Source organism: Acomys minous (genome assembly GCF_964271855.1).
Source record: "Acomys minous genome assembly, chromosome: 1".
NCBI classification, from domain to species: Eukaryota; Metazoa; Chordata; class Mammalia; order Rodentia; family Muridae; genus Acomys; species Acomys minous.
This window is the reverse complement of record NC_140483.1, coordinates 5,377,619-5,449,097: the sequence shown is the minus strand read 5'-3', so window position 1 is coordinate 5,449,097 and position 71,479 is coordinate 5,377,619. Positions and strand designations below refer to the sequence as shown.

Below are 71,479 nucleotides of genomic sequence, written 5' to 3'. Positions count from 1 at the left end.
TGCAGTGTGACCAGCTGCCTCCTACCCCCACAGCCACATCTGAGTCACCCCCATGGTCACCCCTCCCCATCATGATGGATGGTACCCTCGTACCAGGCGCCAAAGTGTTTCTTGCCACACTGATGAAGAAAATAGGCAGGGCAGCAATGGTCTGTCACTTTATGACTGTTTATGGCTTCTGGAGTTTGCCGTGTCTTCCAGACTACATATTAAATCAGTGTTCCAGGTGTTTGTGTGTGTGTGTGTGTGTGTGTGTGTGTGTGTGTGTGTGTAAATTTCAACACGTTATCAGGAATTTATATGTATACATGTATGTGTATATGTATATGTATATACATACACACATATAATGTAGTTGGGCTCTAACTTGGGGTTTTTAATTGATTTTTCTTATTGTTGTTAGTGTTTTTGTTCTTTGAGGGTCCCACTGTGTGGCCTGGGCTAACCACAGACTCACTTCTTCTGTCTGAGGCTACAAAGCTGCACCAAGCTCAGCAATCTTCTTTATCTCATTAGCAGATTTGCCTCACGTGGTTCGCCTTCTTCCACAACCTGGAATGCTCTTTAGCATTGCGGAAGTTTCTGTGTTCATTCCCGCCTTTCCCCAGTTTTCAAGTCTGCTTCTAAAATGTTTTTTTTTCTCAGCTTTTATATATTAGTAATTACTATCTTTTCATATTTTTTTGTAAATAATTAGGAGTAAACTGTAGGGAAGAGATATCAAAATGTGCATTTATAGAGTGTCTTCTATGTGCGAGCCTCTGTCATAGATTTTGAGCACTGGACAACTGTACTGAACTTTAATGACAATCATTTTCAACCAATTGTACTGGTTTAATTATAACAGTTCATTAGCTGACACACCCCTCCTGCATTGCCTTGGCTTTCCATGAAAGCCTTTCCTTCTTCCTGGTAAAGTTTAAAGTGGTTTGTAGAGTTCCACGAACCATTCTCCAAAATTTGACTGAGGCTGCATTAATTTATATGGCAAATTTGTTGTATTAATTTTCAAGGTAATGCAATTGAATAAATTAGAGAAAATAAATATGCTTGTCATTCTGGGTCTTCCCACTCAAAAACTTTCCTGTTTTAAAAAGAAAATGAGAGTATGACTTTAACCACCTGTGACACATCTGAGGCACCCAAACAAATCGTTTCCGTCAAAGTCTTAGACAACTCCTGCCTGGCTCACAGGAAGGACATAGCACACAGTGGTTACTGTTGCAGCCAGTCTTGCCCGAGTTTATAAACTCTTCTTTGTGTCTTTACAACAGGCGTTTAGATCTTCAGTCCTGATGTTTATAATGCCTGATCCCGGTTTCACTTCCACTGTGTCGCTAGCACACAGAAACTATACATTAAATATCTGAACACTTGTGAAGTGTGCTGTAGGGTCCTTCCTCATCTCTTCCTGTCTTCTTGCTGTGGTGGTGCAGGAGAGCACCAACAGTGAAAGGATAGAAGCCGGATTCAGGAAACACGAAGATGTCACTTCTTTATATATGGTCTCAGTGTTGCATTGTTTGTTCTTGTTTTCCCCAAGTCCGAGCACATGGAGTGTCCCGGCGTCGGGCACCATGACCATCAGCATCTTTGAACATTGACTTTGACCATGTACACTTGTTATAATTCTAGTGAGAAATGTCCCCCATAGTCTCAGCCACTTGAGTTCTTGGTCCCTAACTGATGGGGCTGATTGGGTAGGTTTAGGGGGTGTGGTCTTGCAGGGGAAGTACGTCACTGTCATGGGCTCTGAGGTTTCAGTCTCCCACCGTTCCCAGTGCGCGCAGACACCCTCTCGCTCTGCTTCCCGCTTATAGTTCGAGACATGAGCCCTCAGTTGCTCCAGCTGCCATGCTTGCCATTTCCCCCCTGTGATGGTGAAGCCAAACAAACCCTTTCCTTTATCAGTTGCCTTGTGGTGACATTCTGTCTCAGCCACAGAAAAGTAACGAATACAGCACTGTGAGCAGTCAGGGAGCACGCAGTTTGGTGGCACCTTTGTTCACCGAGCGTGTTCAAGAAGATGATGCAGCTTGGTAGGGCCTAACCATTGTTGTGATGCTCAAAGAAGACTGTGGCTGAAATCTGTCAGAGTCCTCCAAGGGATGTCAGGGGTCTGACTCCCAGTAGACCATACCGGCCTGGCTGGCTGTGATTCTAAAGGAACATCTCCTCTCCTTTGTCAACCTGTTCACATCTGTTGGATAAATTGGTCATAAATTTGTATTCAAAAGAAGCATATGATGGTTGCTATGACTATCAGATATTTAAAACTCCTCACCAAACAAGGTCTCTACATGGACATTTCTTCTTTTTTTTTTTGGCCCTTTTCTTTCTTATCTTTCTCCTGTTTTAGCTTCTTGTCTTTCCCTTGTGCTAGGAAGCACTACACAACCTCAAATGGATTTGTAGACGTATGTGCTTTGTAGCGTGGGGCTCACATGCTTGCATCCAGCACTGCTATACTAAGCTCTGCCACGACTTTCCTTGATTCATTCTTATGGGGACGGCATCCCCTCCAGTGTGACTGGCTTGGTTCCACGATGTCAAATGTATGCAGCGGAGAAAGGGGATACGCCAGCAGCTGGAGTGGCTGAGCGGAAGGAAGGAGGTTAAAAGGTATTAATCCCATTTGAAGCAGCAGGCAGTGTGCCGACTGCTTTCAGATACAATGCCATGTTTAATCCCCCTAACAATCTTGCAAGAAGAACATCGCTATGATTATTTCCACACTCAAAGATACGGAGGTTCGAGGAGGTGAGAGTTTGATCCAGGGCTGTTTATGACAAAGTCCATGAGTGGGTCCACAGGGTCACCTCATTCTGACTCCCAGCTCAAGCTATCAGAGATCTTAGGTCTCCCAAGAATCCTGCAGACATGAGCCATGACACATGGAGGCCAAAAAAAATGAGCCTCCATCAGCTGGACAAGCCACATAGCCACGGACTTCTTGCAGGCAAAAATATTCCATCAAGACCTCACCCATGGGTGAGTCAAGTTGTTCCCAAGAGAGAGAGGACCCTGGCCAACAGACAATACTGTTGTCTTGTCCTCTCAGCCCCCAAAATCTACTTCCTGGAACCAGGTTGCCACACTTTCTGGACTTTTCAACTTTGCTTCGTGAGTTAAGATCAGATGAACAGAGCCGAGGAAGCCGTAGGCAGACAGACTTAGCAAAAATTCTTTCCCACAACACAGCTTTCCATTCTTCTAACATACCTCAAGTGCATGCCCTCGGCCAACACAGAGCTGACGAGAGGAAGATTAACAATGATGACAAGAATAGCCCCTGACTTGATAAAACAAATATCAACTGGGTCAGGGGACAGGAATTGCCTGTAACTGACCTTGGGTTCAGTGTGTTCTTCATGAGCACAGATTGCACCATCTTAAGTATTTCAGCGCGTGCTGACTCTGAAGTTAGACCTTAGACCACTGCCCTTGAACTCGGTCAATATTTGCAGAAGGTGGGGAGCGGGTAGAGGCCACAGAGCCACAGAGAGGAAATGGAAGATGTTTGGGGATAAATTTTGGCGTTCCCTAAGCGTCTATCTGCCAATCTGTTGGTGTTTTAGAAACTGTCTTTGGAGTGATATGGGATGGTGTTCTCTGTGAGGCTGGGTGCGTGGTGGGGACAAAAGTGGCTGGTAAACTTTCAGTGAGTAGAACACAGCTTTGCGTTAGTCCGAGCTCCCCAGTCTCTTCTCAAGATAAGGATGAGCTCATTGAACGGATCCCATCCCTGGATCAGCAAACACTCTGCGTGGGTCAAATTCCATCCCAGAGCTGGGCTCCTGCTCTTTGGGGAACATTGATTTTCCCTTCCTGAGGCTTCAGGGTGAGAGGTCAGGGAAGGTGGGGGTGTGAGTGGTCAGATTCCCTGTCTTCCAGTCATGTTCCTTTGTATACTTTCTCTGGAGCATGGAGTCTCAGATGGGGAAGCACTCAATCTTGTTAAGCCTGTAGTAGGTTCTTACTAAAAAGACATGAACTAGTGGTGGTGCACATCTGCCATCCTAGCATCCAGGAGTTAGAGGAGAGGCACTTGGAGTTCATGGTCAACCCCAGCTGTTTAGCAAGTCCGAAGCCAGCCTGGAGTATACGAGACTCTATCTTGAAGATAAAATAAAATAAAATAAAATAAAATAAAATAAAATGAATACTTCATATGTTCTTTCACCACGGCACTGTCCCCTGTGGTGAGTCAGAACTCTCGTAAACACATTGCATTTCCTTGAGACAGTGCTTTTGGGTCCAATTTCTCCACAGCCAAGCATCTTACTATGTGCTTGTAGGACATAAAGAAATAGGCTGTAGTTAGAAGTCACCATTTCAGGGCATGAAAATGCCAGGCTTGCTTTGGTATTAGAATGGGCAATTTGTCTTTAATTGACATACTGTTCTAGATTTCTCATTTTGATTGATACAGGCTCCCAAATGGCCCAGGCTGGCCTTGTACTCCTGATGTGCCTACCTCTTCATCCCAAGCGTTATACATCTGCACTGCCATGCCCAGTTTTACACACTTCTGAGCCTGGAACCCAGGGCTTTGTGCAGGCACTCTGCCAGCCTCAGATTTCTTTCTTCTTCCTTGTCTACCCATTGAAGGAGAGGCTGGAATTTGCTCTAGTTGACCCTGACTTTGTCCAAAGCCTTTGAGTTCCGAGAAGACAAAAGTGAGAGGTGGCCTCGGAGTTGGGCAATGCGGCAAATTGATGGTCAGAGGGGGCAAGGTCTATTTTGTGAGATGACGAGGTGGCAGCCTGTGGCACTGGAGTGAGCCCACAGTTCTACCAGACACACTGATCTCCGGGGTCATTTCTTTCTGTGTTCTCACCTGGGAATTAGTCCAGGCCTTCCTTGGATACTACCTGTCTGTGGCACGCTCTTTGCTTTACATGTGTTGGAGTGTGACTCTGATATTTTTTCTTTTCCTTTATGATCACGAACGCGAGCCTTACAAGAGACTTGACTATCTATGCACATAAAAATGAAGAAGATGTAACATGAGTTATTTTGAATACTTGGATAATCTTAACCATAAATCAATAGAGACCAGGTGCTTTGGGAGAATATGAAAAGATATTTTTGTTTTGTTTCTTGGATAACTTTGATCATTTCTTCTATGACCCTTGAATCTATCAAAGTTTCTTAAGTGTGTGTGTGTGCACGTGCGTGCGTTCGTGTGTGTGTGTGTGTGTGTGTATGTGTGCGTGCGCGTGCGCGCGCGCATGCGCATGTGCGTGCATGTGTGTGTGTGTGTGTGTGTGTGTGTGTGTGTGTGTGTGTGTACATGCTCCCCAGGGATCAAACCTGGGGTCTTGTATACTAGCCAAGCACTACAGCACTGACACAACACTGAGCTAACGCTCCTTGCTTTTAGGCATATTATAGGTTCTCTCCCTTTTGCTTAGGGGCTCACCCAGCTGACCAGGACACCTCACATGTGCAGCTGTGATCGCATGGCATGGATTGCCCGAAACTGAGCGGAGGGAAGAGAGCACTCGACTGACAGCCCATGCATTCCTCGTGGGTTTTCTGGGTTTGGAAACCTCTTCACACACACACACACACACACACACACACACACACACACACACACACACACACACACACCTTTGGGGCTTTGGTCCAATTACTGTGTCACTTGCTGAGCCATGAAGAGGGGACTTCTCTATCTTTCTTTCCTTCTTTCTTCCTTCCCTCCCTCCCTCCCTCCCTCCTTCCTTTTTCTTTTTTTAATGGTTACCAAAGACTTCCCAATTGTGAATGATCAGAAAGAAGGAACATTGGATTTGGGATAGTTACTGGTGCCTGAGGCTTTCTCACCAAGCAGTTTCCAGCACCCCATAAAGCACAGGGTGTTGTTTGCACAAACACAGGGCAAAACCCAGTCTTCTACATTTGCAGGATTTATTTGCAAAGACACAGGCATTTTTTCCAGGGTAGCTGCCAAAGGTCTCCTGAACCCTCTCACTGCACCTGAGCAGCCTTGCAGGGGGCTTTGCAAACAATGCCCTCCCCTCTGCCAGGGAAGGGTGCTTACAGTGTTCTGTTTCCTGTGTGATGATGCCTTGATCTCTCTAAACTGCCCTACTCTCTAGGACAGAACCGCACTGCGGGGGGGGGGGGGCAGGGGGGACGTGCATGGGCAGCAACAGTTCTGAGCTCAGGAAACCGCTCCAGGGGTCAAAGGCTATGTGTCCCCTAGTCCTCTGTGTCCCTTAAAATCTCCTGGAAGTTGGGGTGCTTTAGAGTCACAATTTGCCTTGACAAGATGACAAAAGCTACTGGCTGGGAAAGAAGGGGTGCTAACTGTGGCTTGCATGAATTGGGTGCCAGGCTGGAGCTGCCTCTAGGCCATATCTCTCTTTGGAAGGTTTGATAGACTCCACAGGCTATTGTGTAGTTTTATTTTCACAGCCACCATGAAAGGTCTCTTAGGCAACCCAGTGAGTGCTGGGCCGTCACTTCCAGGTTGACAAAACCTGCTTTAAAAGATAGTTTCATACAACCTAGGTATTTAATTTCATGTGCACAGTACAATTATATATATGTATGTATTAATTTATTCATATTACATCTCAATGGTTAGCCCATCCCTTCTATCCTCCCATTCCTCCCTCCCTCCCACTTTCCCCCTTCCCCCCCTCCCCTATGACTGTGACTGAGGGGGACCTCCTCCCCTTGTATATGCTCACAGGGTATCAAGTCTCTTCTTGGTAGCCTGCTATCCTTCCTCTGAGTGCCATCAGGCCTCTCCATGCAGGGGACATGGTCAAATATGGGGCACCAGAGTTTGTGGTGCACAGTAAAATTGATCACATTAATCAATTTATTATTGTGTGTGTATGTGTGTGTATGTGTGTGTGTCCCGTGGTGTACACGTGCAGATCTGAGGACTGTCTGTGAGAGTCAGCTCTTTCCTTCCACCATGTGGGCTTTAGAGGTAGAACTTGGGCCCTCATGGTTGGCAGCCAGCACCTTTACCCTCTGAGCCATCCTGTCAGCCCTATGCATGCATTTTCACACCGAGATCTTTTATTCTACCCAGGATGTTCGTGGTTTTACATAGAGAAGTGCTTCACCAGAGTGTGTTTTAGCTTCTCCAGTTTGAGACTGAAGCTGATTTTGTTAAAAGGTTTTGACCTGGGAGCCCCAGAAGTCAATACCACAACATTGCTCCAGAGTTCTGGGGAACAATCCCCTCAGACTGAGATTGTCGCTAATGCTGAGGCTGGAGAGAGTGAGAGTGTTGTCTGCCCAAGCAGGAAGACGTGAGTTCCTGATCCAGTGCCCTGGGGGAAAGCCCCAGTGGCACTGCACACAGAACCACACACCTGCAGATGCAGCAGTATTGGCCAGAGGTAGGACTGCAGGGCCGTGTTCCAGGCTCAGTGAGAGACCCTGACTCAAGGGAATAAAGCAGACCTCTGACCTCTGCACATACGTGTGTGAATCCACCACACACACACAGGCACACGCACACGCGCGCACACACACACACACACACACACACACGCACATGCACACACACGCACACACACACACTTCTTTAGTGCTAATGATTTTTGTTCCGGACTAGTGGAGAAAGGGTCTCCTTCTGAAAGATCTTTTTTTTTTTTTTTTTTTTTTGAGACAGGGTCTCTCTGTGTAGCCTTGGTTGTCCTGGACTCGCTTTGTAGACCAGGCTGGCCTCGAACTCACAGTGATCCGCCTGCCTCTGCCTCCCGAGTGCTGGGATTAAAGGCGTGCACCACCATGCCCGGCTTTTTTTTTTTTTCTGAAAGGTCTTATACAGGACTTAGGAGCCCATGACTGGAGAGAGGAAATCACTTCCGGTGGTGGCAGGCTGGAGGCCGGGCTGGGCAAAGGCACAAGAAGCAGCCGTGGGGATAGCACCCAGAGACTAGGCCTCAAGTCGGTGAGGAGGTCTCTCTAGCTCTCACCTCTCAGTCAGGAGACTTTAGACCTCACCGGAAGACAGTGGGCTTTCATTCGTGCCCGTCCCAGGAGTAGACTGACAGAAAGGGAAGCACTGAGTCACTCATCTCTTGACCCATTCTTTTCCAAAAAGCCCATCCCTGTGAAAGAGGGAGGGTGAGGAAACACTAGCACCCAGTGCTTGGCTCTTACTGAAGGGGAGATGGTTACTCATGGTCACTATCCTGTCACACGTGGCCACTATCCTGTCACACGAGGCCACCTTCAGAATTTTGCTCTTTGACCAAAATTTCTCATGAAAAACAAAGACATTGCTAAAAAAAATATTTTTTTCCCTGCGCCTAGCAGTGCTTTGGCAGAAGCCAGCATACCGACTGCATAGGACTCTAACAACCCCATGCAGACCTGAAGGCTCACCTGGCTCTCCCAGGACACTGGAGCGTTCAACTGAGTGAACGTAGGCAAGACTTCTCTCAAAGTGAATTGAAAATTACAGTTTTGTGCTGTCCATAGTTTTCATAGTCACCAGCCTTTTTCCTAAGGCTATTTCCTGTTTTCCTCTGTGCAGGCTTGCAGTGTGTGGTTCCAAGTGTGATTGTTCATAGTGCATCTGGGTTCTCAGGCACTGGGGAGGCTGAGCTAGGATTGTGAGTTCAAAGCCAACCTCATCTCAATGAAACAAAAAAATTCCATAGACCCTAATGTATGACAAACACATTCTTATGGTTATCAAAGATATGAAATCGCTCATTATGTTGGTCTGTATTCATCATCCACAGGGCTTCATAAGGACAACTTATTTCAAGAATGAAATGGACACTGGCTCTATCTTCCTGCCTTCTTCGCCTTTCCTCTTTCCCTTTCTGTTCTTCCTCCTCAGTCTTTCCCCACTTCCATTCACATACGTGAGTGTGGTTTTGTGCATCTGTGTAAAATCAGTTTCCACACATAAGCATAGATGTGTGTGGCTTCATAGGTTCCCTTGACTCTGATTCTGGCTACCTGTTTCCCACTCAGATATGCGTTGATAAATTTTCTATGAATACATGTAGAATTTCAGTTGCTAGCTTGAAGGTGTGGGAGGAACACAATGGCGAAGAAGAGGGCAGGAAGACCGAGTCAGCGCCCAAGCTTGCTCTTTCAAAGCCAACGTGTTCTGGGGGGTGGGGGGGACCTCACCAGGACCCTGAAGGAACTGCATTAATCCTGGCTGTGATGCAGACTTCCCACCCCCAGCCCATGACCTAGTTGCAATATACTACACCCCATCTCTCAGAGATTCTTCCTCTTCCTCTTCCTGCCGTACTGGGGACCACCTTTCTGGCACTTGAAACTTTGCGGAGCATTCTCAAACCATATCTAAGCCAAACAAGCACATAATACTATTCTTAGCAAACAAAAGTAATAAATACTATTTTCTAAAGCCTTACCCTAGACACAGCAGGAGGAAACACGCTGCCTATAATATCTAAAGGAACTTTTTGTTTTGGTTGGTTAGTTTTTGGTTTTTGTTATTTCAGATAGGGTTTCTATGTAGCCTTGGCTGTCTGGACTTGCTTTGTAGACAAGGCTGGCCTCAGACTCACTGAGATCCTCCTGCCTCTCCCTCCCTGAGTGAAGGGACTATAGGATGTGCCACCACACCGGTTCCCTAAAGAAACATTTTAGGAAGATGTTGAAGTTTTTCATTTCTTCTGAGTGGAAACACCAGACCCATGACTGAGGACCTTGTTATTATGTGACCCTGAAGAGCATCTTTTCTCTTCTAGTTGACAAAGCAATTGCCAGCTTAAAGGGATTCAATGCTCTACAACCTGCAAGAATTTTGCATGTGTGTTGCCATGTGTGAGTGTATGGGAGTATGCACACACTCAGACGTCAGAAGACAATCTGGAATTTGGTATTTGCTTTTGTTTGTTTATATTAACCTGGTTTGAGACTGCATCTTGTTTGCCTCTGTGTACTTCAAGACTAGCTTGTCTATATACCCCAGGCTAGCTGGTCTTTGTGTCCCATGCCAGCTGGTCTATCTGCCGCAGGCGAGCTGGCTTGCGAGCTCCCCAGGGTCTCACGTCTTTACCCTTCCTCATCTTCCTCTAAGACCGCTGGGATTAGCGATGCGTCCTCCTGCATCTGGCTTTATGTGGGTCCAGGTCCCCACACACTTTACCCAGCAGGCATCTCCCCAGGCTAACTAACTACGTAAGTTAAATCAGAGTGAGAGCTTTGACAAAGAAAGCAAGCCTTTACAGCAAGCCTCCTGACATAGATAGGGGATTTCCAGGCCTTGCCTGAAGAAATGTTGGGTTATCTGAGTTATGTAAGGAAGAGCAGTAATGGACGGAATGCCACAGACCGATAATAGCCAGACCAGCCTTAAAAGTCCAACAACAAAATGTCATGCATTTTCAGAAAAGAAAAAATCAGATGACATGAGCTTGTAATGTATATTTTATTTTGCACAAGCTTGCATATATACTGCACATACATTCAGTTTAGGAGAAGATGGAAGGCACACAAGGCAGTTGGACTACTGCACCCTTTAGTGGTACAAAGCAAACGGTCAAAGTTCGGAGAGTATAGAAAAGCTTAAAACACACAACGGAAACCCTCCCGCCCTCCCCACGACAACATTGTCCTTTTCCCCCCCTTGTTTTAAAATTTAGTAGCTGCCAAACTAAATCGTTTTGCTTTTTACTTTAAAGTCAATTGTCTCCGGCACCTTTTAGTGTTCTTCTGAATATGGACAGGGAGCCTCACTGTTCTTATCCTATCAATTAATATTACAGTACATCCTTGGTAATACAAAATTGTACACCTTCATCAAATAAATTAGGATAAATTAAACCAATAAATTATGCAGTCTTCAGAACAATAGACAATAACAAAAATGCACAATTGAAATTGCCTCTAACTAAAAAAAAAAAATCAAAAATTGACTTTATCAGTTCAGTTATTGTACTATATTCAAATCAAAGGGTCTTTATTACAAAAAAGAGCTTCATAATGCTATTTACAACATATTGCTAAATAATATAAAGGCAGTGTTTGTCACGGTTTATACTATGTACATATGAGAAATGGCTGGGACAACGTTGGAGGGAGCTGTGACCTTTGATTCTTCTAGTGAGCTGAGACCAACTCCAAACACACCATTTTCCCTAAATCTAAATTTGAAGTGGCAATATACAACTTTAAAATGCTTTATTCCCCCAAATACAAAGGAATTGGTTATTAAAAAAAAATCTAGTGAGTCCATTTTCACACAGGCAGGCCAGCCATTTGCCTGCCTGTTCATGTGTGTGCACATTAGGGGTGCCTGATCTGAGAGAGCTCAGCTGAGAAGACTCAAAGGCCACATGCTTCCAAACAGTCCTAGGAGGAGCACTCAAAAGGATGCAAAGATTAAACGCCAGTTTGGATCCCAGCTCTGAAGATGAGCATTTTAGCTTTAGTATTTTGTTGTTGTTGTTGTTGTTTTTTAAAGATGGTTTAAAACCAACAAATCTACAGAGGCAAGGCTGCGCTTCCTTGCACATAACACAGAAGTGCAATATGGTGACGCATACCAACCATTGCATTTTCCAAGGGGAGCCTTTGAGAACAGTGCGGTAATCTGCAGACACAGAGTTTACACCAGGAGGAAACGGTTGTGCTGTTCACACTAATGAATACTCTATAATATACACAGCAAAGCGATTGTTCACGTCTGTCCACACATCGCCACTTCGGGGAATATCTGTAAACCACTCTGATCACTTTATGGTTGTTGTTGGGGAGCAGTTTGTGTTTAACTCCCCCGCTCCCCAACTCTTCAGCTAAGTAGCCGATATTAACCTGCATCTGTGTGGGGATGTGGGTGATTTCTCAGTAAATGTCTTCATGTACACAGAAAATAAATGTCATAGATTTACAGAGACCCACTATCCTTGCCCTTGACATCTGAGAGAGACTTATCTTTTGCAAGTGGAGAGCAGGACTTTTGAGAATGCTTTCAACTGCCTGCACAGTCACTGTAGTGTCCCTAAGAAATTCAACAGATGCGGTGAGGCTGTAGATATTTATTAAAGTCTCATGTCTTGACGTAACAACGGCCATGAGGTTAAATATGTACATTTCCTTATAAAAGTTCCCCTTCGCTTTAGTGTTTTTGTTTTGATGTTTTTAAATGATACTCACCCATATTCCTAGCACAGTAACAAGGATTCTTCAAACATAAAACACTTCAATTAAGTAATACTCAGAGGCACAAAGCAAACTTCAGGAACATGGGGCGGGGGTCAGCATTTACTGAAATAATTACTAGATCTAACATCTTCCACGTATTTTTTTTACCATTTAATGCAAAACATCTCCATTAAACAGCCAGAGAGACAGTAAGAAGTAAATGTTGTGTAGTTGCAAATAGAACATTCTTTTCACAAAACGTAACAAGTGCCTAAAATAAGTTCTTAAGTCTAGATAAGAAAAGGTAAGCTTTCCACTTCACACGCATACATATGTGTATTTTTACATGTGTGTGCCTGTGTGTTCACACCCACACCTCTGCACGCACATTGCACGTGGTATGAAATATTGCTTCTATAGTGCTTCGCATTAGGCTAATAAAACACAAGAGTTACACCACAGTTACAAAACAACTGGCATCTACAGGAATCTCCAAAACTTGAATGCTGCTCAAACAATTGAGGAAAAAAAATAATTTGCGGTGTATCAAACTGTTCTAAAAAATTCTCTTCTTCAAAAACGTTATTCTCCCGCTTTGTTTTTTTTTTAAAGACGCAAAATATGCATAGCTATCAACATCATGTCAAACAGCCAAGGAAAAAAATTAGTGTTTATTGCAGCTACAGTTGGAAACAAAATTTAAAAAAAGATGAAACAAAGCCACAGAAGGCACGAGAACAGTTGAACTTGTGGGGAAAGAACTGGTATCGTGAAGGTTTTTTTAAAAAAATCCTGTGCTGGTGCATTTTAGATCTAGGCACAGACTATCACCTTGAGTATATACGCAAAAATAATACAGGGTTAGCACAAAAGAAGTGGCCATGTGGAATTGCAGCACAGCGCTCAGAGCTGGTCCCAAGGCTCCCACCGGGAAAAGCCAACCTTCTCCTGTGCACAAAGCGGTTTTCACCTAGTGAGAGCTGAACTAAGATCTGAAAGATAGTAGGTAATTTTATTTTAAATATTTGCCTTTTTGATTCTTTTTTTTATTTATTTAAAAACTAACTGCTTGATAGGAGTATTGAGAGAAGACGGCTTTTGTCACTTTACCGCTGTACTGGGAGACACATGGCCCAGTGGCTGCACTGGGAGCCACCACCTCAATGCAAAGCCACGGAGACCTGCTTCCAGCAGAGAGCTGACAGTGAGAGAGACTCGGGGAGCACTGGGAGGAGATTCTAGTAGCTAAGTGCACTGACAGTCAGTAGAAAACACAAATTTTTGCTAAATTTGTCTATTTGAATTAGAAAGGCAGAAGAAAACAATATTTTAAAAATCCAAATAAGTCTAGAATCAGTATTTATTTGCCCCAGATTGTAAAGATCCTAGTGATCTGTCTACCCCAGGTGGCTATGCTGCAGCTTCATCTCTGACCTTGCACAAAGGTTACATTGGGGAGATTGGGTTGGCATGCAACTCCAAACAGCCAGGACCCTGCTGGACACTTGCAGGACCCACAATGCCCCGGGGTTCCACAGAAAGCCTGCCAAAGAGTCCATACTTTGTACTCATTCCCCTGTTTCATGTTTAGCACTATTTCAGTGGTATGATTGATTACCTGGGCTTTTTATTTTAAACACAGCCAGAAAAAAAAACACACATGGTCTAACAATTATATATGCATTATATAACTATAAATGCATGGTTGCGTGAGCACTAGGAGACGCCGTTGTAGTGAAAGGACAGGGTTGGCCAGGCCAGGCCATGCTCTATCCATATCGCCAGGGCCTTCTGGTCTCCCGGAAGATGCTGGGGCCTTGCAGGGCTGTGCTATTTAGCTTAAAGTCAGCAGGTTTTAAGGCTTTGTGCTGACAATAATTGTGTTCCTACATCCCTGCCCATCAGCAGAATTTATAAATGATGTTGAATTACAGTGATCTGGCCAGCTAGACAGTCACAAGGGCTGACCTGCATCCTCCAAAGTCAAACGCTCATTTTTATTTAAAAAAAAAATTAAGGGGAAAAAAAAACAGCATTTCTGTTCTTTATGTTTTAAATACCAGATCTGTTACTGTGTTATTTTTTGCAATGTGTATATCAAATCGTGTGAGGGGAAATAGGGGCCTGGACCACAGTACTAGAGTGAACAGCACTGCTTACTGCACCTGCACATAAAAAAATCTAGCTAAGAAAACAAGCATGAATGATATTCAGCATTTTAAATGCAAGTATAGGACATGGTACATCATCAAAACTCGGGGGAGGGGGTTGCGGGGAGCCATTTGAGAATGGGTAAAATAGCAGCTAGCTTTCTCACTATGCTGAAATCATGTGTTCATGAGTTACCCCAAACTAACCTAGAGTCTTCTCATGTTTTGGTCAGTATTGACTTCTGAAGTAGAAGAGACATCATCAGTCACTTTAAGATATTATACCCAAAGAGAAGAGAGAGAGAGAGAGAGTGCCACCCTTGCATACCCATACGCAAATGAGCCATTCCTGGATGGGGGGTCCTCACAGGAAGTGAAGGTTGGCTCTTCTAGCAGCTGTCAGCATGCTCCGAGAGTAGGCAAGGATTTCATGGTCAGGGGATTTCTTAATTCCTTACTGTAGAAAAGTACCCAGACACTAGTGTTTCAGGAGAAGGAAAAGGGTTAAACAGCAACAGCAATACTAAGCACATAAGTACATGCCTTTTAATACCTGAAGCAAAATAAATAGGAAAGGATGGCAAAGCGCAGGGCTTTTTCTACGTCGACACCTCTGAGCTCACATCTCACCAAGAGCCTGTTATAAAGTTTACAGAGACAACAGGCTGACCTGCATGGACTCCCAGACTCATCTTGAGAGTTGGTTCTGTACAAAATTTAGTCTGGGGGAGTCAGTTCCGTACAAAATTTATTCTGGGGTGTGTTGGGGGGTGAATGCCATTTCTCTTACAAAAAGCTTGATGATGATCTTTCTGAAAATCTGTCCTTGGAGGATGCTTTGGCAACGTGAGCTGCCCAGCTACTGCCAGCACTGGTTTAAACACGTGAGAAAAAGTGACTTATCGGGCTCAAATCAAACAAGGTATTCCAATGTGTGAAGTGCTTTCCATGGTTTGTTTGTTTGTTTTGTTTTGTTTTTCCCAGAGCTTCTTAACCCTAGAAACAAGAGACACAGCACAGGGTACGTGAGTGAGCTGTGCTGTAGTCACGGGTCCACACTGCTGACCACCGTTCACACTGCGCGCTCGAGTGAGCACAGCGTGTAGCTCATGTAGACTTTACACAGGCTGACGTTCGCTCTTCCTGAAAATCAACCCTACCTTCCGTCTCCAAATATTAAGGGCCTCGGGCAAAAGTAAAGTAAAGGCAAAGAGGGAAGATACCCATCCCCTTGTAATGGGAAAATAAAAGGAACCCAGAGAGGATGCGCAAGGACCACCAGTCAGTATCACAACATACCCATGCCTCCCCCCACACGTATATGAAATCAAAATCTAGACACAGAGAAGCTGGGCACCCAAGGGGGGACTTCTTCTATTCACACATTCAAAAGAGCGCCGCGACCTCTACTCGTGAAGGAGTTCCTGTAGGCAGTTTGGGGATTTGAAAATCTCAGGGACCTCACTATCCAGCTTGCAGATGACCTTGTATATCGCCTTCTTCCACGAAGGGTCAACATCTTTGCCTGCGATGATGGCATTGAAAAACTCCCGTAACGTGATCTGCGCGACTTCCAGGAATCTCTCTGGAACCTGCTGGTACAAGGAGACAATGGAGTTAATCAAGTTTTCAGTTTCAAGCCTGCAGTTCTTCAAAGGAAACTGAGCTTAAGTCCACGCTCTCAGAAGAGGGCTTTAGGCGGCACCTGCATTTTCTAAAAATGGCCGGCCTCTATTCTCTAATGTGGAGTTGTTATATATATAGCAGCGCTGATAGAGATGGCTGCTTCACGGGTTTCAGAAGAGACTTGCACGGAGGGTCTACGGGACCCACCAACACCAGGGCGAGACCCACATCCTCGCTGTGGATGCTGCAGTAGAGAAAGGAGATCCACATCCTCACGTGGGTAAGGAGGCCCATTCTAGAAGGAAGTTGCCAACTCCCCTTTCAGAATTGGATTCCTCTCCCCTTTTGACTTCCAGCAGGAAAAATAATGTGTTCTCAGAACAGAACAATCCGTGTTGGGCTTCTACACACCGTAAATCCCTAACTCCAGTGAAGAAACGATAAGAGCTGCTTCCTATATGTATTGAAGAACTGTTGCCTTAAATGCTCAATATACCGACTGTTTATTAAAATACTCAGAACTATTAAGGGATAAGATAGCAACATAAAGTCCTGAGATATGAAGCTTAAGGTGAACCCGGAATTACCACATTTTGCTTGGGCACTAGAGGTGTTCCTTAGACAGTGGTCTGTGTACCTGATGACTGGGAAAACAGAACCCTAACCCTGAGTGGTGACTGTGTTGGGCATCATGTTACATTATATGCTGAGAGCCATTCCATCCTTCCGACCTCTGTGTAAAATGTTATTACCTCGATTATACACCGAGAAAACGGAGTCATGGAGAGATCAAAAGAAGTCGCTCAGGGTCATTCTACTCCAAGATTATCTATCATTCCCCAAGTAATCTTTCTGGAGTTTCTATTTGTCAAGCCTTTGCTTCCATAGCAGTATGTATGTGAGCTGTCTGTCTCTCTGTATTCTCTTGTTGATTGAATAGTGTGGCTTCTGACTGTGAGAATAACACTACTCTTTAGAAGTAACTCACAGTAAAGCATGGCCCATCTGTGCCCACATCAGCACGATGGATTCATAAAACAATTACACAAAGTCATGATTTTCCCAGTACGCATTAGTGAGATTTTATTTTTACGCTAAGCTCATTTTCAGGTGTATGAGGACATAAATGCAAGGTAGTGTGTGTGTGTGTGTGTGTGTGTGTGTGTGTGTATGTGTGTGTGTGTGTGTGTGTAGACACATATGCCCTCACAGATATAACATGAAAGACCTTCACTGCAGTTCAGAAACAGGGAGGGTGTTGTCCTATGAACAAGCAGACGCCTTCCTCTCCGCCTCCTCTCACCAGGTGCAACAGGCATAGGCATAGGCATGTATGCACGCATGTGCGCACACTTTAATGATGGCAGGTGACATAAAGAACTAAAACAATCAGTGTCCAGTAGCAAGCCACTTGTTCTTAGGGAAATCTAGAAACTTCCTAGGGTGGCAGGGAGGGGGCTGTGTGTGTGGGGGATGGTGGTGCAGGGAGAAAAGCCTCCAACATGGACTCTAGAAGAGGGAAGGAGCCAGGCTAACAGCCCACATCTTTAATCCCAGCACTTGGATCTCTGTGAGTTCCAGGCCAGCCAGGGCTACACCGAGACCCTGTCTCAGAAATGAAGAGGAGCTTATTGAGCAATCTGTCTCCAACACGTTTACCTTGGCCTGTCAGGACAGAGCTGACTGGAACAACACCAAGGGCCCCCTTCTCCCTGGCTGGGCAAACACTAGTCTGCTGAGAACCCACACAGATTCCCACGGAAACACCTGCACACATGCGGATTTCCTGGAGGGAGCATGGTGTTCCCACCCAATGACAAGTCACAGCAAATGGGCCTGACTGAGGAAGGACACGTGGCTGAGGCACAAGGTACACAGCCAAATGCTACATGAACACAGATCCATGGTGCAAGCCGCGTGTTCTCACTGGCTCAACAGAACCTCCGTGAAAATCTGTGCTCCCTGAACAGCACACTCAGAACTCTGAGAGACACAGGTGTGAACTCTAGAAAAAGTGGGCAAGTCAGAACCTCCCCCCATTCCAAGTGCTCCCTTCCCCACCCCCCAGCCGGGGGCAGGGAGAAGGGCCTTGTGGAAACTTTCAGGAGCGGGATTGTCTAGATAGCTCTACAACAGCGCACTCTGAAGGGGGCAGGGTAGCTTGGGACTTGACTGAGGACAGACAAGCTTCAGGGATTGTGCCCAGTCTGACTTTCTCAGAGGCCATGAGCCTTAGCTGAATGGGGCTTGTCCTGTTTTAAACATTCATTTCTCGAGGTCAGCAGCAGTAGCTGCCCCATGACAGCTTTCGTACTGTGTTTGGCTTTTCACCGTCTTGCAACTGGTTTCAGTGTCCAAATCATAGGATATCCCCAGCTGCGGAGCCTAGGTCTTTATTCTGTCACCTACATGTTCCGTGGCGGGCCTTTTAGAATTGTTCCAAAAACACTGCTGTCATTAATGAAGAGACCCTCCCTCTCTGCTCCATCCCATAATGCTTTGTAGTCTACTGATATTCTCCCTCGAGGCTTTGAGGAAAGGAAGGCTTGGGGTGAGTGCAGTTCGGTTGGCATAGTTATCTCCCTGGCCTGTATGAGGCTCTGATCTTGAGCCTCAGTACCACTACCAAAAACAAAAAAGAAAGAAGCAAATTCACACACACAAAAATATAATTTTGAGCAACATGGATCTCAGAAACTACCATCTTATAGATGAAAAAACTATGAGGTTTGGATGTGTGAAATCGTGAGATAAGGATGTGCGTGAACTAAGATTATCTTTCTGCTAAAATGTGCTGCTCTCCCTTGGATGCTTTCCCACTGCTTATTTATTTTAAGGGGTTTTTGTTTGTTTTGTTTTGTTTTCTTTTGTTTTGTTTTTGAGGCAGGGTCTCATGTAACTCTGGCTGGCTTTGAACTCAGTATTGTGTCAAAAAAGATGACCTTGAATTTGTAATCCTCCTGCCTCCACCTTCCTGGGTGCTGTGATGACAGACCTGTACTCTCTCCCCACCCCCACCCCACCCCCTCCGCCCCAGCCAGGCTTTAAAGCTCTCATAAAGGCAGGTTATCTCACATAAGGCAACAAATTCCTGACAAGCTATGTATCTATACCTGAGGAAATCCATTTCCAAGGAGCCCGTGACGTTAATGTAAATAGAAATGGGTTAAGAGAATCACTGGCTGCTGGTCTGGCTATTGGAACAACGGTGTCTCCTTTGTGCACAATGAAGTCGCTTGCAAATTTATAGCTCGCTCTGGGCAGTGTGCACAGAGAAGGCTGTGTGGGGCGCAGGCTTCTTGGGGATCTGCTGACACTGGAGCAGCTCATCTGTTGTTGGTGGCTCCAGAAGTAGTGTGGGGTGACAACTGCTCTTCTGAGACAGTGCCAGGGATTCCACCCACAGGTAGAGATCTCGCCCACGGAAGCAGGGAGCCTCCGCGCTCTCTTATGAACCTTTCTCCACCTTCGTTTACCAGTGCAAGGTAACATCATCCTGATATTTGGGGGGCCATCGGGGCTCAGGATTAGGAACATGATATTGCTCATATTTTGTGCACTTCCTCACACCTAATGGGTTTCCAATCACTAATAAACATCTGCAGAAAAGCCCTTAGTGACAAGTAATCCCTTATCTGGGTTGCTTTTAATAGAACCCAACAATCTCTACAATGAACCCTCGAGTCTCTCTCCTCAGCATCAGGTGCAACAGTCAATCAAGTCACTGGAATGCAAGACAATGCAGGCTGCTGGGGGCGGGGGAGAGGGGAGGCCAGGCCTCTGGACATGCCACAGGGAAAAACAAAAGGCTTCCAAAGTCGTTGGCAGAACCGAGAGGCTATTGTGGGAGCCGCTTGGCTGCAAGTTCTTCAGGAGAGTGGAAACTTTGCTCTGATAAAAAGGCATCCCGGCCCAGGAGCCTCACCCCAAATGGTCTTGCCTTGACATTTAGAAAATAGACTGGTGATGAGGTATTTCAATACACTGGCCACTCTGGGGGGGAGATGACCACGAGCATCTACCAATTCCATCCCAATTATTTGCTCCTGCTCATCGATCAGAGCGAGCCACTGCCTTGAGGACTTCAGGAGGATGGAAGAAAGAGTTCACATCTGCTTAGTCCACAGCTGGGCAGCACACATGCAGTGGGGTGGCTGGGTGGCTGTTTGGCTTCTCTCTCTCTCTCTCTCTCTCTCTCTCTCTCTCTCTCTCTCTCTCTCTCTCTCAACCTCTCTCTCTGTCTCTTTCTGACTCTCTCTCTCTCTCTCTCATAGGATTGAGTGGCAAAAACATCCCCCTCCTGTCTTCCTCCTCCTCTTCCCAGTTGCTTTACCTTCAAGGATGATTTGTTTTATTAAACTCTGTCCCTAGTCTCCGCAGTCCATAATGAAAGCCTGACATAGCAGGCTGCCTGCCTTCTGTGTCCTGCAGACACTCATCATAAGTGTCAGGACATACCAAGGTTAGCGGTCACTGGAAGTGTGCTCGCTGGCCCAAACCTTGCCAAACGCTCTTGGCAGCTGAATGAATGTCACAGAGCATAGAGGGGGATTACAAAGGTTAAAAAGAAGACAGTCGCTCCTACTTTCTGGAGACAGAGAAGCTGATTTTATACACCTCTGAAGCATCCATCAGCTCATTCATTGGGCTCTTGTGGGGGACCATAACCCTGCCCTTTGCTCAGGTCCCCGTGGACATTGCTCCACCCTTGATCCCTGTCCCTTCAAAGACTGGACCACTGGCCTCAGCTCACCAATGGAAGCATCTTTACCGAAATGGGTAGAAAACCAGCCAAGCATTGCCTCCCTCCCTGGCCCTCCCCAAGAACCACCACCCAAGGGCGACCCAGCCCATGAACAGATTAAAGCCTTAGCAAGGAAGATGGTTTTGACACTTTATCTTTTAAGCTAATTCCCCCCCTCAAATTTCAACATAAAAATGGAAGGCTTGTGTAAGGATGGCAGGAGTGGCTGAGGGGTGAGGAAAGGAGTGCCTGGCCTTGCATCTTGGTGAATTAGTTTGTGTGTGGGTTTTCTTTCTTCTTTCTTCTCCACTTTTTTTTTAATACTATAAAAGGGCAATAAAATGCTGACTGCAAGGAGACAATGTGAAGGAGACAAGGGTGCTGGTATTTTGGACACTCTTCATTGCTTGCCTTGGAGAGAGAGTTATTCTTGTCACAGCCCTTTTGTCTGCATCTGCTGACGGCTTGCCCGTAGCCAGCAGCATACTTTAACTGTTTTGTCACCTCCTAACATCGCATGCATCAGCTGTTGGGCTTTTGTTATGGGTATTGTAGGACTAATCCGCTGTGGCTGTTCTACTGTGCAGTAAATAAAACAGAAGCCGGCATCTCAGACCGTTCTGCATGAATATTTCAGACAGCTTTTTACAACTCCGGGACTCACCAAAATCAAATAAATAAATAACTGGCCCCAGACACCCACCCACCCCAAGACCCTCCCCATTCACTGAAACAAAACCTCTCAAACTTAACCGCAGATGCCTCCAAGTCACCGCATTGAGGGCAGGGACTGGAGCTGACAATTGTACCAACAAAGTTGAAAGAAAAGTGGTCTCAACTTCAGCACTGCTGAATTTCTATTTATGAGGGGAGTTAAACACATCTGAGGCTCAGGGCTGGCTAAGCAGCTCTGAAAATCTGCACAGCCTCTTGGGGAGTAAGGGGCTTAATTTATGCACACACATGTAAGTATATGTTTCCATATATTTATTGCATATATATGTGTGTGTATATATACACACACGCATATGTATATTGCCTTGTTAAACTACTTTTATTGCTTCGCATGTGGTTTTTCCCCTTTTACTTATCTGGAAGGAATTAGTGTATGACACATGTATTCTTGATTAATCCTAGGGCCCTTTCCAAAATCTGTAACCTGCACAGAGCTGTGGTGAGAAATCAGACTCTATAATGTTATCCAAAACTAAATATACGTCATGAACCCTCTGCAAGTATGAACACTGTCCCAAGCAGAGGCGCCAAGGTATTTCCCTGATGACTTCTGAATGTCTTTGGAAGGCCTCAGGAGAGGCCCTGTATCCCCCTCACATGCGCATGCCTGGCACACAAAGGTCCCATGAAAGAGACAAACACTGAAGTTCTTTCCGAGCCATTCACCCTGGTGGGCACATGATTCCTCTAAACAAACTCACCCATCCCTGTTGTTTGTTAAGTAAATATTGATCAAGGAGAGAGCTGTCTCCGACAGCAGCCGGCACAAGCGAGGGGGGGTGGGGAGGGGGGCTTGTACTGTTGATAAGTGGACCTAGATAAACTTAGATGGTGCAGTTAGTCTTCACAGAGATTATCAGCCAGAACAGATACATTATTACAGCTCCTCGCCTCTGTCTTGCTTACCCTAACTTCTGCCAGAGGCAGAAAAGAGAAGTCATGGGGCTATGAAATACAGTCCTGAGATGACAGCCATGTTTGCACTTGTGCTGTGTGGACAACCCAGACTCCCTGGCCTATCAGGAGACTGGAAGTCGCAAGATGCTAATGGTGCGTGGTGGGATTCTCTTCCAATACCTTCTCTGTTCAGGAGATGTGCATGGGAAGGCATGCCCAAGTAAGAAGGTGGACACAGACTCCCGCTGTGAAGCATCTCTCCATAGTTAATGACCATGAGCAAAGCCTGCTTCTAAGAGATGCTCTGAGGTCAGCCTGGGAGCCATTATTGGCCAAACGCAATGGTGCTTTGCGTTTTATTTTGCTCATTTCATTCTTGGGACTCATGAGTCTTACCTTCTGTGGTGACAGTGGCTGAGCAGAAGCACATTCTTCCTTGGGAAGGGCCAGTTCTGAGTCGTCTTTAGAGAATGGGTATGTATTAACCTTGAGCGCCATGGTCTAAGAGTAAGGCATGCTTTTCAGAGTTCTCAGCTCGGGGCCACAGGGCATGTGAATTTATTTGGAAGGCTGGGATGCTCTGCCTGTGTGCAGGAGGAAGGTGGCCTCCAGAGTTAGTGCAGGCTAAAGGGAGGTTTTCACAGCAGCTAAGGCTAGGCCTGAAACCTCCAACCCTCTGATGCTGCAGGGGCATTCAACTTTCAGGCACGTTGGAGGATTCAATTAGTTTAATACACATGTAATGTGGGGCCCCAAGAGTGAACCCATTTCCTCACTACACATTTAGCTACTTAAACATCTGAAGAATAAATACTCTTAGGAAATGTTAAAAAAAACCAACCCAGAAAACAAAAAACACCTGTGTTTCCTTAGTTTAAGGAAAAGAACACATGGCATAATAATCTGTACCTTGTCTCCCCTCTACACCCCCTTTTATTTTAAAACAAAGCTACGAAAGAACAATGTCCTGTTGAGCAAAATTCAGTAGCATTCTGCAAACATTAATTTAAGAAAATCAATAGAGTCAGTGAGCTACAGCCATAGTACAAGATAAACTGGCCAGAGCGCCACTTTGTCAAATAGATTTTCCTTTTTCCTCGGCTGGATAAAGACAGTTTCAAAATGGGGCAAACGTGTTGCAACCAAGGTTTGAAAAGTATGTGGCCTTCAAACAGTCTGTCTGTTCCTACTACAAAGCTGGATAAACACACTTTCGAAATGAGAAGATTGGTTTACAGTGGATTTGGTGTTCAAATTTTACACAGAATGGTAGATTTTTCTTGAGTGAGGAGATGTTAAGAGAAGGTGTGTGTGTGTGTGTGTGTGTGTGTGTGTGTGTGTGTGTGTGTGTGTATGTGTCTGTGTGTGTCTGTGTGTGTGTCAGAGAGAGAGAGAGAGAGAGAGAGAGAGAGAGAGAGAGATGTGGGGAGAGGGAGGGAGGAAGGAGGGGGCAGGGGTGCTTTGGGAAGAGTTTTGGTTGATGTTTGACTTTTAAAAAGGAAAGGAAGAAAGGGATCTTTATTCATGTTGACCCCATGGGCAGTAGGCCTTCTTGCCAAAATCCCAAAGCCAGACTCTCCAGTGAGTTGGGGATCAGAGGGTTCAGCTGTGGAAGCTGCTCCCAGCCTGCACTCATCAGACAATGCTATGGCAATGTGGGAGTGCTGTGGGGGTTGAGGGACTGGCCCCCTGGCCCCAGGAAGGGACCCAGAGCCTCAAGGCTGCTCCCTCGTAGGTGTGATTAGAAGGGAGACATGTGTGCTTCCCCTGCAGTGAGCTGCACTGGCCTTGTGGCGTCCTATTCCCAGGCAAGAGTGGTGACCTACCCCAGTAGCCCCCAGGCCTTCATCAATGCCAAAGTCTTTAGAATCCACCAGAGAGGCCACTGTGGGAAGGAGCAGTCACTGGGAGATGGCCAAGGAGTAAGGCAAGGATCAACCCTGAATGGGCAGTAAAACCCTATGAACTGGGCCTTGCTGTGCAGGGTGGGGCTGGACACACCCCACCCGCACATCTTCCCACAACAGCATGGACAACAGGTGGAGAATGACCTGGGCATTTTCTTTGCTTACTTATCTGAAGTGCAGTCTCTGCCTTCTAAAGACCAGATATTTAGAAAGCGCAGAGCTCCACTATAAAATGTTGATAGCTTTAAGCTGTTGGTTACACACACCACAGAAACAGGGTCCTAGAGGGTCTTCCATAACCATGACTTCCAGGTAGCAGAAAAAAATGTCTTGCTACCTTTCCCCTCTGTTAGTAAACTGTGCATACATTTTAAACTATGTGCGTATCCCGCTGCCAACTCCTTGGACAGATAAGGAAATAAGTAAGTTCATCTTTTCCATATCCTCAAAAAAGTTGGTGCTAGCAACCGGAGAGCAGAATGAACAACATGTCTTTAGAGAATTTTCACACCGATTCTGTGGGTCTGAAATCCAGTCGGAGGATATACGGGACAGAGCCACTTTGTTTGCACTTGAACTGACATGTTAGGAAACCATAATTGTTGCAATTTGCTGGTACTGGGGCTATAAACTTCCCTTCCTTCTAAAACTCTTCCCATGTCTCCAAAGAGTGAGTCTGAGTTAAAGCTGACAAAGGAAAACAAACAGCCAGTAAAGGCATCAGAAAGTAGAATCAAGCATCTTCTTCCTTCTCCCAGAGACGTGGCACAGAACTCTGAAATCTTACAAGTCCCTCGAAACACTCTACTGGGACTCCTTGCCTTTTAGGCTGTGGAAGTAAAGGCTAGACCCACCCACCTGTTAGGCTGTGGTGGTAAAGGCTAGACCTGCCCATCTGTTAGGCTGTGGAGGTAAAGACTAGACCTGCCCACCTGTTAGGCTGTGGTGGTAAAGGCTAGACCCACCCACCTGTTAGGCTGTGGTGGTAAAGGCTAGACCTGCCCACCTGTTAGGCTGTGGAGGTAAAGACTAGACCTGCCCACCTGTTAGGCTGTGGTGGTAAAGGCTAGACCCGCCCACCTGTTAGGCTGTGGTGGTAAAGGCTAGACCTGCCCACCTGTTAGGCTTAGGTGGTAAAGGCTAGACCCACCCACCTGTTAGGCTGTGGTGGTAAAGGCTAGACCAAGATGACTCCATCAAACGGAGGACACGCTATTCTGTAGCTTCGGAAACTAGAAGGATCTCAGCTAGTTGCTATTTTCAAGAAGGAGAATGGCCATCCCCCACCCCCCCACCCCCCCCACCCCCCCACCCCCAGCCCCCACAGAGGTCAGGAACCTTGATAAGGGGTGGCTCGCAGATACACAATCTTCCCTTTTACAACTGCTTAATAAAAAAAAAAGCCATTCTTAGCAGGGGGCTGTCAAAAAAAAAAAAAAAAAAAGACTAGGAGTCAGACCTGGCATGCAAGTCATACTTAGATAACGCCTGCTCTTAGCCAGATCTGAGGTCTACCAGATTTCCTAGACACCAAACGTCCAGTTGTTGTGTCCTGATTCTGTGGGCACACCAGTTGTTCTTGCAGGGAGCAGGCATTGTTGCTCTGGGGTTCCTCCTAAAAGGCCCCACCATCTTTCAGATGTATGCTCCCCTGGTGTCAGACAAGCCAGGAGTTCTTGAGGTTAGCTTTCATGACAATCACCAGCTGAGGCAGTTAAAACAAACAGAGCCAAACTTGGTGCCCTTCCTGGATAGAAGATTATTCAAAACCAACATGGCCTAAATACTGCGATATCATGTGCAGGGAGACTGGGGCACAGATAACCCACAGTGACTCCTTCTGCTGGACAATGCTCTCGGTAGCAGCTTTCCCTGCTGAAGTAAGCTCCGCTTAGGCTAATTCAACCTGCTCTGTGTGCCCTGTGTTCCTGTGGGTGGAACAGTGTGTGCAGGGTTCCTAGGAAGATGCTGGTAGGACATGGGGCTCAGCAGGGCAATGCAGACAGACTTGCTAATGGTAAATACCAAAGAAAGCCCATTGGCACAGTGTAAGACCACCATGATGGGGTCTCCTGACAACAGCTGAAGATAATCTCTAGGTGGATGCTGGGGAACAGCAGCTTATCAGCCTTCATCCTATCATTTGATTTGGACTACAAGATCATTGCTCTGCCAGAAGGTGTTTGTTTGTTAGTTAGTTAGTTTGTTGTTTATCTGGGGAATTCCATTGGTTGCTGCTTCATAGCTACCCTCTGCAAAACTGAAGGTGAGCTTCCACAGAGCCAACCAAACTCAGATCAAAGCTATGGGGGGAGTGGATGGGGGAAAGGGAGGAAGGGAGAATGTGTCTACTCCGAATACATAGCTTTTTCCTTACCATTACTACTGAACGGTGCAGTTTATGAACCAGAGCCTTCAGACTGTGATGGGAATTCTACATCATGTGGAGAAGACCTACAGTAGACAAGGGAGGTGTGCACAAGTTGTACACAAACACTGTCATTCTGTGTTGGGGACTTGAACGTCTGAGAAGAGCTGAGCCCTACAGACAACCAACCCCACATAGAGAGGGACCACATGTGAGCTGATGAATGAGAGGGAGCCGCCTGTGGGATTCTGATGACTCTGAAATCTCTTTGGAGAAGCCAGGAAGTGTTCCTAGGATAGACAGGGGACATGTGGTGGCTGGAGAGACTCCTACCAATACCTAAGGGGACCCAAGGTAATGCTGGGCACCTTGCTGCAAGGCAGGTCCATAAATGTACACACAGATCATCTCACAGATGTTCAGGCCACTGAAATGACAGGTCTTTGAAAATGGTCTCTGTATTAAAGGACGCAGTGGCCCTAAAACCGGAGCCCCCAGCACTTACGCATCTGGACATTTCTGGGCTCTCACCTTTTCTCAGTGCATATATTACCTAGTACCAACAGTCACCTTCAGGAGTAGATTTGAGTTGAAAACGGAAGTCTTAGAAAAACAGAAGGTGGGTACACTAACCCTTAGAAATGTGAAACATACAAATCCATGAGGACGTGTTGCCAGCCCACAACAAACTCACACATATGGTAATAATCCTACTGGTGGTCTCGATGACTAATGGGCTTTCAAGGAAAAGATGGAGATGTTCTTGGAGAAATTACCCATCATGCCTTGCAGTAGCAGCAGACCATCTCAGTAGTACTAAATCTTTCTTGAAGGAGTAGAGGGATAGAAGAGTGTGTTCAGATGAGTGACTGTTCGAACTCAGGTGTTGAGGTCTACAGCTTTTCCCAGAACACACAAATTCAGACTACATGCTATGAACCTGGACGAAGCCTACATTGATATTTCATTGTATGGATAGCCAAGTCAACCAAGTGAGCAGCAAGAGTGGCGGCTGTGCCAATTTAGTCAATCAATTGTTTATCAATTTAAAAAATTAGTCTCTATCATCCCAACATGGGGATTTCCTCATCTCCAAAGGTGCTGCTGAGCTTTGGGTCTGTGAAGGCGGCCTTGGGAGGAAGGGAAAATGAGCACCCTGGAGACGATCACCAAGCTAATTAAGCTGTGCAGAGTCACGCGGGTAGAAGTGGCCCCACGTGGATGCCATCTGGATTCCCAGGGCCTCGGCATTCACAGCTCACAGTTCTGCAGCACGAGGAGGGCTCTGGGGGCTTTTGTGAGAGAATGCAGGATGTCCTCTGCATGTCCAGAGTCGTGGCACTGCTGCGTCAGAACAATGCTGAGCCTACACACGTCCCTTTCCAGGTGAGGCAAGTGTGGCCTGATCCTGCAGATTGGATCTCCTTCCTACCCCCTCCCCCAGATTTTCCACCCACAGTACAGAGACGCCCCCAGAGGCCCCAGGCAGTCTCAGGATGGTAGTTCCCTCACAGCCATGACTGAGGCACAAAAGGAAGAAATACTTCCTCTTTTGGGAACTAGTTTTGCATGGATTAGTTGACCCAGTTCTGGTGGGAGTTCCCTGTTGGCTGTTTAGAGGCAGAAGGAAGTGATGCAATAGTTGGGCTAATGATGACGTAGCAATGACGATGATGTTCCATCCATGTATGAGTGTGTGTCTGCGTGCAAGTGTGTGTAGAGGCCAGGGGTCAAGGTCTGCACATCTTCTTCAATTGCTTTGCACCGTTTTTTTAAAGAATGTTTTGACAGCTTCAAATATTTACCTAATGAACTTTATTCCCTTCCTATCCCCTCCCGCTGGCACCTTTTTTTTTTTAAGACAGGGTTTTTAGCTGAACCCGAGTGGGGTTGTGCTTGTCCTGCCTCCCCAGGTCTGGAGTAGCTCGCTAAGCTTCAGGCTTCTTTGCTTTCCCAACTGCTCACTGCCTCGCATTTGCTTCTCCCTACTTCCCTTGGTTCCATAAACCCACAAAAGAAGGGGCTTCTCCAGCGCTCACTTTGTGCTGATAACCCTGTGCGGGTGTGCTGAGTCCTCACAATCAGAGGATGCTCTGTCGCGTCTCCGTTTACAGACAGATGAGAAACATGAGCACAGAGTGAGCAAGGCACGTGATAGCATGGCTAAGCCAGTAAGTAAGCAGCAGAGCGGGCTGCATCCTGAGCTGACTGGTCCAGAGGGCAGGCCTGGACCTTCTTCCCTAATGCTGGCCCAGGACCACTGTGGTGGTGGATACTCTCTCAGAGCATCTTCCTAAGATCTCAAGGCGATACCTGGCTGCTTGTAAATAAACATGTTACATATGATCAAACACAGAAAAGCCAGCGTTGCCTCACCACCGTCATCATAGTTAACAGATCCATGGCTCAGACAGAGCAAGGCTGTTTCCCGTAAAGTCATAAACTACAGTGTTTCATCTACAAGCACTCGAGGACGAGTGCACAGCAGGGTGGACCTGTGCACAAAACTCCATCCACCAGAACTTGCCAAGAATCTGATAATCCTTTTGCAAAGCCTAATCATACAGTCAGTGGGATCAGTTTAACCAATCAGCTACTGAGGGGCTGGGGACGTAGCTCAGTAGTAGAGTGAATGCCTTTAAGTGCAAGGGTCTGGGATTATTAATATTTAATAGTTTGGTACCCAACACGAGACAATAAATAAAGAGAGGTACTGAGATGTCATCCAAGAGAACCAGCTCCTGAGGATACCTCTGTAGCAGAGTCGACAGAGTGCCACTGGCTATGCACAAGGGGCACACCTCAAGCCCTAGCATGGCCACCCACACCTGGAATTCTGCCCTGTGACTTAGTCACCAATGCCAACCCTGGGAGGAACACTACTGGGCAGAAATGCATTTACACAAGGCAGCTAAAGTGATGGGACCAGCCTGCTGATTGCATCTGATTAGGCTTTTAAAAAAGGATTATCGCTCCTTAATCTGCAGAGGTGAAGACGGAAGAGGGAACAGTGCTCAGAGTCTGTGAAATCAGAAGGGAAACAGAGAAAATGGCTGTGACCCTGTCTGCAAATCCCAAAGATCCCTCTCTCTGCAGCTCCGAGGGGGTCACATTCAGAGACATCAGTACAGCCGGCTATTTCCCCAGCAGGTAATAAATTTAGAGAATTATTATTTTTGAGAGGTGGTATAGCCTGAGAACAAGGTTCAGTTTCTAAAAGGTTTTAACAAGCCCTCAGGTGAAACCGAAGCGATCAGTCCTGGGAGACATTTAAAGGGAGGTCCATCAATGATGGGCACCTCCTGCCCAGGGCTGGCGTGGGGCTGGGTGGTCCCAGATCCCTCCAAGCCCCTCCCTCTGCACCTCGTCAGCTGGGATGCTCATGAATATTCTGAGCAGGGCTCATGCATATTCTTGGGCCCAATTTTGGAATGTATTGGGATGTTTCAGGAAACCAGCACAATGCAACTCATTCTCCGGAGGAGGTTCTCCTTAATCCTCACCGAGAGGTCTTTGTCCTAAGATTCCGAATTAGAATTCAGGGTAACAGTTCCACCAAGAGCACCATAAAAACATAAACCGACTCCTTGAACTACACCTTAAGCTAAAATTGTATGATGCTGTTGCTCACGCATAGAGACAGTGACAGCGTGCCCCACTGTTTAAGGGGCTAAAAAACGGTTAAATCTCTATGGGGAAGCTGCCTGTCACACAGGAACACAGATCAATTAATTCAAATTTAAGGGGAAATTAAACATACCAATTATGTAGTCGTCATCACAGCCCAAGATATTAAGCTCTGAAATGGACTGAGGTTACTGGAGGACGCCAGCACACCTTCACAGATGCTGTGGTGGCCCTGCTATGCACACAGGGGCGAACTTTTTAGAGGGAGGAGGTTCAGCCCCTTTCCGAAACAGCCACGTGCTAATCACTTCAAGCATCTCATAGTAGGTTATTGTTGGGGGTTGGACAGGATGGTGGGTTCTGGTGAAGGGCACAAGTCCACTTAAGAGACAGGGGTCCTTTAACAATATAGCCAGCTTTCAGAAAACGGGTAAAATGTGGCAGTAAGCAGGCTGGGGGACAAGGGACAAGGGAAGGGTTGTGCAGGGCTGAGAGAGGCTTCCAAGTAACAAGACATATCTAACAGCCCCTAACCTAACCTTGCCTACCACCCTAGACTGGAGGGACCTTTTCCTATGTTTTCAAATTGCAAGTTTGAAAACCCTTAGTCGTGGCGGTAGGGAGCCTTTCAAAGTCACTAGTTACATGCTGGGTGAGAAACCAGCAGAGATAGTGAGGACTGGGGGCGGGGTTCAGGGGCACAGAGTCACCTTGCATCTCCTTGTGGACCTTGGCGTGATCTGGGCAAGAAAACTGGGCCATCTGGAGTTCAGAAGTCGAGGAAAATGGGGGAAGAACCAGGAAGATGAACACACGTTCATCAGCCACACAAAAGAACGGAGCAGAAAGAAGCCTGGATTTGGGCACTCGCGTCTGGCAAGGAGGCCGGCAGCAGGGCTAATGAAGCATTTGCGGTGTGGGACGTGTGCCAGTGCAACAAAGATGCACTGGGGCTCTGCAGATGTGCCAGGGCCCCCAGAGCAAAATAATGACATAATCACCATCAGTGTCACAGACCAGACTGTACACAAGGTGACAGGGGAGGGAGGCCTGGAATACACACACACAGGGAAGACTTTCCATGCTGCAATGACTTGGCTGGAAGGCTGGGACACAGGGCTTCATGTCCCTGTCTTAAGTTCCCAGGTAGTGTGGGTGTCCATCTTTGCCTGGCTTCTCACCCCAATTGAGCCACTTGAGGGAGGTAAACTGACTGGAGAGGGGCGGGGGTGGGGGTGGGGCAGGTGGAGCACCAGTGAGTTGAGGGAGTAAATCTCTAACTTCTGGTGTGTGTGTGTGTGTGTGTGTGTGTGTGTGTGTGAGAGAGAGAGAGAGAGAGAGAGAGAGAGAGAGAGAGAGAGACTCTGTTCACAACCTAAGGTATAAGGGAAAGAAAACCATGCAAGTACTATTTCAGAGAACCTGTGAGGGGGTAGAACACAAATTAACAACAACAACAAAAGGGCTGACCTCAAACTGGAGGGTAAAGCATCCACCAAACACGGGATAGCAGGCAGGCCCTGTTCATGTTTTAAACAAGATCCCCCAGCAGGCCCCGTCACCTGCCCTGGTGCCTCTTGCTCTCAGTAAGGTAACGTGGGTGTGTTAGTACAGCTGTCTGGCTTTTAAGTGACTTTTGTCAGTTTGAAAGTGAAAGTCTGTTGGAGAGGTTGAAAGAACAATAGCTCGGAGGCCGGAAGAAGAACTCCAAGCACAAAGGACTCGGCTACACCAGTGTCCCTTTTCATAGCGTCTCATGAAATATTCATGAGGAGAACTTTAATTTTTTATGACCCCTTTTTGGTTTGACTATATTACTTGTGTCAAGGCCCATGTTCAGGTTCTCCTTAAATACCAGAAAGGTCTGTTGGGAAAGTGTTTCCAAAAAAACCCGCAGACCCTGGCCATCCTGCAGGCCTGTCCATCCTAACAGAATCACCGTCAGGGACCCAGGCTTCTCTTCAATATGGCTCCCGTCAGCCTGGAAGCTGCCTCTTGCTCTGCAGCATCGTTATTCTAACCCTTACTAATTTGGTAGTTCAACTTTTCGGAAGAACGGTTATATCTGTTTTTCTTGGCTTCACCCTAGTTAACAGAAGAAGCAGTCTAATAATCAGCCATAGAGAATCCTTCTGTCTTCCCAATAGCTGCCTCCACCTTCCATCTTTACTTTGTATTTCAGCCAAAAGTGGGAGGGGGCTGGGGAACAGATTGCACTTGTTTTATGTCATGTTACCAAACAGCCTGCAGACTGGCTTAAGGCGATCTGGGAGGATGAAGTGGTGTTTTAAAACTAGAATAATTCTATGTTCGAGAGTTAGACTCAGATGCTTCACACCAAAAAGGCTGTTTGCGAAAATAATTGTTGCCAATTCCCATGGACGGGTTGACGAGATAGGAGCAGGTGATGGGAGATGCTCTGCCCCATGGCTGACAAGGAAGTAAGTTGTTTAAGCTAAATACCACCCTGTGGGGAACAAGGAGAAAATTGGATATAAGCTGCCGTCCAGGTGAAAGGGGAGGGCCAAGCCCAGCAAGCTCAGGGCTGGATGTGAGTCTGTTTACTCCAGGCCACATCCTCAGGCAGGCTTTCAGTGTGCTGTTAGAACTTCTCCAGACACTCAATCCAGGATGCGCTGAACACAATAGCCACGTCTCACCAAAAGCTCCAGCCACCACCAGCGGCCCTCAGGAGGGAACTTGCGTTCTCAGTCCTATTGATAACCCTTTGTGGGATGAAGAAAGAGCCTAGGCCAGGAGAACTGCACGTCAGACAATAGCCACCCCTCCACACTGTCCTCAGACTTCCCTCATCTTCCAAGGACAATTAATTATGAAGGCCTTAGGGGTAGGCAAGAGCAAGAGAAAGCCCCCCTACTGCCCCAGCACCCAGCTGCCACCTCTGTGCTTGCTAAATGCTCTGCCTATTGGGGTACAGCCGCCAGGGAGCCCACAGATCACGGGAGGGGTAAGCAGGAGAAAAGCAAAGATTTTTTTTGTGTGTGTGCGTCCGCCCTTGTATAATTCTATTCTCACTGTGAACTCATCCATACACAAAACACAAGGACAAATTTTTTTTAAGAGAGAAAAAGCCACAGGGTAGGTTACAGTCAGAAATGGGCTCTCGGTGGTGTGTTTTAAAGGATGGTCTTTTCACCAAATCATTTCACAGAGGCAAAACAGACAAACACAAAGAGTTGAGAGTTTTTCTCCTACATTAAATGGAGTAACTGATAAGGTCAGACACATGATACCCAAAGACACGGATCCACGAACTCTTGAAGTCAAAGGGCCTCTGTGCGCCGAGGCACAATCTTTCAAAGGAAATAGATCACAGAACTCCAGTGAACCCCCTTTAAACTTTATGAAGCAGGAGGGGAAAAAGCTCTAAGTGGGGAAGCTAGACAGAAGAGCCTTGAACTATTTTCTGAAGGAAAGATGAGACCCTCCCTAGGCTGCCACAAAACATCTTTTTTTTTTCTAAGGGCTCCTCTGAACTTTGATATGTGCCAAGACACTGCTATTGAAAGCTGTATAATTACGTGCTATAGCCACTGTAGAAAATGCTTTGTTCACCCCAACAAAGGACAATGAGCAAAGTGGAGCGACATTACGCGCTATCTTTTTCTTTAAGAATGTTGAGAAAGGTCGTGGGACGCTATCAGTAATAAAGCTGTTGCGTAAGGGGGGTTTTAACGTGGCTCTCACTGCGCTTGAATGTAGCGCAATGACAAAAAAAGAGACACGGGGAGCTAAAAGATGCAATATTGCCAAACAGACCATAAATCAATGGGCCCCTTGCTTCATTATACTGATGAACACTTTGAATCTCGGAACCAGCCGAAAGACGGAGCCTTGCTCTGAGCGAGGAGGGTGTGCCCTGCAGCCCTACTCCTAGCCTGCTGCCCACCCTGCCCTCTCCTCCCCTCTCGCCCTCAATCTCAAGTGATCGCTCTGTGGGACTACCTTCCCAGTTAGCCATGTGTATTTGGGAATCATTTATTCAGTCTCCTAAAAGATCAATTGGGCTCGTCACCAGCGAGACTGGCACAGGAAGGAATGGAAAGTGTTTCTCTTCCTCCTTGCCACCCACTAAGAGTGTGTTGTGTAGAGCTCGTTTAAATGGCGTGGTGGCTTTGAGGCCAAAAGATAGCAATAGCTAGCAATAAAGGGGTTTCAGTCACGCGCCAGTTAGCCAAGCCATCGCGCATATTTAAGTGTCCCTTTGGAGCAAACGGAAGTGCTTCCCAAATTCACCCCATCTTCCTGCCTCTTTATAGAGATGGTTCCAAACCTACTCAGTCTGCAAGGGCTGGTCCAAAGCAGGAGCAGGCTGGGGAGTGATAACTTCATTAAGTACCCAGGAGTGTGTGTGTGTGTGTGTGTGTGTGTGTGTGTGTGTGTGCGCGCGCGCGCGCGTTGGGGGTATCTCTTGGGGGGGGGAGGGGGGGAGATGCAGATTCATTTTCAATGAGAAGAAAAAGTGAGAAAGTACATAAAGAGGTCCATAGAAGTACCCTTCTTGCCTGTCACGACGTGTCCTTAGAGACATGTCAAGCCTTCAAGGCTCTAAGAAGGCTATACCCAGTGACAGATCATGCCTGTTGATACCGTAGGATGTGGCATTTACCAGCCCACTAGTGAATGAAACAAGATCCTGGCTCTGCTCATTTCCAAGGTCTTCATCCCGCAACCTGAGCCCTTAGCAAGGGGTAAGGGGGACCAATCAGTCTCATTGGGAACTTGGACTTTGCCTACAGGTTCAGTGACTAACCATTGCTGGGCCCGAAACAGTGGGACCCATGTGCCAAGGGACAGGTACCACGTTTTCCTGTAAACTCATATTCACGTCCCTCGAGTCCCCAGCCTCTCCTTCATCCTCCCCTCTGAGCTGCTTTCCAGAGGGGGCCAAGCCAGGTAACACAGCTACACCATGGCTCTCTGGCCTCCAGGAATAGCGGGCTTGGCCTCCGAGTTACACGGGCTTGCTGCCGAGCTGGACCCCTTCACACACTGGTAAACCAGCTACGGAAACTGACAGGAAGCGTTACCTTTCTTCTCCCACAGCTGAGGGGGAAACAAACACACACACACACACACACACACACACACACACACACACAAACAAACAAACAGAAGAGCACTAAGCTCTGACCTCCCTGGCCCCTGAAGTCAGAAGTACAGGCATGATCTAAAAACTGCGCAATGTCAAGCCTCCATCCCCTGCTCATAAAAATAAAATTCTTTTGGAAGCTCTTCAAAGTGAAGTGAGAATGAAGCTTGGAAATGCAGACCATCACACCTGGAAAGATGGATTTGTTGCTGCCAATCTCATTAGCTGAGAGAGGCAGGAGGGAGAGATGTTGCTGAAACCGCACGCCTTCTTCTACACCTTTGTAAGCTTACGTCCAGAAGTGGCACGCTCCACATCAGGCGATGGAGCCCATCTCCCTCCCTTTAACACAAACTAATAGTGGAATTCTTTTTTTTTTCTCCCTTTGGTGTCTTCTTCCATATCCCCTGGGTCACCTCAAACCCTCACTCCCCTAAGTCTGGATGGTGTGCCAAGTGTCCTGGCAAGTGTGAAAGCTGATACAAGAGGCAGAGTAAGCTCTCCTGTCACTTAGAAGGCCCTGGCTCAGACAGGCCAGGAAGTGCAGGCCCAGAAGAGCAGAACTCTGAAAGCCACCCCCTCCTATCCAGTGATGACCTTCCTCATCGGTCTCACGTCTATGGAGGGCAGGGACCAGCAACCTCTCTGGCCTGCAGAGCCATGAGTGTCATGGGCTTCAGGGGGTGACACTAAGCAATGACAGTGAGACACAGGCTGGAGGGTAGGTGAGAGAAAGGAAGAGAAAGAAGATGCCCTAGCACAGCAGGGGAAAGTCAGAGCATCCCCTGCTCTCCCTCCTCCGTTTCTGACATATGGGTCCCACCCACTTGGAATAATTTAGAAACCAGGCGAGCTTTGCCCTCATAGTTCTATTTGTATCCTTGTCACTGCTACTGCCCCCGGTAAGGAAGTTACTACCACAAATCCCCCAGAGGAACACCAGTGACCAGCCAACAGGTGTTGATTATTTTGTTATTGCTATATACAACCTGTGAGAAGTGTGTGTGTGTGTGTGTGTGTGTGTGTGTGTGTGTGTGTACACGTGTGCACATGTGCATGTGGCAGTCAGAGACTGATATTTGATGTCTTGTTTTATCACTCTCCATCTACCTTTAAGACAAGGTCTCTCACGGAACCTGGAGTTCATGGCCACTGGGCTCCCAAGATCTGCCTGTCTCCCCCTCCTGCCAGCTTTTATTCGGGTGCTGTGGTTTGGAACTCGGGTCCTTTCTCTTGTCTGGAAAACATTTTTGCCAAATGAACCATATCCATCTCCCCAGCATTAGAAGGAAATTTAGGAAACAGCCTGTAAGATGCTGGATGGTCTGAGCAGCTAGTAGAGGAACAGCCTCCTCCTCCTCCGTACTGGATCTTTGAGCATCATGTAGACAGAGATTCCATCTCTCTGAGATGCTTCATCTCCGTTTAAAGGTTTGCAAAGAGACAAGACTCTCAACTTTCCCATCCTCCCCACTAGCTTATACAGAAGCCACTGGGTTATTTTAGTTCATGTTAAGAACAGAAACTTCAATGCAAGAGTGAAGCCGTGTGCACTATCAGCCCAGGCATTCGGCAAGAGGTGCTGGGGCTACTTTTGGCTTGCGGCCACAGCCCACACTGGCAAAGTTACGGAGATAAGAACGCTGGCTTTTAAAGCATCTCACTTAAGCAGTGACCTCTGTGCTCAAAGGCACAGAAAGGAGGGTTCCTTATCTGAAGGTTTGTAAGTCAACGTGCCAAACTCAGGGGCAGCGTTAAAACTATTTAGTGGCGTGTGAATGTGTGCATGCATGGGTGTGTGTGTTTGTGGGAGAGTGTATGTGCGTGTGTGGTGGGGTGCACGTGTGTTGAGTGCCTGTTCACGCACACATCCATACACAGGCACTCACACACATGCACTCACACACACACACACACACACACACACACACACACAATGTGCACACACTCATGCATGAGTTTGTGTGTAGAATAGTCAGAGCAGAGAGCATGCTTCGAGTCTTGCTTCCACATTTCTAGAAAGAGCCCATGTTTTGGTTGGCTGGTTGGTTGGTTGGTTGGTTGGTTGGTTGGTTTTGGGTTTTTGGTTTTATGTATAAGTGAAGGAGGAATTGGCCTCAGAATAGTTGAATAACTTGCCCAAAGTCACATGAGACATGACAGGATTCCTGCCTAGGCCCCATTCTCCTCATAGTAGAGCTTTCTTAAAATAGACTGTGCAGATAAAGGAGAGGTGGCCTGGCTGGGCGTGGACGTGGTTCACAGAGAAGGAGCTATCAGATGGCAATCACGAAGGAGGCTGTGGATGATGCTAAATGGAGCAGCTCGCTGGGCACCTCTCCATGCCAGAGTCCCGTTTGTGTCATTTTGCTCCTTGTGCTGGGAATAGGGATTAAATTTCAGCAGGTAGATTTAAGTGCCCTGAAGATCCCAAATGTGTATTTGAAGGAACCTGTCCCCTCTGGCATACGATCAGAAATTAATTCATTACCACTAGGTCATCTTTTATGATGGCTGAGGCACCTACCCGGTGAGTACATGGTATAGTATAGTGTTACACGTCCACTAGTGCACTGCAGTGGCTCCTCGTGTAGATTCTTGGAAAAGAAGGAACAAGCAGCCAAGTTCTTGCCCAAGATTTCTTTAAAAGCCTAGCACTGTCATGACTCCAGCTCTGGAAGGCAAAGCTTGCCTGTATCCTGCCCACACAGTCAAGCAGTGCTGTAACAACGGGGACTCTGAACCCAGGGGCTCTTAGACAGAGGGGCCTCAGATGCCTCAGTGGTGAGGCCACTTGCTGCCAAGCTTGATGACCTGTGCTCAATCTCTGGGAGTCACATGACGAAAAGAGAAAACCGGCTCCCATAAGTTGCCCTCTGACCTTCCCACACTCTCCATGTCCTTCTCTCTCGTATGACAAATAAACAAATAAAAAGACAGTGGATCTGAATTTCAAGAACCTCTATTTTTGACGCGTTCAGCAGAAGAGAAACTCCATTTACAACATGTGCGGCAAGAAACACACTATTCTTGGCCAATACACGCACAATTGGTAGCTTGAAGGAAAGCCATTCGAGCTTTCAAGGAAAACCTTTGACTTCCCCCTTATGAAGCCTGCAATCCCATTCTTAACAGCCCCTAACTGATCTGCATTGCCCAGCGCACTGGGGAACAGAGCTGGAAAGGGGGAAACAAGCAGTCAGAACATGAGGGGGTTGGGTCTCTTTACAGACAAAGCCAGGTCATACGGGGTTCCTCTTTTCCTCAACATAAAGATGCCTTTGGGGCATCCTTGGGTACTTTCTATGGAAAGAAAGCAGGGATAGTAGCACAAGGCCCCTCGAATCCCTGCCCTCACAGCGGCGCAGCATCTAGCCAGGAAGAGTCAAGGAATGGATCAACTGCGTCAGGGTCTTCTGGTCTGGTCTAGCCTCTTCCCAAGGGTTCAGTCTACAGAAGTCTCACCACACCCCCACCTCCAGCCATTGTTGCCCAGGCCAGCAGGGCTCAGCAAATGCCTGTGTAAGCAGGCATAGGGAGCTTTGCTCTTGTGGTCTCATGCAGTTATCACATGTCGATGAAAACCTTTGGCCACGGCTCCACACCAGCCTATAAAGAAACGCCTGACTTGCAGCTCCACATCTTTCATTGTCGCATGGGCATGGCTTCCGGGGAATGGTCTGTATTGCTTTGTATGCATCTAGAATATACCCATAAGCAAGAGGAACACCCGGACTACTCCTCCCCCTCAAAAGCAAACACAAACAAAACCCAAAGCTAGGCTGGAAAGATGGTTCAAGCATATCTCTCTCTCAAGGCTGCACATTCGTATGCACACATTAAACAAACAAATAAAAGTGCAACTAGAAATTTTAAGGAAAAAAGGTGTGGATGGATCTCTTTTGAAATATGCTTAGTAGTAAATTCTTGCATCACTTCCTCCCATAAAGGAAATAACTTTTGGGTGAAGGTGGAAATCAGAGGATCACTTGTCACCTTAAGAAGCACCTTTGCAGTCACCACTGCATATGGTATGTACATATTAGCTCAGCCAGCACCCCAGAACATAAGTGAGATCACCCTATATATTCCCTTTATTCCAGACATGTTAGCTTCCTTTCCTGTGGCCATCGGGGTCCTCCACATAAGCTGGACTGGAGGGTGGGGATGGAAATGGCTGCGGGTGAGCCAGGACGACCCTGGCGGGAAGCTCCTCATTGCTGCTCTGCCTGACACCCTGGGGAGATGTGCTTAAGAAACCGACACACACACACACACACACACACACACACACACACACACACACACACACACACACACAAATAGATTCAGATTCTTTCCCAAAGAGCTCGAAAATAAATAAATGACAAAGGAGACAGAAGACCAAAATCCAAAGGCCGGTTCCTACCTCAAAGTCATTTGCTTTGTTGTAGTGCATGTTGAGGGCTCTGTACAGCTCGCAGTCCCTGGTGATGGACAGCTCCTCTGTGCTGGTGACCCCATCGTTGATGGCTTGGCGCGCATACTTCTCCATCTGAATATAGTAAAACTCTCGGAAATTGCTGAACCACTTGATGAGCTGGGAGGTAATGCATCTGTTGAACTGTTAAATGTAAGTGTTGAAAAGGGTGAGCATGCCGCTGATGTCCTTAGCTGCGTTTTCTTACGCCCTTTTGGTGTTTCACTCCCCGCTTTACCTGGAAAGGTGGGTATTGCATTGCACCAAAATGGCGGCAAGCAGAAAGCACAGTCTCACAGCGTACTAGGAAGCACCCCAAGTGACAGAAACCACATCACTGCCCTCTATGCTTCGAGTGGAGAACCCATATTCTAAGTCAGATTTTCCTTAGGCTGGTTATCTTTAACTTAAAGACTCCTCCGTCGTCAGCAGAGCACACTTGTCTCTGTACGACGCTGGACATGCACTGTGTCACTACATGGCGACCCTATTTAACAAGGAGACCTGCTCTTCAGTAAAATGGCAGGGCTGGGTCTTGCATAGGTTTCAGTGCTGGGTGGCTCCATGCCCGTTACTCCATTTTAGATTTTGCCCACAGTATTTGTGTCTAGTGTAGTCTGAGGAGATCCTGGGACCGGTTCCTACATATGCTCTGTGCAACCAGCACTGTCAGGCCCATGACCTTTGCCCTAGATGCATGTGCCATTTGGGAGGTGTGGTTAAGTCACAGTTCACAGATGGCAGAGATAGGAGCTTTATTACATTTTCTTTCTTTTTTTCTTTATTCTTTTTTTTTTTTTTTTTTTTTTTTTTTAGTGCCAAGTTACAATAGCGTGATTGGGCTTTAAAAGTTTGTTTACCCAGGTTTCCCAATGACCTTTGAAATGAAGATGTCTTCCTGGATGCTGGCAAATGGTCCCATCCTTATTGACGGCTTTCCTCACGGCAAGGACAGGTGTGTCCTAACTTGCCAAGTCAAATCCAATAAATCCATCGCTTGCTATCAGGCAGGCTGACAGACACCCCTGCCTTTTGCCATCAGGGCCATTCCTTTCCCTGGGCCCCCAGAAAAGGGGATACATCCATCAAAACTCCACAAGGAGCACTTATCAAAGCCTGGCCCTGAGACTACCCAGGCTGCAACAAGATGACAGCTAAAGTGTGTATGGGGCTGTAATTACTGCGGAAACTTGTTCCTCTCCTAGCAAAGATAATAAGTGAATGAAAATTTATGGTAGCGAATGGAAGGCACAAGGAAACAGGCGCAGGAGGCTGGTGCTCCTCCCAAAAGGCCATCTTGCATCCTAATTGCCGTGGAGTTGCAAGGGCCCTTACAGATAATTGACCAGAAAATGATTAAGTCATCAGCAAACCGCTTCTGCTCGCAAGAGTTCAAACATGTACTTAACCTGTCCAAGAATTATATTTTCACTCTGTGCGTCTGCTCTGTCTCCATTCAGCCTCGCGGGGAACGCGATTAGAAAGACAACTGAAGGACCCCCGTTATCTGATCTTCTGGTGGCCGATTTCAATAGGACTTAAACCCATTACGATTTGCTGAAGTCGGACCTTCTTCCCACTATCTCAGCAGTAAAACACACGGTCCAAATTTCCAGACACTGAGATAAGGCCTCCAGGCCCCCGCGACGGCTAACTGTTCCTTTTTAATTCTTTTAGAACAAGAAACAAAACATTACAAAATGATAGCAGGCTGTGCACTGGGGAATGAAAATTGCTTTGACATGGAGATTAGGCCTCTGTATTGTTACAAGACATTGTCTCATATGGACAAGAGTACTGTAGGGGGAAAAAATAGAAGGGTATTTTTTTTTCTAGAATGGTCATGAATGACCTAATGGAGGGGGACAAAAAAGTAAGTGCACTTGCCATTATGTACGAATGGGACATAAAGGGAGATTTAAAGGGTATTGTTGGAGGCTGGAAATACCAGAGAGAGAGGGAGAGAGAACGCTGGGCAGAGACAACAGACTCCAAGCATGGGATAGGCTAAGTGAACAGTGCCCACAGCCCCGAGAGCAGGGCTCTCCCCTCTACTGAAGGCAGAGCAAAACACAAGCCAAGCGGCCTGTTCCCCAGACCTTCACGTGGAAGGAGGAGGCAAAGCACCCAACTTTAAAAGAGTTAATTCCGAGCGCTCCGCCTTGTTTCAGGAGCAAAGGATCAATTGTTCTATAAAGGCAAGCTCTGCCGTGTGTTAATGTGTTACTGCAAAAAACTAATCGCCTCAATAAAGAGGCTGTGTTTCCAGAGTGTACGAGTCTCTGTGACTTTGATTAATGCTTCCCACGGGACATCTCAGCCTCAATGTGGGCTGGAGGAACTTCCTAAATATTCAATGAGCACGGTCAAAAGATGTGTAAAGCAAATCAACCTGACACCTTAATCCGGCTAGGCAGCAGTTGACTCAAGGGGGGGGGGCGAGATACAGGCTTGGGGGGCTGTGAGCTCTTCAAAGCTGGAATGACACCGAATCTGTTGTGCTTAGCGATCCAGGAGTTATTGGTGTGTACATTAAAAATCACCCAAGAGTGAGCGGGAAGGCAGGGCAGCCCTTCCGCCCTGGCATCTCCTGCGCATTTACGCACTTGTTCCTCTCAGCGGACCTAAAACCACAACGGGCAGAACAGCTTGCCTAAGTGTCCTCGGGAGAGAATGGAGCTGGATCCACTGAGAGAACTTCAGATTCTTGCTGGAGCAGCTAAACTAAGGTGGCACCGGATTCGTCGCTTGGTTCCTGTCATTTCTACACCGACATCTCTGAGCGCCCATGCCTCCTTTCTATCTCTTCCCCTTCTGAGTAACCGAAGAGCACCCCTCTCCTTCTGCAGTGAAAGCCACGTGGGCATGGTTAGCACTGGGTCCATCCCCAGAGGGAGGCATGCAGTCACGTGCCTGGCAGTCTCAGCTCCCCCTCAGGAGCTCCCTGAAGGATGAACTCCGCCTAACACCTGACCTCCAGCTCTGGCTGGGCCAGACAGCTAAGTGATACTCCACTCAAGAAATTAAATATTCCCCACATACACTGTTTCTCTGGGTTATTTTTATTGGAAAACTAATTTATAATCACTATTTGAAGTGGAAATGACTGAACCATTTGGAAAAGCATGTTTTACTTGGGTTAGCACATTTTTTTTCAACGAATGTGCCCCAACCAAGTGTTGTATGCATTTTTCAAGATATATAACTGAGTGACATTTCTGATGCAGTTCTAGGGTACCTATCTTAAATCCCAGGGTTCTCAAAATTATAAAGTGGCTTCTTGGATCTGAACTACAATAAAACTTTGCACTGTGTGTCCACACATGCCACAGTATCTAGTTCTTTTAGCCTTGAAATGAAACAGATATGATTTCTGCGGCTGTAAGGGATCCAGCATAACATGCACAGGTTTGTGTGTAAGCAGAGAATCAGCATTCGGACGTGGAGTCACCCTAACTTTAAGGGGTGCTCCGCCATTGTCCTCCGAACGTTCCAGAGCACCTTGTTTAACTGTGCCCTGTGCACGGCATCCCAGCGCCACATCCATAAGCTCAAGGAATACAAATCCACTGATTACTAGCCAAATTAAAAGACGCAATTAGGAAAGCTAAAATGTATAATTCATCCCTAAAATAAGAGAGGAAACGACCTTCCACGGTTTTCTGCAGTGGGTCACATATGCTACTGTTTCCTTTCATTACAGAGGATAATTATTATTCAATTAAACTCGTACTTTAGCTGCAGTTTCTCCTGGTGTGGCTAAAGTATGGATAGAATCTATAATTGAATATTAGTGCTTTTAAAAAGAAAATGCTTACTCAGGTATTTTATTGTGCCTTGGACAGAGTAAGTAGTTTACTGGGCACATTCTGAAGGAATGAGAAGTTTCTTTTTCTCCGATTTGTAATATCGTCCACCTTAGTCACTCCTCAGCCATGCAAATATATGGAGCCTAGAACATTTCTAATGTCTATATATACTTCTGAGTAGTGCAGCTTGGCTCAAAATGGCTTGGGTTTTCTATTCCCAGGGAGGTTCATTCCACTGCTGAGTAAGTAGCCCCTGTGCCTGCCTCTGGCTGGACACACAAGGCAATGTCATAATGTTATCAAACGCAACTGATCATTGTAGTAAGAGGGATGAATCAGGAGGTAACAAGACACATGCACGTGTGCACATGGTACACAAAATTATCCTCCTCATCCTGTTCTTAGAACCAAAGACAGGCTGGCCAGGTCCTTCCTAGAAGGTCTTCAGGCACATCTAACTGACAGTCAAGGATAGCTGTGAATGTGGCTAAATTTACTTTTAAATTTATGAAAATTATTTTGTGATGTGCATGTGTATCTCTGTGAGTACCTCTCTTTTTCTCTGTGTATCTCTTCTCTCTCTCTCTCTCTCTCTCTCTCTCTCTCTCTCTCTCTCTCTCTCTCTCTCTCTGTTTCTCTCTACTGTTCAGTTCTTGAGTATGAACTTTGAGCATGGTGATATCCTGAGTCATTGTCAAAAGATTGGGTATGCCCCTGAGCGAAACTCCTACTGGCCAGGCATCAACCACTTGTTCTAACCCGTAGGTCTGTTATAGAGAGCCACTTCCAAATGAAAGTCCTTTTCCTGTCTCTCTATGGCACCCGTCTCTTGTGTGCTTATGGTTCCTCTGTCAGCCTTGGGCTACTTTTCCCTTTCTGCACAGTTGGTTGTGCTGGATGAGGAAAGTGACACACCTTCGCTCAAGAAGCACAGTGAGAGAAAACGCTGAAGTTGAAACACAGTTCAGCAGCAAACAGGAAGGATAAGAAAACTTTCCCCATAAGGACAAATTACACATCAGCAATGGGAAACAACATAAACTGGCCTGCAAAATGAGGCCAGGGTGCTACATGGGCATGAGATGCAGGCAAGCTGTGAGTAAGGCAGGGGAGGGAGAGTGGGCATATCTTGGTGGCTTGTCAAAGCCTTGGTTAAAGAAATCAGAATCTGTATACACAGAGGCAGGCAAGGGAAGGGTTGGGAGGGGGAACCACCGGACCCCTAAACCAATCTCGGCTAATGTAATGTTTATCAAATTCCTTGGATAATGATACCGTGAGCATTATTAGCATGATCAAAACCCAGTCTTATGTTTTCTTTTAAAAGTTACAGATGATTAACACAACATCAAGTTGATGCAAATAATTACTTCAAACCCACACACAACAGTCATGTATATGCAGACAGAAAGACAGACAGACAGACAGACACACACACACACACACACACAGAGAGAGAGAGAGAGAGAGAGAGAGAGAGAGAGAGACAGAGACAAAGAGAGACAGAGAGAGACAGAGAGAGACAGAGAGAGACAGAGAGAGACAGAGAGAGACAGAGAGAGACAGAGAACCAGGAGGTCCCAGTACTCTGTGGAGTGAGGGGGCTGCAGCTGTAGGGCCGACAGCTTTCATATCCTCATTTGAATAATGTGTCCTGAATCTGTCACTTTATTCACTCCCCTTATGCTCAGTGTACTCTACATCAACAACAAATTAAGTTGTAAATAAGAGACAATCATCACTTTTGTTTTTAAGCAGCTACTGCCTGGAGAATTTCAATGTACACTCCTTTGGACAGGAGGAAAAGGAGGTGCTAAGGGTTAGCTTTTAGAGGCACAAATATGGAGAAACCAACAAAAACAGAAACAGTTTGCTGTTGGAGAGGGGTGTAGATTTCTCCCCCTGGAGTGTCCGAGTGTTACCGTGGTGATTTCATCCAGGAAGCTATTAAAGCATGTAAAGACAGAGGCAAAGTCTCCTGGCCTGCACTGGTAACCCATGTGACTTAGGAAACACCCTCAGGTCTTAATGGACAAGTTTGCTTCATACCTTTAGACAGAAGGACAAGACCAACCACCCCATCACCTCACAGCTGTAGTCATAAGTCGCCCCCACACTCATCTCCATTAATTCTCGAGAGTCCAGATCACTACTGCATCTACAGACAATACAAGATGAATAATAAAATATGGCCCCTACCTTTACATCCGAGAAGTAGGTCTTCAGCATGTTGGAGCTGGGGTAACGGGTGTAAAAGAACATAAGCTTGGCCTTTTTCAAGTGATTGGGTGATAGCCCTTCCTGCATGTAGGACGCAATGGGTTAAGGCACAAACAAGGTTAAACAAAAGGGTGTGACCCCCCATCCCTATCTCCACACAGACTCAGAATGTGTAATGTCCCCCCACAAGCGGCCCTGGGAAGGCTGGATGGTCATCCTGATGGCTTCTGGAAGCCATCACTAACTGGCCACCTCGCACCCAGAATGCTCATCGCCTGTCTTGGATCGCCAAGGGAGAATGCGGTTACGATGCACAACTCCGTGGCAGACTCTTGGCTACTCACTGATGGGGATGGCCAAGCCCTCCTTCCCCATTTGACGTCCAGTATGCGATCCATACAGCTCACTTGTTGCTAAGGAGACGAAGCAGCCTAAACCCTGCTGCAGGGGGCTGAGCCCGCGTGAGCTCCTTTTCTTCTCTCGTTTGCTCTTTTCTCTACATTCTGCAGTTTGCATCAGAAATCACACCGGCCTAGGTAAAGCTACATGGCGAGTTATTTTAAGCACGGTTATGCAAGCTTTGTGTTTTATCTTGTAGCACTGGCATAGTGAAACTTCAAGACTTAGTCCCCCCACCCCCTTATTTTGATTTTGAACTGCTTCCTTTAAAATAACAATTCAAACTTGGGAGGGGTAGCCTGGCAAGAAAGAACAAGGAGTTGTGGTGTTGCTTTTGTTAAAGCAACGGTCCAACACCAAATACATTCTGCCCATTGTGGCTTTATAGGGAACTCCTTTGAGAATGACACAGTAGTTGGGGGCTAACGAATCAATACGTGTGGGTTAGAAGATCAATAAGTAGCCACTTACCCCAAATAAGAAGGACTATTTATCTGGAAACATCATCACCTTTTAGATCTGTAAACAGTGGCAACGAAAACAGTTCCCAGGAGAACGGAAGGCTAACCATTACAATCCAGGCTGCCTGCTCCTCTCCCAGATTCTTGGCACTCCTCAGCAGGCTCTGAGCTGGGATGGCTCTGGTCACATCTGTGCCGCAGCCTGGCCCTGCCATTTCCTCAGCAAATTAATGGCTTTATAATTTATCAGAGATGAAGACGCACGTGGAGAAAATCAATGTGGTCCCCCACAAGGTCAATTAAGGGTCCTTCCTAGAGGCTCCTCTAAGGACTGTCTCTTAAAGGAGAGTGGGAAAAAATAAGGCTGGAAAAACAAAATGTGTATGTGTGCATGTGTGCATCTGTGTGTTTGTGTGTGCACGTGTCTGTGTGTGTGTGTCTGCATGCGTTCGTGTGCGTGTCAGTGTCTATATGTGCACACACACGTGTCAGTGTGTGTGTGTGTGTGTGTGTGAGAGAGAGAGAGAGAGAGAGAGAGAGAGAGAGAGAGAGAGAGAGAGAGTGTCAGTCCCATACACTCTTAACTACCCAGTAAAAATTTCACACCTTAGGAGAAATGAAAGGTCAGGTAAACATAGTTACTTGGGAGCGAGAGCAGGTTCCTAGCGACCTCCCATTAGGAAGGCACTGTGGCTCCTAAGGATAGCGGGGAGCCAGAAAGGATCTGGAGATGCCCAATCAAGTTAATATCGATAAGCTCTTGACTCTGCCTGCTGTGACTGTGTTCTGAGGATGAACGCCCTCCTTTACAGCCTACACTGTTAAAGAAAAATAATAAGATCACCTTTGTTTTTAAATGGAAAAATTAACGTGTGTGTGTGTGTGTGTGTGTGTGTGTGTGTGTGTGTAACTGAGAATAAGCACTAAAGAAAGAAATTTTGATTTTTCTGTGCCAAAGCAGCTTAACTGAACTTGTGTTTTTGTTTAAGGCCCTTAATGGTTACAGAAATGATAATTTATGACTGGCATACTTGTTGTGCCAAGGAGAAGCTGAAAGGCCCTCGAGTCACCTCCATTAGACTGATCAAGGCGACTAAAGGAGCCGGCACACTTCAGGTCCATCTGTCGAAGTGGATAAGTGAAATCACAGTTGCAAGCTGTCTCCGGGCCTCATGATAAGAGTTTTAAGCAAGCCCAAACTCGGATGCCTATCTTCGGTCTGGGTTCTAATCTCTTCTTTCAGAGAGCGAACCCTGTCTATGATTCTAAGTCCCAAATCTTGAAGATTTGGTCTCATACAAAAGAAAAACTGTTTTGCCGTGTGTCTCAGAGAGGCACAGACAAGGTTGTCCAAATACCCTGGGGCTTTCCATACATCTACATTTTGTTAAGATATTTCAGCTCTTTGTATTAAAAAAAAAGTCCATTCTCTTTTGATCAGAATTTAGAGGTTTTTATTTAATGAAAAAAGCATTATTCTGATTTGGATTGCTTAAGTTTTTGCTTCGAGATGTTTCTGGTTGGTAGTACCTGGAATCGTCTGTCCAAAGAGAATCATCTCTGTCCCTCTCGATCCTTGTGTAATTAATATAAAATTTTCATAAAATATATGTTTCTAATAAACTATTAAAAATAGCTAATGAAACATTTAAAAGCCAGCAGTTAGATAATCCTTTTTTTTTTCTCCTCAAAATCAATCTGAACTGACCAATTGGTTAATTTCCCTTTTAAGTGCTTGTGCTGAAAGCAACTGCTCTTCCAAGAAGGCACTAGCTGTTTCCTGGATACTTACACACGCACAATGACTCACGACGGAATAGATTCGGTAAACATACAGCTGTACTGAACACGGGCTAAGCTCCATTCAAGGCCAGGAAAGAAAATGAGCACAAATAAATATTAAGGAGGTGAAGGGGTGGGTGAGGGGAGGGGTGCAAACAGGCGCTGTCCCGGCAGCTCGCGCGGCTCGCCTCAGCTTTGTGAAGACAGATGACATTCAATTCTATGTGTAATGCAAAATAGACAATAACTGTGGAAACTTGAGACGGCTGCCAGGTGTAAAAAAAAAAAAAGAAAGAAAGAAAGAAAGAAAGGAGAGAGACAGAGAGAGGAAGGAAAAAAGAAAAGATGATAAATCCATAAATTAATGAAAGACATCTGCTCCGGCATAAAAAGGATCAGGGAAGGAGAGGCACAGCTGAACCCGAGACTCCAAACAACCTGAGCGTCTCAGTGCGGTTTGTTTACCAAGCACAATATAACCTCACCTAAACAGCAGCCGCAGGAGGAAAAACCCAGGCAGCAAAAAGGCAAGCGCAAGAAGAATAGGCCCTGAAGGCTACAGGAAGAAAAAATATTTTTTTTTCCTAGTTGAACTGTGTATTTCAGGCTGCAGTTCCACACAGGGAGAAGAGTCATCTCGTTTTGTAAGCACTTTGAAACAGAAAGAATTTCCCTTCTCTGGTTGGCTCTGAGTCTTTCCCCCAGAAAATTCAATGGAAAAGAGCTAGGCTCTCGTTTAGTGACAGTAGCAGAGCAGATGTCACTCTCTCAGGGCTCTGAGGTCATCAGAGAACCATGATGGCTTTGTTTGTTTGCTGTTTGTTTTAATGCCTTTTTTCTTTTTCTGGAGCTGGTTAGGTGCCTGCAGCCATTGAGGATTTCATTATGTGTTAAACTCCAAGCCCACCAAGGCTTCTAAAAATGTCAAAGATCACACTTCACACCTGTAATCCCAACACGAGGGTTGTTGAGGCAGGAGGATTGCTGTGATCTCAAGGCCAGCCTACGCTACATAAGGCAACCATGTCTCAACAAGCCAAAAAGAACAACAGCAGCAGCAGCAGCAGCGGCGGCAACAACCACCATCATTTTCTAGTGGGGTTTTATGTTTGGACTTCATGCCACAGAACACTGTTTCCTTCTCAACCCCAAATATTCCTGTGACGTTCTTTGCAAATGTCAAGCGGTTAAGGCCCTCCCCTGCACATCTCTCAGTGGTTCATCTGACAGCCTGGTGCTTGAGCTGGGTGGATGCAAATGTGAAAGGCCTACACAAGGCTATTTTTCTTGAGATGCAAAGAAGATGATTGACAAGGAACATCATGAAGAAAGACAATTGGCCAGCTGATTCTTTGGGAATTTGAATAAAACTTAATATTTGATTAAATGGATTCATTTGCAAAGATACTGAACACATTGCTTTATACCCAAGACTCGCGCTCTCTGACCAGTCGCCCTTACGTTCTCTTAGCCATGAACACAGGTGACTTCCTTCCTTCTAGGGGGACATCCACAAGGCCATGAACCTAGCATTTTGAACATATACGGCTAATTCGCTCAACAGGACCTGGAGCCACTTGAGAAGCGGGTATTCAGCTTTGCTCTCAATCATGGCTGCTTCCCCAAGAAACAAGAATGCCCTTCAGAGTAAGAAAGAAGGGTTCTTGAAGGAGACAATGTGTGTTGTGTTGGAGTGATTGTTCCGTGGGCACGCTGTTCACCTAGCGTGGACAAGACCCTGGGATTAGTCTCTAGCCTGCTAGAGTTTTAAAAATAAAAGTTATTCGTGACAATTTAAAGACCTATAAAAGCACAGCCATGGCAGTCCCTGAGTACCAACCAAAGTAAAATACTACCTGCTATGACCTCTCAAGATTTCACAAAGCAAAGCTTGAGGGTGTAATTTTTTTTTGCTTGTTTTTGTCTTGTTATTTTTGTTTGTTTGTTTCTAAAAGCAAACAGACAGCATGGTTCTGTAGATGGGCAGGAGTCTGAGGCAGGCGGGTCATGGGCACTGGCACGCTGAGGGGAGTAGGCTTCCTGTTGTGGCCGGCCTATTCTTTCCCTGAGACCTGATCTTTTCACAAGCTGACCAGCCACAGGTACATGGAGTAGAGGAGAGCAGAGAGCCAGAGGTTAGAAGGGCAAAATGTAGGTAACAAAACGGCTAATTGCAGTAAGGCCTGAGGCCATGGAGCCTGAAGGGAGGAAGCAACCCCGGACATAAACAAGCTGTACTTCAGGCCTGGATGTCTCTTGCCACCACTGCTCAGAAGCGGCTGGAAGCAGCAGAGGAGAGGAAAAGCCATTCCCGAAGACACACTGCATTTTCTTTATAGCCATGAGTGTATGGGAAGGAAAGGGATTCCTTTGCCTTCAAAACTTCAAAAATTCCTCAGGGGATTTAGATAGAGAGGGTGGCACAGTGAACGTGTGGGACATTGGAGGCAAGCCAAAAAAACTTCTGTCCCTACAAAGCCAAGCTAACGAAAAAGGGGCGTGACCATGGTATGAAGTCCAAACATAGAAAGCTGGCGTTATCAGGGGACTTTTCTCTGTATTTTCAGGATTTCAAAACCTAGCTTAAGTGCTCACTAAGATGAGCATGTGCTACAGTCTCTCTCTCTCTCTCTCTCTCTCTCTCTCTCTCTCTCTCTCTCTGTGTGTGTGTGTGTGTGTGTGTTTGTGTGTGTGTGTGTGTGTGTGTGTGTGTGTGTTTGTGTAAGACAGACAGACAAACTGCTACTTTACTATTCGTTTTAAAAATGCAGTTCTCTGAGGTGCAGGAGTTTAACCTTAGACACCATTAGCCTGTCATGACGGCAGCCGTGGGGAAGCTGACGGCCACTCACTCAAGGCATCCTGTCATCTTCCTTTCCCTTGTTTGGCCCAGCAGCTATGTTCCAGTCCGGACTGCTGGCCGGTGACACAGAGCACACTTGTGAGGCTTAGCCTTGGGGGCACTGAATTGCAAGGTTTTGAAAACCTGAAGTTGAACAGCAAAGACTCAGACCTAAGACCTCAGTGTCTTTGTCTTTGCTTAAGACGTTCTTGACTTCACCGGGGTGGGAAGAGATGCTTGTGGCTTTACCACACTTTGCCAGTGCCTGCGCTGGAGGAATGAGGACCTCATATTCCAACCATCCTGGGGACTGGGAACATCCAGGCAGCCTCTAGAGTGGGCTTAGCTACTAAAATGTCAACTTCTAGTCATCAAGACAATTGCTCAAAATCCTCAATTTAGTAACAGCCAACTTAATTGCTAAATTTTATATCCATCTGGTAACTTATTATACAAGAGGCATGCCTCCACCTGCCCCCAAATGCTACTATTCTCTGGCCCCCCAACAGACAAACAGCCACAGGATTTAAAAAATATATTGAAAGGACTAATGTAAAGCAGAAGAAAAGTTATGGATTAAAAATCGCCGGAGTCCAGAACAGATCTGCTAAAAAATGTAATTGACATCTTTACCTAAGTGAGGTTCAAATGGAAGGCCGTCATTAAAGGAGCCATTCTTAAACAGCTGAGTTTTGGATTTAACTGTGTTCTCTCGTTTTCCAAAATAATTTGCTTTGTGTATGTTAGGACAAAAGATTTCTGTGTTTGGCTGAGCAGAGGTCACTCATGCGTACAGGCAGCTGCCCCGGACCCACAGAACAGGCCTTGGTGAGCGAGAGAGACTAATGCCGTTGGAATAAATCAGTACCTGCCCATTTCCTTGAAAAAGGTCTCACTTAAGATTAAAGACAGAGTGCAAGCCCTCCCACACCAGTGGCTCTCTACCCCACACCCCCTTCCTTCCAATGTCAAGCCTCTGCAGTCAACAGCGGCCTCAGAGGCAGTTGACAGTGAGAATTCATAATGGAATCACAGGTCTGAAAACTGCATTTTCTCCATACTTCAGTCATGAAATCTACCATCTTTATAAAATTCAGTATTTACAAGGTGCCTCCGCCGCCCAACCCCCATCCCCCATCTGCTCTCAAGGAAGGAGACAAGAAAGTCACACAGGAAGAAAGACAGGGAAAAAAAAAAAAGCACTGTTGGGGAATCGCCTTAGAAACAGTTCCTGGAGGCAATTAAGTACTTGTCAAAGTTGCGAGATGTTGGTTTTTAAAGTTTCTCTGCAATCAGAAACACCCAGCACATGGCTGCCACGAGCCTATTAGGCGAGCACGTCACTAAGGAGGCATGCCTGTGCACTGTGGCACATGCCTGTCATCTGCGCATGGGCAGACCCACACCAGCCCAGGCTACCGACTGAAGTCCTGCCTCAAAGTCCCCAAACCCAAATAATCCTAAGCCTCCCAGAACACTCCAAAACAAAACAAAACAAAAACCATCATCCTATACAGTGTGGGAATCTAAGCTTGTTGGGGGGGGGGAGAGGGAGGGGACCGCCTTTGGGCTTTGGTTTCTGTTTGTTCTTGAGGGGAAAAGTAAAAGGATATTGCGCTTCCAGAATAAGGTGAGATGTCAGACATATCTTGAAGATCTCCACACTCAGATTTTATGAGTGACAAAGAGAGTCCTTCTGCGGTGCTGGGTGGGTGTGCTGGTGAACAGGGGTGGTGGCTGAGATGGTGGGATGACATCTTGGTCCTCAGACTCGTTGTGTCCCTAGTCAGGTCTAAGGACTCGGGAGAGGCTCTGTCTTTTCCCGAGAAGGAGCCGGAGGGAGCACCTAGCGGACTCTGAAATGGGTAGGCCATCAAGGGCAGGGGAAAGGGATGGCGGAAGCTGGGGGTGGTGAAGCCTGCGGTGGCAGAAAGGGGCGACTGGTGCAGGGGCTGGTGGTGGCCGCCAGTGGCGGGGCCAGAGGCAGACTGCTCGGAGGAGTTTTTGCGGACCACCAGGGGAAGGGCTTCGGTCTGATCTGTGGAAGTAGGCATCTGCACGTTGCCAAAGGTGTCCAGGGGGTTCGGAATGATGACATCACCAAAGCATTGCAGGCGCTGGTTGGCCGTGTGGAAATTGTGGTTTTCCCCATTGACTGCGAATCTGGCCTGGGGGATCTGGAGAGGTGGGAAGACCTGAGGAACCTGGCGAGAGGGTTTGGCAGAGAAGACTTTGACCACTGTGTCCACGACCTGTGACATGGCCGTGTTCAGCTCCTGTTTCAAGGTCTCTGCCAGATGCTTGCCTTCTGGCTGCAAGGAGTTTGGCCCGTGGTCCCTTTCTTTGTTGCTGCCTTCTCGCTTTGGCTTGTTCTCGGCCATCTCCTGCTCCCTGATCAGGGCTCGAGCCCTGTCGATGAACTGCCCCGGGTCCAGCTCACACATCTCATTGTCTGAGCGCCCCGCCGAGTCCTGGGCCCGGGCGTCCAGGATCTCTGAGCGCATGCTGTCTTCAGACAGGTCGCCATCTTCATCATTTTCAGAGTCGGTGGTGCTGTCATAGACCTGGTAGAACTTCTCCTGCAGCTGGCGCAGCTGTTTCTGCATGTCTTCCAGCTGCTGCTTCAGCTGTCGGCGCTCCTCTCGCTTCTGCTCCTTCCGAGCTGAGACCAGCTGCTGGAAACTCTGTTGCTGCTGCTGCGGCAGCTTCTGCTTGCGTTTGTTTTCTCTGTAACTTTCTCGGGGACTCGCAGACTGCGGGGCCATCTCTCTTTCATTTTCATTGCCCCTTAATGCCACGCTGGGGGAATGGCTCATACCCCGAATGATATTCTCAACCCGGGCGCGCTTTGCTCTCAGGTGCTCGTCACATAAGCGATCCACATCAAACTGGCTCATAGTAGGCCTGCCAAAAGGGGAAAGACACTCTGGGGGGCTGTCTCTTGAAGAGCTGCTGCATATATCCTCCTGATGTACTTCGGAGCCCGTGCTGGAGAGGCCGCTGGCTTGGAAACTGGGCTCGGTGCCACCGTTTTTGTTCATGTTATTTTTCAACAGCTGGGAAATTATAGTTGCTCCTGGAAAAGGCATCATGGCATCTTCGTACGAGTTCGCCCTCTTCAGCAGCTTGCGGAGTACGTTCGACTTTTCCCCATCTGCGTGCTGCACCACAGAATATTCAACGTCCTGCTCTGAACCTTGGGGATTCATGGCACTGAAAAGTGTTGCCCTTGCCTTAGCAAAAAATGCAGATGCTGTCCCTACCGTCCTTTTCACTCCAATGTCAACCCTTCTCCTCTTGGTTTGCCGGCTTAAGAGGGCTGTGCTGTCATGGTCAGGCATCACTGGACAGTTATTGTGCCATCTTCAAAAGCTCGTCAGCTGGGCACAGCTCAAGAATCCCGGGACCCTGGCCAACAGAACAAAAGGACTGATGAATCATTTTCTTTAAATTTCTCCAAATTTCCTGACCTCAATCCTGAATCAAATGCAAAACGCATAGGCTCCGGGATTTACGGCACATCACAATTATTGCAATTTATCACGAACTCCGCTTGAAATGAAACATTTTAAATATTTCTGCTCCACTGGTTTAAGATGGATTAAGATTAAAAAAAAAAAGCAAAAACTGCTTAAGCACCAGTAATATGATTCTCTTTCACAAATGCCTAAAATGATACTGTTTATCTTCAGAAGAAACGGCAGATTATAAGAACATAGCCTCTGATGAGCAATTGATTAAATTTGGGGGCATTGAGACTCTTACTATAAAAGAAGAGGGGAGTGGGTTACACTTAAGAAACAGGGTGAAATTTTAAGGCTGTGTGAAATGTGGATGAAAATCTGATCTGGAAACCGCTATGGCTTTCTTGTTACTGAAGGAAGGGAAGACTGAAATAGATGCAGATATTTACAAGCAACTTTGTCATGTGTAAACTGGGAAGAATGTAGCCACCAACGTCTTCCAAGCATAAGGGGTCTGTTAAGCCCTGGGCTAGAGCACGGATATCCATGTTCCATGCTGCTTATTGAGCACAGTTACAGGGTTCGTCAGGGAATTCACAGGTGAACATGGTATCCGTGGCTGTGCCTACAAATGGCAAGGAGATGTTTAGAAATGGTCACATTATCTTTTTGGTGGCTTCAATTGTTAGAAAGGAATACCGTCTATTGCCACATTTTAGGGAGCCAGTGTATCATTGTGTATTGTCAGGTCAGGCAATAATTTGCACATCTTCAATACTAGTTTTCTTCTGGCCAAAACCTGCCCACAAACAGTACTTCAAATGGCTAAGACACTCTTGAACACACACCATTTGTGGATCTCATTGCCTATGCCGAGTAAAGGGGAGTGGGGTGCTAAGCAGGAGAAGCAACTAGAGAAAGATACAAAGAAAATATCAATCAAATATATGAAAAAGGGATGTAGCTTCATTTATGCAAAGTAGCATTGTTTTGGGGCACAAGATATAGAAAGGAAACATCCTTGCCTACATTTTATCCAAGGCCCTTGATACATTGTGTGACTACATTTTATCAAAGGCCCTTGACACATTGTGTGACTGAGTAACTAGCAATGCTAACCCCAAATTTTGTATGCATGCAAAAGACAGCACATCTTTTTGTTGACAATTAACGTGTTATGAAGAAAATGAAAATACTGCTTTCATGCCGGGTTTATCTGATATTGAACTTCGCGTTTGCTTAACAGAGCACATCTTCACAATAACAGGGTCCATTGCCAAAGGCAGCGTGTGGAGTGCTTGGAACCTCTCCCATCTCTTTCGGTTCACCTGTAAAAACATCTACGTGCTCCCTAGGAGTGCATCTGTGGAGAGCTCTAAAGAATGACTACCCATGCAAATAGGCATAATTTCAGCATGAAATAACCTGTGAAAACCAAGAAAGTGCTCCATGCCAATGTGGGAACAATATGTTGGCGGCTTTTGGTTTGGGGTTTGTAATTTTGGGGGTGTTTTTATGACAAATATTTCACCATGCTGGGTTTGCTTTTGGTGTTTTTTTTTTCCTGAAGACAAAATGTTTTTAAAAGAGCCTGCTTCAGGGTGTCCTGAAGGCAAGATGATATTTCTTTCTAGAGATCTTTGTATGTCTAAGGATGAAACTCTTTAAGACAAAATACCCTGACCTTGCATTGGATTAGGGATCTCAAAGACTTCTAAGTTCAGAACAACTGAGAATCCTCACCCACTAATAATACAGTTGGTTTGGGGGTGACAAAAATACAGCAACACGTATTTGACTGGCAGCACATTGAATCTGATAGGTAATACAGGCGTAGCCTGGTCTGAGCCAGAACAGGAGAAAGGGGGCAGTTTCCGAGTCACAGAAACACTTGGATATGAGTGGTTATGAGGAAGATTCTTTTGTGCATATATCAGCTTTCCAAACCAGGGATCCTTGCCATCATTTTAACATTTTTACATCATTTGTATGTGTGTGCACATCTTTTTTTTCTGTCCTCCTCAACATTACTGGCAAAGTACATAGACCTCCAAAGAAGACTGGGAGAAGCTCCCTGCTTGTCTGCCTTGCTACACAGACTGTTTTTTTTTTCTCCTACCCAACTTGGACTCCGGAGAAAGCAGAGGATCCCAGAGGACGTGCCAGTGTGCTGATGAGCACAAGGTCATCCCAGGCATCCTTGCTCCCCCAGCTGTCATTCACCTCTGTGTCAACTGCACCTCCTCTCAGGTTGCCTAGGTATCAACAGCTGCATCCCTGCCTCAAGCCAGAGCCAGGAGGAGGCTGAGCTCTTTGGAGGTAGGGCTATGATGACACCACTCTTTATCTTCACTGGAGAGTAAATAGTAATTAAACATACACACTGAGACCCAGTGAGTTGCCACTCCCTCCAAATGCACCAAACTAAGCCGATTTATAAAAAAAAATCTGAATCAGGTATCATTTTAAAATTAAATAGTGATTTATTTCTATTTTTGTCAAGACGAACACAAAGGCTTTAGATCTCTCTGTAAAATGTCTAGCTGAGATACAAACAACAGGGCAAAGTAAATGCGGGAAAATAATTTTTTTCCAGCAAGACAGGGCATTCTTTTGATAGGTACATATTAATTTATTTTTCCGTGTAGCTTATGATTTAAACTTAGAAATAAAAGGAGAGTGACCATATACATTGGAGCCATAATCCAGGGACATTACAGGCACAACTGAATAATAATAGTTGGCTGATTTAGTATATGTCTAGAATCATATTTCATTAAACATAATGATAAAAAATGTCTTCTACACCAAAATGCACTATCAAGTGGCCATGGTAAAATGCAGACAGCTAAGAACATTTTGCAAGGGTTCCCATAATTTCTAATCCATAGTTTCCAGGGTGCTACATAAGGACTTAGTCACCCACAGTGTCAACCCACTGAGGTACCCAACAACTCAGCATCAATTAGCATGTGAACTAAGCTGTGGTTTGTCAACTCCAATTACTATGGATTCTTATAATGTTTTTTCACTTTAATATTTATTTGGGGTTTAAGCAGGCAATATAAAACCTTTGGGTCAGTCTTGCTGAGAAACAGTATAGAGAAGATGGAAGAATTGTGATCATAGATTCTGGACCCAGATGATGAATGCCCAAATATATGTATTTTATAAAGCCCTCCTGAATTTAGGTGGAAATTTGTGTCCAAATGTTAAATTATTAAACCTGCGTTGCATTGATTGGTACACAGCCTACACACACACACACACACACACACACACACACACCAGATGCCTCTCAGGAAAAAAGTAGTGGCACAGTAACTTCAAGACACGATCAGGCCATATCTAACTGCTCCAGAAGATTCCTCCTTGAAACTCAAAGTGCCTGCACTCTATTTCAGGAGGAGGACCTGTCAGAGGGTAATGCTGACTTCATGTTGTTTAAAAAAAAAAGGAGTTTCAGTAAAGAATTTCAAAGAAACATAGTAATAGGAAGTAAAGTGGCTCAGGGAACGACTTTAATAAAGAAGTTATTTTGGGGAGGGGGGTGTGCAACTTTTACTACATCTATCTGGAGCCCAGATTCTAGACAAAGAAGTGTTTCATTACGGTAATTATCCAGATAGTTCAGACAGATCTTTTATGAGCACGGGGAGTGTAAGGCTAGCATGCCTTCCTGGCTGAGCTATTCAGCTATCTGTCTAGGTTGATAAAATTATTTGAAGAAATGATTGGATTTTATTTCTTTTACAAAGTCATATTTAAAGGCTGCTCATATTGTTTCAAGTAGGGTATCATTAACAACATTTTAAGGCATTCTGAAAACCAGCCTGGATTCAACAGGGGAAAGTCAGAAGCTCTGAGTCACACGCACACTAAGTCACTAGCTGCCCCCTCCCTGCATTTCTGCTAATTGGCAACTTTTCATTTAGAGATATTTCTGCATGCTACAAGGTGAAAACAAAAAACAAAAACCTTTGACATTTTTGAAGAACCTATTGGCACAAGTTAATGCTTTAACGATTTGTGATCTTATCAGCAAAAAAAAAAATTAAATTTCCCTTTACAATAAGAAGTTTCTAGCATAACCATTTTGCTTCCCATTCTCCCATCCTATCCAAAATTCCATTCATTTTTCACTTGAAAAATGAACACATAACATTTTCTGAGACCTGCCCAAGATATTGATTTCCACTTATTTAAAAGTTGCAATTCATCAAATTGAGCAAATAAAAGAGTGTGAGAAATAATTTTTAAAGTGCACTCACACTTTTTTCTCTTTTTACAAAAAAAAAAAAACCCAAATACTCAAAATTATCTTTTAAAGAATACACTAGCCAATAATATTGGAGAGATTTGTTTTTGCCGAGCCCTGCAATTTACATAAATTCTGAATTTGAAACCCACAACCACATATCATCATGCATAATCATACAATAACATCAATGAAATTTATAATTTCTTTGAAAATTCTATTGACATATTGATAGTATATAGTTGTAACCATTCTTGAAATTATACAGCAAAGCTTGTAAAAAGGCACTTTAAGAGTTGAGCAAATCAGAGGGGGCCTGGCAACTTACAAAGTGAGTTAGTGCAGGCTGGAGGTTGCACACAGCATGCTTGCAGAGGAGACCAAGCTAGCAAATGAATACACGGAGAACAAAGATGCATGTTGCATATGTACGACTTTATCCCCACAAAGTAGTGATTAAAATGAACAGAATTCTGCATAACAGGCACATAAAATATCACTCAGTGCCAGGCATGGCTAACACCTATTGAAAATAAGGCCCATGAGCATAACCATGGATGACATTTTAATTATCAAAATCTTCAAAAGCATACAAAGAAAGTGCTAGAAAGGGGGAGTTGACTAATGTTTAAGTTTAAAAACTAAGTGACATGTATCTTTGATTTTCATGGAAACAGAGATAAATAACCTCCCAACAACAAATGTAACCAACAGAGATGTTTATCATCTGACCTATTCCCACACAAGTCAATTTGAAGAAGTGTTTAAAGAAACCTCTTCAGAAAGTTGTTTTAAGATCCAGACACAGACTTACATAGAACTCCCAACATCTCTTCCCGGCACACAGACTCGCTTCTTTCTCACTGTAGCAGCCTGTTTCATTCTGAAAACACCCAGAAGTTCTTGCAAGAAACTCTTCAGAGAACCGCCTGCCCAGATGGACCCTCCATCAGATAGCAAAAGCCCAGCTCCCTCTCGCAGACTCAGATTCTCCCTCTCCATCAAAGTCCTAACTAGGACACCTGGCACATGTCTGATACAATGGCAGGCACAGTTCACTTTATGAGTGTATTTAACACAGGGCTTGAAAGAGTTCGGGTACATACCTATTCTCTCTAGGCAGGGAGAGAAAGCGTGCTACAAAGCCAAGCTTTAATTAGCAGTCACACTTGTGAACTGACTTCAGTGTTTTGGACAATTACAAACTACCCATCGCTGGCTGTTCAACACACACACACACACACACACACACACACACACACACACACACACCATCGATCTCCCTCTTTCTCCCCCTATCACCCTCCCTCCCTTTCTCAAACCCCCCCCCCCCATGCTAAGCACTGACCTGCCAGAGAGGCATAGACTGGAGGGAAGCAAAGAGAAAGTTCACTCCCTCCACCTGCTGCCCAGGGGTGGGGGTGCTTTTGGCAGCCTGGCAGACAGAAGCCTGAGCTATGACCTCAGCAGTCACCTGCCAACATCCTTAAGACAAACAAACAAACACATACCCCCCCATCCCTCCCCCCCCCCAAAAAAACCCTTCTCAGGCAGAGGCTCAGGACACAACAGCCAGATTTCCATTAGCCTGGCAATCCCGTTAACCAGAACCGCGTACTTTCATGAACCTCTTCAGCCCTGAAGCCTTGTGGTCTGGAGCTGTACAGAAACACAGACCCCAGGAAACTTGCACCTGTCTTTCTTGACACAACACACCTGTCCAGCCCTGCCCATGCGCATTCTGCTAACAGACTTTTGCCTGACTGGTTAGGAGAGGAAATGATTTTTTTTTTAAACAGAAGGACAAGAGGGGGTTGGTGAAAAAAAGGGAGGGCTAGGGAGGAGAGAGAACCAGACGGGAGACTCCTCTAGCTTTGACTTTGAAAGGAGGCCACCCTGGGCTTTCTCTGTTTTCATAAGCTTAAAGAGACAACAGACCTTCTCGGAAAACATAAGCAAGCAGGTGAGTTCCCAGCCTTCCTCGAGGCGGAGAAGGGCTCTGGGCTGCCAAGAACAGCAGTTCCACACTCCAGCCAGCCTCCTTAGGCTACTTAAGGCTGTCCCCCAGCCCCTTCGGCTTCTGCTCTGAGCATGCCAGGGCGACTCAACTTCCCAAAAGCTGGGCAGGGTCTGGAGAGCCCGAGTGAGTAGCTCCCGCTCTCGCTGGCCCCCACCGCTCTCTCCACCGGCGCTCAGTTTAGCAGGACTAACTGGCTGGCACCGCAGCGGCAAGGGCAACTTGCTCAGCTGGACTTTGGGTGATGTCTACCGCCCCCCCCCCCGCCTCCCCCCCACTCCACCCCGTCGTCCCTTCTCCTTGTCTGTTCAGGCTAGATAGCAGCTCTCCCCCCTCCTCCCTCCCGCCTTCCTCTCTGTTCTCAGCAACAATCACTCTCACCTCTCCACTCTGCTGGGCTCTTCTTCTCCCTCCCCAGTCCTAGGAACTGGGGCAACAGAGTAGCACCACTCAGCCGAGGCCAGCGCGCAGCTGCCCACCACCCAAGCGTGCCAGTAACGGCTAGGAGCGTCTTCTCGCCTATGGACGGCCCAAGCACACCCTGACTCGGGGCCAGCCCTCCGCGTCGCAGCGTCCCGCTCACCCCACGGGCGACCCCTGAGGCTCCCTGGACAACTCTCCCTAATCAGTGCTTCCCAGCGCGGTGGAGGGGCAGGGCGCTTGCTCCTCTGGACAGTCCCTTCCTTGTCCCCCCGGCTGCAGAACTGGGTGCAAGCTCCCAGCTCTGAACGCACACAGAGAGGAAAGTCACCGGGCGCCCCCTCCTCCCCGCCCTCTTCTCCAGGGCCGGCCCCTCTGCCTGGGGTTAAAAAGGAGAAGTGAAAGGTATGCAAACACCAAGCAAATAGGAAAAGCCGGGAAGAAAGGCAAGCTAGAATAAACAAGACAAAGGGGAGGACTGGGGACAGGCCCTGGAGTTTCAACTGGGTGAGGAGGGAAAGAAGAAGCTGGGAAGATGGGGAGACAAATCTAGAAGAACAACAACAAAAAGGGATTCGTCCCCTTCGCGGCCCCCTCTTCTGAAAAGAGTGCATGGGAAAAAAACCCAAATAAATAAAAGAAACCAAGAGCCTCAGCGCACCCCAGGCACAGTACACAAAAGGTGACAAGATCAGCGACACGTCCAGCAACACCAGCCTCCTCACCCCACCCCCCACCCCATCGCCACCACCACCCCAGCCACCGGCAGGCATGAGAAAGAAAATAAAAGCCAAGCAGATCACTTACTCTTCGTTAACTGGGAGGAGCGGAGCGCAGAGTTCCACTGAGGCTCCTGCTTAGAAAACTGTTTTAGAGGCTATTTGATTACGATTCATGTAAATAACACCATTTTCCCCCTGGAAAAAGAATGTTTACACGGGTTTGAGTAACGGGAGGCTCTTCTCTCTCCTTCCCATTCAAGAACAAGCCAGTGCGAGCGGTTCTGGAAAAGGGGAGGGGACAGCGACCGGGTGAAGATACTTACGCGGTGCGGGCAGCAGCAGGGCGCAGCCGCTCTCTTTCTCTCTCTCTTTTTCTCTCTCTCTCCCTCTTTCTTGCGGTCTGAGAGAAGAAACCCACGCGCGCACGCGGTGATGTCTTACTGGTGATAATTGGCCCAGGGGTCCGTGAGTCTGTGCGAGAGCGACTGAGCCAGGCGAGTACAGAAAGGAGAGGGGAGAAAGGAGGGAGGGGAGGGGAGAGGCGCGCAGGGCAGAGACCGAAGCCCCGGGAAAGAAGGGGAGAGAAAGCAGAGGAGCGGAGGAGGAGGAGGAGGAGGAAGAGGAGGAGGAGGAGGAGGAGGAAGAGGAGACGAGGGCTGGAGCGAGGAGCGCGGCGCGGTGTCCGGAGGCGCAGCGGGCGCGGCGGTAAGGCTTGTGTGCGCCGCGCGGCTTCCCCGGCTGCAGTGGCCGTAGCTTTCCCAGCGCTCTCTCAGCTGAGGGCTCCGCTCCACAACAAGATTTACTTTAAGACACAGCTGAAGGAAACAGGAAGACTGCACGTCACAGTCCCACTGACGTACCCGGCCCCAGCACCCAATCGCGAGGCGCCTTCGGATTCAAGGGGGGATAGCGAGGCAAGAGAACTTGAGAGGAAAAAAAAATACATATATATAAAAAGGGTGGGGGTGAGGGGCTGGGGAGAGAGGAGGGGAGAGGGGCCCCGCGCTCCCCCGCCCCGGCCTCCAGCCCCGGCCCCCACCCCGCCCTGCTACTGCTTGGGGCGCCTGGATCGCCGCGCCCCGGCCGCCGCGAGCCATCTGCGGGCGTTGTGCACCGTGGCGCCCGGCTCACACTTGCTCTTCCAGAACGCAGGTCTTTTCCCCCCCCTCTCTCTCCCTCTCTCGTTTAACTGATAGAGATGGTCGAGTTCTCCCAGCGGCCGAGCTAAAGGAGCGGTTCCCAGACTGGGGTGGAGGAAGGCTCGGAAAACTATCTGGGAGGAAAAGTGGTGGTTTTAAGGGTAGGGGGTGGCATAAAGGAGGGAGTGTGTTGTGGGGGTGGGTGGAGAGCGCAAACCGTTCTGCTTTGGAACCGATCGTAGATAGTATCACTAGGACCTGTCACCCTGGCTTCCTTTTAAAGAGGATGAGCAAATACAGGTAGGTTTAGGATTTGAAAAAATTAAGTGCCAGCGATTTCACACTGGGGCCGCTAAAGCTGTTATTGAAAGCTGTACCCACACTGGCTGAGTTCGAGTCAGTCAGACCTCAGATTTTACAGGAAGACTATTATACACCCTCGGTTACCTTTAAAAATATTATTTGAATGTAGGCATAATGACCACATATGCTACAAACATCATTTCTCCGTCACACTTCTCCAGTTAGCATATCCTAAGAAGGCCAAAGAAATTACTCCAATATAGAATTTACACAATTTCGGAGTCAGAATTACAAACTTAAAAGTTTTTAGGCAAGACATCTTGGACTCTAATGCTTAAAGCCATATAAAATGCATATTGGTTTGGCATCTTGGATGAAAAAAATGCAGCGAGATTTCTTCAGATAAAGTGTCTCTTAAAGAGGGCCTTGGCTTTCAGCGAGTGAAATGCTGAAGGAATCCTCCAGACCCAGCTTGAGCGTCCCTTTCCCTGGGCACAGTTAACAGCAGTGCTTACTAAAGAGGCACCATGGACGGAAACCCCTTAAAACCCAAGCCTCGCAAGAGCTGAACACACTGTAAATGTTCACACCTGGGAGACTTGGACCTTTTTAAAAAGGTGTTGCGGGACAAGTATTTTTCTGCTGTCTCTCCAGTTCAGTCAGATCAAAGGTTGAAGCTTGCTCTGACAGTCTTTAGGAGATCTGCGCTCACTGGCTGACCCACCACCGTCTGTCTCGCACACACTCGTTTCTAGAACCTTCACAATTTCAGCCTCCGATTCATTAGAATGGGAGAAGATATTAGTCCCCGTATAAATCGGACAGCTCTCTCTCGCTCTCTCCCCCCCCTCTCTCTCTCTCTCTCTCTGTGTGTGTGTGTGTGTGTGTGTGTGTGTGTGTGTGTGTGTAGTCTTTGCCCTGTGGGAAACTTTTGGCAGGCACGGAATTCAAACACTAAAGAAAAGGAGAGAAAGAGAGAGGGAAAAAAATCACGTCAGATTGGTGTTCCGGAAGAGACTTGTCTCAGCATCCCCAGCCATGTTTCCTTGTCTTTCACTGCCCCTAGACCTTCGCCAGCTCAGGTTGGGAAACAGCTTTGCCCAGCGCTTGTTCAGTACACTATTTACACGTCCAAATGATGAACTCCTGTAGCGAGAGTTCTAATCGGGGCTGGGGAATGAAATAATCTACTCCCATGCCATTAGACGGAGTGGAGTTTTGGTTGGGTACCTTTAAGGTAAAAGGATGTACTGAGGAGGGTGGAATTTGGGGTTCTGAGTATGGACCAAAGGCTCTTTCTTTCTCATTTTTCGTCCCTTTATTTTATCTTGAAGAATCGGTTTGCTTTTGTAAGTTAGCGTCAGGTTGACGTCTAAAAGGGAGGGGGCCCAGGAAGGAAAGAGCTTGAAGGGAGAGAAGAGGCAGAGTCCGTTCTGTAAGTACTTTGCGTCAGTTGCACCTAGCGTTCGGATGCAGGTTTTGCACACGCCACGCCACGGTTGGGATCTGACAACGCGAAAGTTTTCTTAGCACCCTTTATTAAGTCCTCTAGCTATCTCGCAGAGGGAAAAAATAGGCCTGACTCAAAGCTGGGGTAACCGCCGGACAGACCTCTCCATCATCAGCCCACGCACGCTGAGGTTCCCGGCTTGCCATGCTCAGCGGCAGCAGTTCGCAGCCCGCACCAGGGGCGCAGGATCTGCGCGTGGAAAGCCGAGCGCTGGCCATGCGGGGGCATGTGTGCTGAGGTGGGGACACGGGGCTCTGGAACCTGCGGAGGAGCCCTGTCTCGTCCCCTAAGTGTCCGGACCATGCCGTGAGCCAGGCTCCTAGCGTGCTGTCTAGCCTGAGCTTAGGCGCTCTCCTGGGTTCCGAACCACACTGGAACAAGGCGTGAGGCCCAAGGCCCCTATCTCTAGCGACTCGAGGTTTGTTTTCTGATAGGGAAGAAGCGATCAGTCCGGAGACCAGAAGTCGGGTCGGCTAGGTGCCTTAGGTGCCGGCTTCATAAGCGAAGTCAGGGGCCAAGCCTAGGCTCCTTGCAAGCCTTTCTTTTTCCCACCCTGGCCAGCACTGCCCTTGTGATTTAAAGCGAGGACAAGTTCTGATCCGTCATGGGACAAGCCTTGCTAGTGCAGGTTGCATTAGCTGGTTTATCCAAAGAGTGATGAATACGTTATTAGCGAAAGGAAGTTGTGCATCTGACTCTGGGCTAAACACACGTTGCCTTGACTTTTCCTCCGTGCATTTCTCCCCTGCCGTTCTTTCTTAAAACCCTTAGGTGGGGGCTAAGAAGGGAAGACAGTGCTTGTAGGTCATTGGAAACCTTACCAACAGCAGGCAGCAGTGCCCAAGTGCTGCGTTAGGGGGTTCAAGCGGATCCAGTGAAGAGGTAAATATGGGAATGGATTTGTAAAAAAGATGCTGAAGGACCTCGGCGGCCTCCCAGCAGCCCACCCACCCACCACCACCCACCTGAGCAGGGGAAGGGGGAAGCCGCAGAGGCAGCCAACAGCGGGAGCAGACCTGCCAGCTGCAGGTTGCCTAGAGGCTGGTTGACGGCCGGCCTCTGGCTCTCCTCCCCTGTGCCCAGCGTGTCGCCGAACCCAACCTGGATTTGTTCTGAATGGTGAGGAAGAGAAAGTGAAATGCCACCAGATCAGTAGCAAGTAGCAGCTGCACTGTTTTCCTCTTGGGAACCCCACTGCTCAGAAGCCTCCGAGTGATGTTTGTTTAACCAACAGCTTTCAAAGTAAACACCAGCGAGTCATTGCAAGGAAGTTGGGATCCATGAGGACTCGCAGGAAAAGTTAAAAAAAAAAAAGTTAAATGATAAAGCGTTCTCCCCACCAGAACAAAAAGAGACCCCCACCCCACTTTACCATAAAACGGCACAGGATCGCTACAAGCATAAACATTCATAGGAAGGAGTTATTGACAACAAGGAGTCCTCAAAGAAAAACAACCCCACGGGGATGAGGGGTTGTTGGTGACTGAGGCGGGGGTGTCAAAGGACCTCTTGAAGTGGGGAAGCGCACAGAAACGAACAAAGGGCTAGTGGAGGGCATTCCCTGCCCTAGAGGAATAAGGAGTAGGCTGGAAGCTATTCGCCGCCAGCCCTGGCTTTGCCTCAGGCACCGAACTTTCCAATATCAAGATATTAACAGATGGTGCGGAGCGCAGGGAGGGTTCCTACTTACGTAACCCTGCCACTGCACCGAGCCGCGCTGCTACGAGAAAGGCACCCGCCAGGCCTCGCACTCGCCTTCCGTGGGGCCTCTGTTGCTCCCCCAGATCGCGTGCTCATCCGCAACCCCTCCCAAGCTTTGAGGGCCAGGGTTCCAGAGAGGCTGTGATTTCGATTTAAAAAAAAATTACACATCGGTTGTCTTATCTTCTTCAGCCCACAACAGAGAAACTGCAAGAGTCTGTCTGGTTCAGAGATAAGCTGAGGGACGCCCGCGGGGACAAACGGGGTGTTCTTCCTCATACTAGAGGGTGTTACAGAGTAGAATGTACACACACACACACACACACACACACACACACACACACACACACACACCAACACACGCGCTGCCACTACCACTGCGTGTGATCAGCCAATCTTGCTGTCAGGAAAGTACAAAGGCAGGTCCTGGCTGCAGGGGCGCAGGGTGAGGGGTGAGCCGACCACCTTTGCACGCGGAGGGGGGGGAGGGGGGAGGGGGGCGCAGTCGCCACCCTTCCTAGCCTGACAGGGTGGTAAGAGCTCTGTGAGAGTGGCCCTGTAGCCTCCTGTCGTCTTCACGCCCAAGGCCACCTCCCGAGGGGCCCAGTCCCTCCCTGTGTCCCAGGTCCTGTGTACATGCATGTATTTGCGAAGCCCCCTCGGTGCTGGCTTTCTAAACACTGCAAGGAACAGCCCCTTGCTGAAAAAAACTGCGGGAAGGACTGGAAGGCCGGGAGTGTGCCTGGCAGCGCTGAGTGCGAGCCGGGCTTCCTGTAGTGTCCTCCTGCCCTCACTCCTGGCCTGGCCTTCTTAATAGGTCCCAGGCTAGGCGGCAAGGCCTCCAGATACTGTGGTGCCACCTTCGCCCCAGTGTGCCTGCAGGGGTCCAGGCCACCTGCCTGCCGCCTGGCTTGTCTCAACCCGGGTCCTGAGGCCCTAGCCTCCTTCCTTGGAGGCCACAAGCTGCCTCTTAGCTCTGTTTGCCCCGCACACCCGGACGCACTGAGCAGCCACCTGCTCCGCAGCGGTGAGACATGGGCCATCGCCAGGCCCACGCAGTTCCTGCCATGTCCCCTCCCCCACCCCGCCTCCCTCCTGTTGCTGTGGTGGTGGTGCGCCACAGCCTGTGAACACAATGGTGTTGAGGCAGGGACCCTCTGCAGGGACAGCAAGAGGGGCCTTGGCCTTGCCCATCTCTGTCCATTGGTCTAGGGCATGTTTTACTGGCTCCATTCCTTTGCTCTTTGAGTCAAGGGCGAGAATTCAGAGGTGTTTCTGCATTTTCTGGATGCTGGTGACAGGACTTAAGTTACAGATCCAGTCTCAGAGCTTTGACTGAGGACCAGCTCTAGAGACAAACAGGCCATGGCCAGAACAGGACGAAAGGGAGCCCAGCAAAGTTGCATTTTGTTTAAATTAGAACACAACCAAGCTGAATGCCAGATTTCTATAATTTTTTTTCTGGTAATATTTCTTTTATGAAGTATCTAAGTATCTGTTTGTCATCATTTTGAGATCAAAAGGCAAGCCCATATGCTACATAGTTTCTCAGAATTGCTGTTTAAATATGTTTGAAATGTTTTATCCAACGTGGAGGAAGAGGCTGCAAGGAAGCAAGCATAGTGACAGGGCTTGGGAGAGGGACTGATGCCGAGTGGGAGTGTGGTGCGGGTGGGGTAGTGGTGGGGTGGGGGGTGGGGTTGGGGGTGTGGTGGGATGTGGGTGGGGTGGTGGTGGGGTGGGATGGTGGGGGGTGGGAGTGGGGGGGTGGGGTAGGAGGGGGGGTGGATCTGAGGACCTGCTAGTCATTAGAATTACCCAAGATGCTTTTTTTTTTTTTAATCTGATCCCACCTGAGGAAAGAAATCCATGGGAGGAGGGGAAGCTAGGAATCTGAGGGTCACAGTAGGTCACTGTGTGCATGCCTGTCCCTCAGTTCTCTCTATCTGTAAAACGGGAAAAATACCCCAAATCAAAGACTTACGGAGTTTTGATACAGAGTTGTCTAAGAGGCGATTGGTGCTTGGCTATTTTAGAACAAGAGAGTGAGCAGTGGTCCCTGGATTGTTTTTAAAAATACTCATACGTGAGGCCTCCCTCCAGTCCCTAACCTTTGGGTTAAGCTAGCTAACCCTGAGTGTCCTGAGACTAGCTCATGAATAGTGTCTGAGTGCTTGATATGCCCTGACTGCCTCGCCCCATCATTGGAGCCGACAAAATAAATTCAGATCAATGATTGTCCGTCCGCAGACTTGGCTGTTTTATCAAGCCCAAGCCCACAGGAAAGTGGGAGCCATTTTACCATCATGGCGTTTGCTTTTTGGCGTCTTTGTCTTTCACCGTTCTGACTTCATAGGCAACAAACCTTCTCTATAGAAGTCGCAGGTCAGGCCTATGGAAGCACAGGACAAAAAAAAATTCTACTGAGGAAGAACTACAAGTAGGAAAAATAAGGTCAACATTTCTGGGCAAAATGAAAATATATGTATGTCACGTGTCATATGGTTTTCTGTTTTAATAAACAGCTCCCCTGAGTACATGTAAAGTCTTTTTTTAACCTTCATGAAAGTATATTCAAACCACTGAATCGAAGCCACTGCAAGGCAAAGCGGGAAAAGCCCAGCCAAAGGAGCTGTGTGCATGAAAAGGAGACAGACAGGAGGTGCAATGCCTGGCTGCTACCGTGTTGCAGACTCAAGGAAGACAGCCAAGGAAATGGACTCTCTGACCCAGCATAGACCAGATCGAGGCGCTGGCCAGATAAGTGCAGGAGAGTTAGCAGTTACAAGGGTAGAGGGGTGTTGGGTGTGGGGGTGTGGGGGCTCGGGGTGGGGGTGGGGGGCACTGGAACCTACAAAAAGCTTAAGCTAGGAGTCCTAGATTACAGAGGTTCAGGAAAAAAATGCCAGCCTGAAGCAGCCCGGCTCTGGGTGGGTGGATCCCAGAGTGTGGGTGGGGCACTGCCCACAGGAGGGGATGGAGGACACGCCCCTTTCATACCTGTACTTGGATATTGATATGCATCTTTGGGGAGTGTGGGAAATCCTGGCCTCTTTAGGTAGTCTGTACTCAGCTAGAAAATGCCTGTCAGCTTACAGGACAAAGGAAAGTGACAGCTAAGACAGGCAGAGAGGGACTTATTACTGAGGTAAGCTGTTGGGAGGGCAAGGCAACCTGTGACTTCTGTTCCCAAGCCCCTGCCTAGCGGTGCTTCTGAAAAAAAAAAAAAAAAAAAGAACATTTTTTTCCTACACTTTACTTGTGGATGGGAGTGCAGGTAAAGACTATGCGGGGACTTCTGGTGGGAGAAAGAGAAAGAAAGCAATGGCTGGGCGACAGAAAGGGGGAAATTAAGGGTGTGGATGGGAGTTGAGAAAGTACAGGTGTTTGGGGGGGATGTGAGGGTGCCTGTGGAGTGTGGGTGGGGCAGAAGGGTTGCATATAGCGGGAGTGCCAGGAGAGAGAGTGGGAAAGAGGGGCTGAGGGGGAGTGTGGAAGGAACGAGGGGGGTGTCGAGAACCGGATGGATGTGTACCCAATTCCAGTCCTGACACTCCTCAGGCGTGAACAGGGGTGAAACGGAGATAAAGGGCCAGGCAGGAGAAAGGGGATGCCTGAGGCCAGAGGCTACATTTGGCCTTGGTTCTAGTCTGGTGAAGGCCAATGTTTCTTGGCTTCCTCTAGCCCAGACTTTTGAAGCAGCTCCCTTGGTAATCCTAGGCTGGCTGTGAAGAGATTTGGACCAACACCTTGTAGCCATCACCCATAGAGGACAGACTGCCTGGGTGCATGCGCTCTCTCTCTGTCTCTCTCTCTCTCTCTGTCTCTCTCTCTCTCCATCTGTGTGTGTGCGCGGGCTTGTGTGCATGTGTGTGTGTGTATGCGGGCGTGTGTGTACACACGTGCATGTATGTGTGTATATGTGTGTGCATGCATGTGTGTATGGAGGGGTGATATGGCCTCTGTTCAGTCAGTGACGCCTTAGGTGCATTGTGTGTGCTTTCCCCTCAGGCCCTGCACATCAGCTTTCGCTTTGCTCCTAAATCAGTCTCCTTCCAGCCTACATAAGGAACAGGTTGGCCCCTTCACCCCTCTGGAGCCCAGGAGAGCCAGTCCTTCAGTCTCTCAAACACTGAGCAATCCCTTCATCTCTCCTCAGGGGTTATGTCTGCCTGTGGTCTGCAAGGGTCCAGTAGGGGTGAAACTCCAAGTGGACTTAGAAAAAGGGATCATTTTCTTGATTCCAGGGCATCCCTGCTGCTAAGACCCTGCAAAGCCTGGCATCTGGTGGCCCTGTCAAGAGCCTGGACGAGTCTGCTGCTGACCCGACAGGGGCAGTGATTAGCTCTGTTTGGATTGGTCAGCTTTCTGAAGGCTCGGTTAGCAGCTCTGGTCTACAAAATCTGGATGAGAGGCACAAGTTCAAAGACCTCATCTTCTCCTATTCCAAAGTGACCTTTGCATGAAAGCAGTGAAGATGCGACAGACAGGGTGATGCCGAGCCATGGCAGCCACCGGCCGCAGTTTCAGATGGTGATGTTCTCTCTGTGCCACCAACTCTGTACTCCGCACGTCTTTCCACTGAAAATACTGTGGGTGGGCTGGAGAGGTGGCTCAGTGACTGAGAACACTTGCTTCTCTTCTGACGCACCAGTTTGTCTCCCAGCACCTACTCTGAGTAGTTTACAATTC

At 47.2% G+C, this 71,479-nt stretch overlaps 1 protein-coding gene across 5 annotated transcripts; it reads right to left on the bottom strand.

The window, feature by feature from the left end:
* Positions 1-14,803: 14,803 nt before the first annotated feature.
* On the bottom strand, positions 14,804-63,085 carry PROX1 (prospero homeobox 1). 5 transcript variants are annotated; one of them, XM_084787597.1, is made up of 6 exons: positions 62,458-63,085; positions 62,220-62,329; positions 52,867-54,661; positions 45,749-45,856; positions 39,690-39,884; positions 14,804-15,859 (listed from the first exon to the last, which is right to left on the bottom strand). In XM_084787597.1, exons 3-6 carry the CDS (start codon positions 54,592-54,594, stop codon positions 15,671-15,673), a joined length of 2,220 nt encoding a protein of 739 aa, XP_084643723.1. In that variant the 5' UTR covers positions 54,595-54,661; positions 62,220-62,329; positions 62,458-63,085; the 3' UTR covers positions 14,804-15,670. The 5 variants fall into 5 exon arrangements, with proteins under 5 accessions (XP_084643723.1, XP_084643727.1, XP_084643724.1 ...); XM_084787601.1 differs by having other exon boundaries at positions 14,804-15,856; positions 62,458-63,084; XM_084787598.1 differs by lacking the exon at positions 62,220-62,329.
* Positions 63,086-71,479: the final 8,394 nt, after the last annotated feature.

What these genes read in the sequence shown, in the direction of transcription:
- PROX1 (XM_084787597.1), bottom strand. Translation starts at nt 54,594, where the DNA reads ATGCCTGACCATGACAGCACAGCCCTCTTAAGCCGGCAAACCAAGAGG. An exon ending in CACCTTATTCTGGAAGCGCA is followed by an intron (nt 45,857 to 52,866) that starts ATATCCTTTTAC and finishes ATTGCGTCCTAC; the next exon opens with ATGCAGGAAGGGCTATCACC. An exon ending in CCTACTTCTCGGATGTAAAG is followed by an intron (nt 39,885 to 45,748) that starts GTAGGGGCCATA and finishes TACATTTAACAG; the next exon opens with TTCAACAGATGCATTACCTC.